Raw genomic sequence first — 63413 nt, forward strand, 5'->3', positions numbered from 1 at the left:
CTCCCTGAAGCCCCCCGTCTTCCCATAGATAGAAACCTGCCGACTATGTTCCCTCAAGTTCCAACGTTTGAAATGAAACCCCATGCCCTTTATTTGTACTAATAATAATTATGTACAGCTAATCTGCAGAATTATTTTCTCATTTGGTGAAGTTAATAAATAAATAAATTAATGGAGATATCCTATCTCCTGGAAGTGACCTTGAAAGGTCATTGTATCCAGCCCCCTGCCTTTACTAGCAGGACCAAGTACTGATTTTACCCCAGATCCCTAAATGGCCCCCTCAAGGATTGAATTCACAACCCTGGGTTTAGCAGGCCAATGCTCAAACCACTAAGCCCCCCCCCCCCCCCCCCCCAACTGGTCTAGTTGAGTTGCAGATGATACGCCCGCAGCGGCGCCCCCTGTAGTGTACTGGACAGTACACCAGTATTTCTGCAGTGTGTTTTAGTTCCTCAAATAAATAGCAGCACCCTGAGTACCCATCCAAAAACAGCGGTCTGTACTTCACTTTGGCAATACACCTTGCTTATCTCTAGGAAAAAAGCAAAGTAAGGCCCCCATCTTGCAATGGCTCCTCTAGGGCAGCCCCCTGCACCTATGAGTAGTCCCCATTAAAGATCAGGCCTGTGATTCTCAGTTAATCCTAAGCCTTCATAAAAATGTCTTGCTTAGAGTCTCTCCTTAGTGTGTTTGAAAGAGAGAGAATATCCATCTATCTGTGCTTTCCTTCTGGCTATGCCTATCCCCTCAACATATGACACCATTTCCCTCCCAGACACTCGTGCTCTTAACCTGAGTGTCCTCATTAATTCCACCCACTGTCTCTACCTCGCACATTATCCAAATCTTGCAGCTACATAACATTCCTAAGAGCTAGCCTTTTCTCTTTGACCTTGTCTGTTTAAATTGCAAGCTCTTCAGAGCAGAGACTGACTCTCACTATAGGTTTACACAGTACCTAGCACAATGGATCCTTGTTCCTAGCTGGGACTTCAGGGCACTACCCTAATACAAATACATAATAAGAGCAGTAATAATACATTGCATTACATTTGCAGCTTCAGTAGTTCTTTTACTTCCATTTCATTCTGCTGAAACCATCTGAGAAGTACCTGTAATTAGGCAAACAATTATAAATACATTCTTAACGATTCATCTAGGATTAACAGGAATTATCTTACTCAATCAATGATCATTTCCCATCCAGGTGGGTTTCTCTTCACTGTTGATGTGTTCTCCGTATGATATGCCATTTTCCTCTTCGGATAAAAGGCTCTGTTCTCAAATGAGATCATGTGTAGAAGCTGTGGCTAAGCGTCCTCAGAAGAATGAAGCAGAGGCCACAGGGAGACCACTCCAGTGATCTTTCCAGTAGAGCTCTCAAAAGAGAATTGCACAAGGACATTGTGGCATGAGGGTAGGACACCCAAGCCTTTACTTTAAGCATAACTTTACGACATTTTTGCCATGGCAAAAATCAGGCTCTCTCTCAATGAGAGCACTGTCCTGTGCCGCCTCCTGTGTTGAGGGAAATCTCGCTGAAGATTCCCCTCATGTAGTTCCCACAAGAGTGAGGTTTGCAGTGCTTCTTTCCCTTCTGGGGGACTAGTCTACAGGTCCATCCCCAACCTGGAGGATGCCAGGGAATCAATAGGAAGCTGCCAGGACCTCCGGAAGAGAGGCTGCATCCCAGAGCTGAGTGGCATATCCTTCATTCTCTGTTTCCTAGCAGCACGGGTCCACCGGAGGTGTGCTATTAGGGAGTCTGCCTGTCCCTGGAATCCCAGCGGGTAGTGGTTGAAGTGGGGAAATGCTCTGCTGAAAAGATTATGCAGACTGAGGCTAGGGGATTCACTGGCAGGTCACTGCATCCATCCCAGTCCTACCCCTGGCCCATCCATCCCTACTCTGAGTCCACCCAGTGTCCACCTCCTTCCCCTAGGACAGGTGCTAACCAAAGAGATCAGTGTGAGAGACGTGACTGACTCCCACTTCCATATGAGAAGGTAGAACCCTCTATGCAATTAGCTGGGTGGCCAATCCCACTCTATATCTCCAAGAATTACCTCCATAATTAAATTTCCAAAGTCACTTATGCCATTACAAACAGGCTGTACATTCCAGACCTGATCCTGTGAAGACTTTTCAGGGTCAGGCCCTCCATTGTTGAAACCTGCAGTCTGGATAGCTAGCTATGCATGGCTCGTGATGTATCTTTTGGAGCAGAATGTGCTTTTCTTAGCTCCCATCTGGTGTACGATTTATTTAGCAGGGCACCCATTGCAGGAGTTGTTTATAAATATTGCCCACTCGACAGCACTAACAAATTATTTTAACACTGGTGCGGGGGAGGGACATGATGTTGACTTTGGATATATTGACCAGAGAAAGCAAGGCAAGAATCCAAGATCACAATCATGAGAGAGTTATGTTCCTTCAGCATTGCCTTTTTTTTTAAATCCATTTACTAGGGGCCTCTAAAAATAAGAAGTTATGCATGTCTTGATCCTTCAGTGACTGCACCAGTAGCTTCTCTCTGAGCTGCCTGTTATGCAACATTGAGAGCCTCAGCCAGATCTGCAAAGATAGGAATACTGTGGTAATCAGTTTTCATCTCTCAAAATATAGTGAATGCTACTCACATCTCCATAGTTAACTCCCTTCCACACAATTTGTGTATGGAAACTAGATGGCCAAGACATCTTAAAGGAGTCAGCTTTTCGGGAAGTGCTGGGCACCCACACTCTGAAAATCAGACTCTTTTAAGGTTTCCAGTTGGGCACCCAAGAACTGAGGCATTCAAATGCAGTCATTTATGGCCCCCTTGGCTCATATCTGCAATATGGCTGAGTTAATATTGTGCACGGATACTTACTGGACCATCCTGACTTTTGAGTGCTTCAACTTATAACCTGAACATTACGGTAGGAGAGCTTTTGGCATTTAATTTTCCTAGTTTTATAGAAGCCAAATGAAATTAAAAACAAAGGAAAACAATCCAGAGCTAGTCAGCTTGAGGAGTTTACGAATTCCTCTGGCTTCACCGGAGTGAATCTTATAATGTGCATTATCCAAAGGTATTCCATTTGAGGGAGTCTTATGTCAGCAATCCATATCCAAGGCATCCTTAAAATGTGTCCAAAACCACCTGATGTATAAACTGTGCGGGACTGACAGCGACAAACATTCACAAATTTAAATCTACTGAACTGATTTTCTTCAAACTTGACTTGATGAGGGGGGGGGCTAGAAAACAAGCCAAGTTTGAGATAACCACCATTGATTAGTTTTGCGTTATCCCAGCCCAACATTTCTAATCAGAACAGTCCACTTCTTGCATGTTGTTGAGCTTGACAGTTGAGGGCTCAGGCCTTGATTCAGCAAAACATTTAAGCTTGGGCTTAATTGCTTTGGTGATTCTGGGCCTAAAGTGAACCTCAGGTTATCCTTATCTCTTGCCTTCTTTGAACTAAAATGCATCTACTCTTCTGCTTGTGTGATGGCTGGCCTCTTAGCCAAAACACTGGGTATTGAACCAGAGACATTCAGAACTAAAACCATAAGCAGCTACAATTTGAGCATTAGCTGGGAGTTGTTCCAACTCTGTGCATCAGCAGAGAGTGGGCCCCATGACACACATTCCCCAGGGGGTTGTACTTGTATATGCAAATATGCTTTTTCCCCCAGAATGATATCCATGTTTTTAATTAACATGCTTATTGAGAAAGTTCATTCATTGATGTTTATTAGCCCATTCATTTCACACACCACTTCTCGGGGCCTATGTATTTACTTCAATGAGGGAAATTGTAAATGTCTCATTGAAATATACAGAAAAATCCCCCATGAATCAAGAAGGGAAAGACTTTCAAAACTGCCTTCAAATTAATTTCAAGTTTCTCAAATGAGACTTGGCTGCTCTGGAATGACTGGGGAGAACAAACATAGATCCACAATTCACCATTTTTATGCTGATTTTTGAGTATTTCACTCCTCCCCATGTTGCTTTTTTTGTGCTTTGGTGGCACCGCATTCAAAATGCTGATATCCAGGAATACGTGCCAAACTCTGATGTACAGATAGGTTTATGCAGCAGACGCCTGACCAAAACCCACTGAAGTCAATGCGAAAATTCCTGTGGACTTCAATAGTTTTTGGATCAATCATATAATGTTTGCCTGCAGACTTTAAGCACAGATCCAGGAAGACCATTTCTTTGGGTTGTAAAAGGTAGTGAATACAACTCGGCTTCTTATGGGCTGCTTATTCATTGATATATAATTAGTCTCTATCTCCATGTAGCAGCTGGGAACGTATTGACATCCTGTTGTTGTTAAAGAGAACTGCCCCAAAAGAGTTTTCTCCTGCTGCTGCTTCATCTCCATCTGATGCTGCACGTCTTTCATTGACACCTCAAGAGAAACCTTCCGGGTAGTCACACTTACAAAAAGAGCCTTTTTTCAGGCTACAGGGGGTATAATGCTTGGGTATCATTCTATTCTGGCTAATGGCAAAATGACATGTGCCCATCTTTAATTGCATAGGAAGAGCTTTTAAAGTAATAATGATCATTGGTTGAAAGGATACATGCATGTTACAGGACAGATTGTCCCCGCTCTTGTGTGGGAGGGATAAGGGAAAGCTCCTTGCATTGTTCTTACTTCCCCCTCATTTGCCCCAGCCAAGAAGCACACGCACTCACTTAAACATAGTCACAAGCTGCTGTTACTAATAGAAACAGATGCTCAGTTTCCATGGCAGATGCTAGTTTCCTGGGTAACATGGTAACACTGGGGGCCCATCCTGCAAAATGCTGAATGCATCCTGTAATGGGAGCGGACGGAGCACAGCAGCTCATGGAAGGTGCTAACGTCTCTCAGGATCAGGCCCATTGGACAATAGATATTGTCTAGCATTGTTTCAAAGTGAATTTGGAGTACTCTGTGTTCACAACAAATGAAGGGAGGCGGGGAGAGAATACACAGCACAGTCAAACAAATACCTGAGATGAGGGTCACTCTGTATCCACCAATGTGCAAGTCCTGGGTTTATTCTGATATTTTTCTAAGACTTTGGGAATCCATCTGCTCATTACTGTTCTCCCTTAGAAATCCCGCTGGAGTGAAATAGCGATAGAGGAATCGCCTTATTAAAAGATGTATTTCACATACTGGCTGTAAGCTGCACTGAGCCTCGTAGCTGTAGACACTTTATTATTTCACTTGCCTAAGATCATGTAAGTTCGGTGAAAGAGCTATGTAAACAATGTTCTTTTGCTGAACTTATACATCCATGTTCAAATGGTGTTGCAATAAGGGATCCCGTGGGTTACAGAGGAAACAAAGAATAGCCCTGAATTGTCAAAGAAAGTCAATTCCTCTCATCGTGCCAATTCTCTCTTAGCTCTGGGAAACCTGGCCACTATGGCAGGTCTGAGGTATAACATGCTTACGAAAAGGGAAGGCCAGAGCCAGGCTAGTGAAGCATAGCTAGCTGTTGACGATGCCAGAGGAAAGAGCAAGGCTACTCTCCATGCTGAGGGTGTGAGGAGAACATCAGTCCACCACACATCCCTACCGAGAGCACAGCACCAGCTAGGAAGCAATGGATGGAGTCATGGGGAGGATCTTGATAAAGGAAGTGGGGTTATGTGTGGATCAGAAACAGTGGAGCCTGGAAGGTATTTAGTTAGGTTTACATGACAGCCAGACATCCGAAGTTTGCTCCAGGCCTTTTGAGGCTCCTGTATCATTAGTTTAACAGATAAGCTTGCAGTGATTAGATCACTCTGCGGTGTGCTCCTACATGCTGGGGTCTTCATGGATTTTATTTGTCTCATTCCTTTGGCAGCAAGCCTAGAAGCAGGACCAACACAATTTCAAGAGGAACAAAATTATTTTAGTTAGAAACTCATAAATGAGCAGGCGAATTTAGGAAGGTGTAAGATATCCCACAGATCTAGTTCCAGCCAATCCAAATCCCACATTCAGGAAAGATGATGCCTTCCATTTGCAAAAGGCAAGACATGCCACTGAGAGTTTGCCCAGGCCAAAGCCACCCCAAATCATCCCATCTCTAATCCTGCTGCCTATTGTACTGACTCAACCAGGCAAAGCAAAATCTGCACCCAGTGACTCATGCAAAGACACAATACAGCCGTAACCTAATTAATTGGAATATCCTGCTTTGGGTTAGCTCAGCCGTTTAGAGGCAGCCAAGTCTCACAGGAAATCAAAGTTCACATCCTGCTCTCGGTCGCTCCCATGCCCCAGCCAACAGCTGCTGAGAGCATTGCAGAGGCATGAATAAAATCCTAACATTAATACAAACCATCTAAAATACCCCAAAACAAATTAAGCGCATTAGCCTTCCTGACCCCCAAATAAGAACTTCTTTTGTGTAAGCGCCAGATCCTTCTCCCATTGAAGTCACTGGCAAAATCCCCACTGATTTTTACATGGGCGGCTCTTTGACTCCACTGGTTTCTTCTCATCTACGGAGATAGATGGAAGAGCTGCGTAAGCTTCATTTCCCCCACTCCCATTGCCGACGTACAGATCAACCCGACCTAGAGAGGGAAAATAAAAGAGGCGTGTTTTTCTGCTGTGAGCTGAACTAAAAGTGATGAATATGGTTAAAACCCAGGCTTGTATCTTATGGGTGATAGGAAAACAGACAAGTTACCAAGCAGAACAAAGAGGCTGAACAAAAGAAGCAGAATCCCTGTCAGGTGACAGAATCACTCTTTTGAAGAGGGCCAGCTATGGAATGACATTGCGACAAAGAAGACGTTTCAGCAAAGGGAAAATGGTGCTATTGACAATAGTTAGAATCGTGAGTGGCTGGAACAGGCAAAGTGAAAACAAGGCAAAAACCTCACCACTGGTCAGTCATTGTCAACATGAAACATCCCCTACCCACCTCCTTGTCCTTGCTCTCCCCATTAAAAAACAAAAGGGAGAGGACTAGAACCCTCAATACCAACAAAAGAACCCTTTACAGAATGGCATTAATTCCAGAAGCTGAATAAATAAGACCGTAAAAGATACATAGAGACACTTATTTGTCCATTTTGAAAGGAGTGAAACACAAACACACATGTATAAAGCAACTTAATTTTCTCTACACTGATGTTGGTTTTGGCCCAAAGAGACCAGAAACCTGGAATCAGATCCTCATTCATGCTCCAACCCCTTTCCATTGCCTAAAAAGTGCTGGTACAACGTATGGGGCCCTAAAAATCCTGGTTCCTGCTGGGGGAGAATTTTCCTGCTGCAGAAACTGGCAAGACATTTGTAAGCACAACCCTGTGGGTTAAGGTTGAAGATTTAGGGTTAGATTGTGCCGCTTCTTATTCATGTTGGTTGGCGTCAAAGGGGCTATTCCTGTGAGTAAGCGCTCACCAATATTTATTATTAATCGTGTTTATTGTGGTCGTGCCAAGGGAGCAACCAAAATAGATGCACAATTTTCACCTTAGGCGGGGGAAAGGGGTGTCTTTTCCTGATTTCAGCCCTGACCCATTACCACAGACACACTCCTGCCACACTTACCTCCACAAGAAATAATGAGCTGTCTGTGGTAGCATGGGAGCACCTCTGCCCAGCTGTGCTACCAATGCTCCTGTGGCACCGTAGCACCACTGTTTCTGTTAACACCAATCAAGGAACCAGAAGGAGTGCCTCCATTTCCCCCCCACAGACAGGTGTTTTCAGCTCTCACCACCCAGCCTATTCTATATAGGTTCTTCTACCACTCTTATTGCCGTAGTATCCGAGTGCACTAAGTGACATGACTACATCTGCCATGTTTTTGTTCTCTCGTCCTCTCCCCCCCGGGGAGAAGTGTGTGCAGTGGAGTGGTTTTGGTTTGGAATTGTGTATATATCTATATAATTACATGTTGATCTATGTTTGTTAGAGGAGGCAGGTTGCAGAAGTGCACCTCACCTTGCACCTGGAGCAGGAGGTGGGGAGGTTTGAGATGGTTCTTAGTTCCTGGGGAAGTGTGTTCTACAATGCTGGACCAGACCCCGGAGAAGGCTCTCTGTCCCACAGAGACATGAGGACCGCCCATTAGAGCTGGTCAAAACAACTCATTTTTTCAAACTTTTTTTAAAAAAATTTCCATGGGGGAAAAGAACCCCACAGTTGTTTGAACCTTCAAAAATTCAAAAACTTCTGATGAGCTCCACCAGTTTTGGAGCCCTTCTTAAAAATGGGAGACAGAGAAAACTGGTTAGATAGAAAAAGCTAGATGAGGGTTTCTGGAAATGCTTCTGTACCAATTCAATGCTAAGGGTGAAATCCTTGCTCCATTGAAGTCATTTGCAAACCTCTCATTGACTTCAGTGACCCAGGTTTCACCCTAAGGCCATGAGCCTGCAATAATCCTCATGAGGATACAGGCTTGCAGAGAACTCATTGTAGGATTGAGGCCCAGGGTGGTTTGCAGAACAGAAATTACATTAAGCGACCAGCCCAAGCTAGGGGTTGGGTGAAAGAGGATTTATAGCCAAAATACACGAGACTGTACTTGAGAAGCGGTGTGTGTGAGGAAGGTGAATTGACATTTTGCTTAATGTGATAGAAAGCTTCTAATCCCCCTTGCTTCTCCTTTGACACGTTGCTTATTCTTTCTTTGGTATGTTCCCTACTAGTCCATTCTATTCATTTTTGTTCCTTCTTCCACTCACCACCTCTCTTGCCCCTCATGCACTCTATCTTCGGCTGGTCTGAGGTACAGCACTCGATGGGGGAAAGCGATTTGTTTTGAAAGCCATTTGGAACTGTATTTTCCATTCTTGGAACGAATCCCAGAAGCAAGTAATAAATGTTTCTTTTAATTAGTGAGAGACCCCTGGCCTACCATTAAAATTACCTTCAGCTAACAGGATGCACTTAATTTACTGTTGATTTGCGTAGTCAACAGGGCTGTTGGGTTCTTTCATTAACCCACGAAGAGAAAAAAATCACAAAACAGACTTAGCTCTGCACATTATAGCAGGAGCCATGATTATGACAGCACAGCTGTAGTTAAGGTTATGTCTGTGTTTCTTTTCCACCCATTATTTTCAGGGTTTCTAACTTGACAATAATGAGAGTCACAACATTTAAATTCCTGTGCTTTACCTTAAAAAATTATCCCTCCAGCTCTGTAAACCTGTCTCATCTGTATTAGCTTTCCAAAAATGAATGCATTTGTTAAGCCAAACTACTTGGCTGCTAAGGTAATTTCTAGTAGAGGAAAGCTTACTACAATACTTGCGGCTAGTTTCCGATTGATAAAAATGGTAGACTCCTACCTCTCAGACTTGAACGTAGCCATCTGGTCATACTTCAGAGCCTGGCCCATCCATCATTGAAGTCAATGTCAGTACTGCTTTCCATTTACTTTAAAGGGAGGTGGATTGTGCCCACAGTGGTGACCAGTCTATTTATCTAGGGTCTCACACTGCCTCAGCAATGCCACTTGTAAAAAATAATTAAAGGTAAGCCCCTGTTAGAGCCCCCCGGGTGTGATAGAGTTCACTTGCTCCCTCTCCTAAGTGGCTTTGTAGAGACACCTTAAGACCAGATTTCTTGTGCTCTTTAAGCTAATGGTAGGTGTCTGATCTTAGCGTGCTGGTTACTGGAGCTACCTGGATTGTCAGTGTGCAATACCTATGCCAAATGGCTGAGTGAATATACCAACATTCAACCCCCACGATCTCTAGGACATTAATATTATATTTAAAAAAAAAAGAACCAATGGAGAAACTCATGCTTTATTCCAGGAAAAGAGAAGGTTAAATGAAAAGAAAGGGTAAAGGTAGGAAGCAGGGATGAAAGGGAGAAGGCAGGGTGAATCGAGGGTAACAAATGAGTAAAAAAACCCATCACATAACAATAATCAAACACTCTGTGCCTCAAATAGTCAACAGCCCACAAAGTGAATACACAGATCTACAGGAGACCCAGGGTCTCCCAATAAGCCTTCACTGGGTGGTGGGGTTGGTATTTGGTGGAAAGTTGTGGTATATCTCCCTGAGCAAACAGCAGCCTTCCGGGTATAGTGACTTTCTAGTGTTTGCAAGCTCTGGCTTCCAGTGCAGGGGCGACTTCTCAGGTGCAGCCGGCGGTTAGTCCTCTGCAGTGTAATGCGCCGGCTCTCCTTCCCTCATACAGCAATTGATGGCTGCATCTCCCCATGCTGCTGAAATGCAAATCCTTGTAGCCAGTCTTGCAGGGCTCAGTACACAGGTGTGAGCAGTTCCAGACATATGCAGGCTATCTGGGTCCAGTTGTTGGTTGTCCTGGCATGTCAATTAGGCTCTTGGCTTGGCCCCCTGTGGCTACTCAGGTACCTTAAAGTGTCCTCCTCTTCTCTTCTTTGAGGCATCTAGAATAGCAGGGGGCTACACAAATACTTCAACAGTGGAGGCCTGATTCTCCTCTGACCTTAGGGTGAGTCTGGCATAACTCCAGTGACGTTATCTAGGTCTGATTCTCCAATGCCTTGCCTCTTGTGCAAACATTTAAACTTGTGCAGAAAGGATGCACAACACTCCCACTCTGCTTTTCTCAGGTGTCAATCATTTCTCAAACTTTGTTGTAGGAAACCATGATACAGAGGCCCATTTGTGGTTCACTGCGCTGTGTCAGTAGGCCTGACATACTCACTACCCCTACCACACTAGTCAAGATATATACCCAAAAGGTATAACTCACTGATCATTAATATTTTTGCATGATGTATATAAGTGAAACTCATGGATTCAGGATTAATATTTCTTCCAAGCCTAAAAGATAAGATCTGGATTCCAAACTTCAATCACTCTTCGGCTGCTTGCCATATCCCTAAGAGCTGAGACACGGTATCCTGTCAAATTTCTATCACCACTCAACATCATATGTTACTTTGTTGACTGTTCAGAAAATACACCCCAGTTACACAGATCTGAAGGAATATCAAGGCCTGTGGTTGAATTATTGTAGAATTATATATGGTTTGTCACAGTAATATATTATACTGAGGATTAACTTGCTGCCATCAGGAGCCAAATTGTGTTTAAAAATACACTTTTTAAATCTTTTTTTAACAAATTCCATTAACATCCAATCTCACTGGTTTGATTTACTGTGAAGGCAATGGAGTCTTCTGAACCAGTTTCATATCAGACATAGAATTTGTGCTGCAGAATTTCAGTGGCATTTTAGTCCACTCTGTCAAGGTGGGCAGCCACAAACCATGACACACATTGCTGAGGACTGCAAAATGACTCAACTTCCTGGAGGTCTTCGTGCCTTGAACATTGTGGATGAGAATGCTGTGACTTGGCTTGACCGGATTGTACATGCCAAATAAATAAATAAAACTGCTTCCGAGGCAGGTGTAATAGCCAATCAGTGCCTTAAAAGTTGTGCATAAAAAACAGCTTTCCAGTTTTTAAAATCCTTAGAATAATATTTGTATCCACTGTGGTCCAAGCGGTCAGAAGAAGAATTATTTGAGAACCCCTACAGGGCGGCGGGAGCAGCAAACCAAAAAGAAAAAACCTGCAGGGGCGGCCAAAGCGGTGAAGCGCAAAAAGAAAAAAAAAATTAGATGGAATGCCGCCCTTTGGAATCTGCCGACCCAAGCACGACCTTGCTTGGCTGGTGCCTGGAGCCGGCCCTGCCTCAGGGGACAATAGAGGAATATCTCCGGGAAAGCAGCTTCATGGAATTGCCTTGGAGATGATCTGCCTTTATATATATTTCATGGGATACAAACTGAGAGATTTCCTCTCTATACCTTACCTGAATATTAATACACACATACTCGTCCAGTTATTGAACAGAACTAACCCCAGAAAACACAGAACTTCCCATTTCTGACTCATTCAATTATTTCTAATTTTCTCAACTTGGGGCATGAAGGTAAATTAACAATAGAGGTTGTAGCTGTCAGATACTGTGGTATGTGCAGTGCTGTACCATTTACTTCCCAGCACTAGCTGTCATTCATGTTCTCTTTGTGCAGTAGTGTGTGTGGCTTCATTACTATGCTGATGACCTTTACCAGGCAGATTGTCAGAAGTGATGGTTCCAACTTGAAGATGCCCAAGTCTAGAAATGTTCCATTAACAATGTATGAAGGGCTGGAAGCAGTGAGAAAGGTATCATTTGCTCCAATGTTCTGAAATATTCACAGACTGACAGCTGTTGGGTAGTTTTCTCTCAGAGGTCTATTAAATTTGGGTAGCAGCGAATCAGCTATGAAGAGGAAAGAAAATTATGGACTGTTGTGGACTAAGGTGCTCCCTGAGGCAGATGCTTATACTAATACAACGGTTATAGGGCTGTCTCACTCATCAAGATGCCATGTAAAAATGTAAGCAGTGGGAAGAGGGGGAAATTTAGTCAACTTCCACAAGTCATCACATAGTCATTGGGTCAAATTTGTTCTGGTGCTGGAGCTGAGCCTGCTGTAGAATTGAAGGGGATGGATGGAGCATCTCGCCCCTCCCCACCCAATACTGGGACTGCTGGGAGCCAGGACAGCCCCTAATTCTGGTGAGGCAGCCCTAGAGGCTTCTCTTGTTTATCTCTCCGTATTTGTATGGACCCGGGCAACTGAGGAATAGGGCACAGGACTGTCCTGACCACCTCAGATCTCCTGAATCCCAGTTCTGGTCTCTATCTGTGAGATGACATGGCCTCTAATCATAACAATTCATCTAAATGATGCCTGTTTGACTCTCCTTAACCCACAATTGCCCTATTGTTGTTTTCTTGCTCAGACTTTTTCTACATAATTCCCAACTCAAAAGAGAGAGATGGGAAGGTTCTCCATGCTAGCAACCAAAAACTTGATCACATAAAGAAGAAACACCATCCAGCACAGATCAGTAGTGACCAAACGTCTCCATCATCATCTAACAGCTGTATAGTGACCTGCACAAAATGAGTCAGTAGTCTCATTCCAGATCTAGCATACAGGCCACAAAAACTACAACTGGCATATTTATTGGCAGTCTCAGAAGACGTCAATGGTTGAAGGGATAGGAAGAATGAACTTATTTTGTAGTTTTTCATCCTTGGAAGCTGTCCGTCTGGAATGAAGCACACTAGTAGGGTTAGTAGGAGAGGACCAGCTGGGCCTATCCGGAGAGTAAACATTCCAACACTGTCATTCAGCCACCTTTCACAAGCAGGAATTTCACTTCAAAATACAAAAGGTAGGATAATACAGTGTGAAAATACAGACCGATGAAGAGGGAAAAGGGGGTAGCTAGGCTAGAAAAATAATTGCCAGTTTGACCAGATTTAAAATAGAAAATTGTTTTGCAAGAAATTCAGATTTCATGGCAATCCCAAGTGACTTTCCTCACAACTGATAACTAATCAACATAGCTACTTTAAAAGTTTAGAGAAAATAATGAACTGGCATATATTTATAGTAGAAGCTATTGCAAATTATTTATCCCAAAGTACTTATGTCAGCACCACTTTCTTTCATATAGTTTTAGAGGAAAAGCTGTAAGAAGCTTTATCAGCATAAAACATATTTTGAAATTCATACATTAATAATTGGCATAGCAAAGTCAAATTCCATCTAAGTGGAATGCCGTACCCCTGGTGGATGGTATTTTTCAACAAACTAATGGTTACTCTGTCCTTCTAGGGAGGAAAATCTACTTCTCTTCTGAAGTCAAATCTAATGAAGACAAAGAAGGAAAGCTTTCAGGATAGTGAGGACTTTACAAGAACACAACGAAAACTCTGTAGTATGGGACCCATCTTCAAATGATCTAAGTAAAGCCAATTAACTTAAAATAAGTTAAGGAATTTGGGTGCGTATGATTTCCTGTGATTGAGTTATGCATTGTATTTTCATCTGATCCGGCCCGGCCCAACCCATGCCCACTGAAGTCAATGGAAGGAATCCTATTGACTTCATAGACTTGGATCAGACCCCGTGGAGCTGGGCAAGTATTGTAAGACACTTTCTACAAATATACAAATTAATTTGCATTGACTGTTTTCTCATCCCCCCTGCATTTGCTTTGCACAAATATTCTCGCAAAGATGAAAAGTTTTCTCAAAAAGCAGAGTTTACGGCCTGAGTTTTCAAAGCAAGTGCTGAACTCTTAAACTCCTTTGAAAATCCTACAGCAAGCAAATTTCAAATTCATAATCATAACTATTTTGCCCTGGGGAATCCTAATTTTGACAGTAATGGGATTAGAAATATGCCCCACACCCTCTCTACACAACGGAACCCTTTGGGCAGCCAGGGGCTGTAACAAGTAAAGAAGTCTTAGCATTTTTCCATTGGGAATGTTCTGTTATCATGGAGCTGGGGAAAGCTCTACAGGGCCATGGAACTAATGCAGAGAGAGCGCTGATTTGGGGGGCTGACCCTCTCCTTCTTCCAAAGAGTGAGCAAATCCATTCTCCCCTCCCAACCAGAAGAATATAGAGGAAACTTCCCTGCCCTTGTTTTGTAAAGTCTCACTATAACACTGTTTTTCAGAATGACAGCAGCCTTTTGAATAGCTTATGTTGTCCGAGGCCTGGAATGAATGCCCATTATGCTGACACTGTACACTCCTGCGAGTACGAACCCTGTATCTGACAGTAATCGCTTCTTCGTGTCAGGAAGAAGATGGGAGTTAGATTTCCTGACACTAAATGCATTAGTATTAACATCCAGCAGCTGATGCTTCATACCACCTGAGCCAAACAATCTTCTTTTGACACCGAGAATAAGTCTGCAAGCTTTCTGGTACCCAGGGCAAAGAAACTGATGTCCATTATTTATCTTAAATTCAGTTTATCATCTCCATTGCTGATCATTCCTTTCACATTCTCTGTTTGCTGAAATATAATACTAAGAGCACTGGCTATTTAACCTGCTACGTGTGTGCATCACGTAGACCTTCCAGAGGTTTCACTATTTAAAGGAATCCAAAAGTGCCACCTTCTGGTAAGTTAAAGGTAGATCAGTCTCATCATGAATTCATCCCCACCTGCAGATTTCTATTACATTCTAGCCTCCTCCTCCTTATTTTCAGACTCTCATTCTGTCACGCACTTCCTGTGACATAAGTTTTGAGAAACCAGATTATTTTGGATCAGAGCAGTCCATGTGAATCTTTTTTTTTTTTCTTTTCAGGTTTAGTGATCACCTCCTGAATTTTGTTTTAAGTTCTGCATTGAACCCAAAAATTCAAAGCAAAGGCAGCTTCCAAGTTTTGCCTGTTTTCAAATGAAAGTCATATGGAGCCACCAAATCGTGCAGTGCATGGCAATTCGAGCTGAGATCAAAACTCATATGGAAATTAAAGTGCTTGCAACAGTTCATTAAGTAACCCCTCCACCCATTAACATGAACCTGCCCCTCCCCCCGCCCCCAACCCCACTACTTTTTACAGGGCTGTTTGTAACCTACTCAACTGATGGTCAACTCAATTGATCAAAAGAGAGGTTTTAATCTTTATTATATGTAAGTTGCCTTGTTATTAGAAACCTATGAACTCTCTGACAAATATATTGCCCACCTCCCTTTCTCCTCCACATCCTGTTATTCAGACAGCCTAATCCTGCCTGCCTTCCATTGTGATCTCTTTGGGGAAAGGAAGGTCTTTTTGTTCTGTGATTTAATGCTACTTTTGACTGCATACTAGCCTTTATATTGTAAACTCTTTATAGCATAGACTCAGTGGTTCTCAAACTGTGGGTTGGGACCCCAAAGTGAAGCCCGAGCCTCACCATCCTTGGCCAAAGCAAAAGCCCTAGGGCTTCAGACCTGGGTGATGGGGCTCAGATTACAGGCCCCTGCCTGGGGTTGACGCCTTTGGGTTTGGCTTTGGTCCCCCCGCCCAGGTTAGCAGGGCGTGGGCAGGCTCAAGCCTCCATCCCCCCCTCCTGGGGTCATGTAAAAAATTTTTTGTTGCAATGAAGTTTGAGAACCCCTGGGTAGACCTTATCTTCATGATTTCATCATACATTTTAAAGGTATCTGTCTATTTATCTGTCTTATGGTTTTCTGTGGTGCCTCTTGGTATTTCAGTACTTACCAAGTAGTTTAGACTGCACAGGAGTGTGAATTCCTTGGAACTTTCTGCTCTTCTCTCTTCCTTAGTGATAGGCATTTTCCATGTGTTCCATTCCTATGTTTTTCTCTGCCATCTTAGTTCATCACTGTGCAAATGAGCTGTGCCATAAAACATGCCTCTTACTTAAGGTCTGTAGCCATTGTTGCTGCTAGCAGGTAGTGTCTGGTAGGAAGAGGCAGAGAAATGATGGTTGACCCTCTTTTGCGGTGAATACAGACATGTTCCAAGCAGCCCTTGTGGTCTGCTCTTCAACTGCCACGCCCACTACGTGTTTCCACCGCTGAAAAATTCTCATTCAGTCTAGCACAAATCTCTGCCAAATCTTTTAATCTCTCATTAACACCTACCGAGCCTACATCTGAAATTCTTAATATTTACAAAACCACCCAAAGCCATCTTCACTCTCTTGTGACCTCATCTGCATCAGCCAGGCAATGCCAGCACACACTTATGCCCATCCCAACTACCTGATCCCACCTAGACTGCATGTTTAAGTATTTGTATTTCTACATATTTTCAGCTTGTCCTTTGTCTTAGCCTTTAGTACCCATCCCCATGCAGTCGTCATCCCATCTGTGCAACCTCACGCTATTTCCATTTTCAGAATTCACGTTTCAGAATAAATACCCTGAGTAACTACAAGGCTGCTTGCTAACATTTCTATTAATTATCTTCCTCTCATCCCATCTGCCACCTTTCTGTCGGACCAACCCACCACTCCCAAAATTACAGCATTCACAATTCAAAATAGTCAAATCGGATGTTCTCACCAAAATCTCTAGCATCTGTTCCATCTTCTGTCTCCAACAGGAGCTGCTCATTCCCAGTCTCGTCTCTGCTTTTGCATTATTATTTCAGTTGGAAACTGCAATAATCAATTTTAATCATAAAATGTAGGGCTGAAAGAGAACAGAGGTCATTTAGTCCATCCCCCCTGCGCTGAGGTAGGATTAAGTATCTCTAGACCATCCCTGACAGGTGTTTGTGTAACCTGTTACTCAAAACCTCCAATGACAGGGATTCTACAACCTCCCTAGGTAACCTGTTTCCATGCTTAACTATCCTTATGGATAGAAAGTTTTTCTTAATATCTGACCTTGCTGCAAACCAAGCCAATTACTTCTTGTCCTACCCTCAGTGGACATGGAGAACAATTGATCACCATCCTCTTTATAACAATATTTTACCTATTTGAAGACTGTTATCATGTCCCCCCCCTCAGCCTTCTGTTCTCTAGACTAAGCATTCACAATTCTTTCAACTTTTCCTCAGAGGTCAGGTCTCTAAACCTTTTATCATTTTTGTTACTCTCCTCTGGACTCTCTTCAATTTGTTCACATCTTTCTTAAAGTGTGATGCCCAAAACTGGACACAGTACTCCAGCTGAGGCCTCATCACAGCCGAGTAGGCCTCACCACAGCCATGTCTTACATATGGCACTTCTGTTAATACACCCCCAGCTGTTTTATCCCAGCGATGCTCCTGTTAATACACCCCCAAATGTATAGGTACCCAAGCTTACAGGCCAGAAGTAAAAAAAATTAAATTACAATATTCCTATATTAAAAAATTTCTATGATTTTTATTATTATCTATTTCCTTTATTATTTACATTACAATAGCATCTAGAGGTCCCAGTTGGGACGGGGACCGTGTCGTGCCAGGCAACGTACAGAAACACCATAAGAGAGAGTCCCTGCTCTGAGGAACCTTCAGTCTAAATAGACAAGACAGACAAAGGATGAGAGAAATTACTATCCCCATTATGAACTCCTGAGCTCCAGTCCAGGACCGTAACCACAAATCAACCTTCCTCCCTTGCCATGCCTCTGTCTCAGAGTCTGAAAGCTGTTTGATGCATTTTTAATAATGCTATTAAAAATAATAAAAAAAAAAACCCACAACATTTTCACACCTACCTGGTTTCTCTCATTTATTCCCCTTTATATTGGGTTTCAATCAATGTTTTATTTATTAGACTTCGAAGAATAAATACAAATTTCTAAAATGGTAACTATTAGTGACTTGGCACATTGTGTTGTTGTAACTGTTTAACTTCACCCTCCAGTAATCTCTTCAAATCCCAGTGCACGTTTTTCTCTCTCACATGAGTTCTCCCAGAGTTACCTCTGAGCCCGAGCCTGCCTAAAGCTGATTAGTCATCCCCAGACAGGTATATGGGTGATTCTGACAGTCTGAGCAGACTAAAGAGACTGCTTCCCTTATGAGAGCCTATCTACCTGTCTTGGGATCACCTGGGTGGGTCCTCACCTGTGGATGGGCTGAACCCTGCTTGAATGGCATGAGGCCTATCATAATATCTGCAGGTAACTGCCCTCTGATGATTCATCATGTTCTCTGGCTAAGGGATGACTCATCAGGCTTAAGCAGGCTCAGAGGTAACTTGGGGATGTTTCATCACATGCTCTACCTATGCTCCCCTGAAGTCACTAGTCAAAATCACGTATCTTCTTCAATACCTTGGTTCCCTTGCAGTCCTTGCTTTTAAGTAGCTGGTTGGCATGGTTTGTCCTCTTCTCAGTTGGCTCATCCTCTGATTCATGAAGGATGGAATATTTGCTGTTGTCTAGGGTGAGAGGCTCCATACAGATTACCCTTCTTGCTTTGTTTGTTACCACACACTTAACCTTTTTTCTTCTCCCTCCCATCTGGGGTCTCAACTTACAGAGGACACTGAGTGCTCTGATCTACCCAGTTCAGCTTCTTTCCACGTTCCCCTTCACAGTGTGCATGTATATATAGCCCTCCTGCATTTCATGCATAAATAGATAGCTTGTACATCAGATGCCTTGGACCCATTAGTAGCCATTCTATTGACCAGAGCCAACACTCATTGGAAATAATAGGAAGTTTTTCCATTAACATCCATGGGCACTTGATCAGGGCCTTTACACCCCCTCCTTACTGCTCAATCCTACTCCTACTTTCTTTTTGAACTACTATACTCCCTTGTTTGGGCTGATTAGGTTCTCAGGACTCCAGCTGTCTCAGCTCTCCCTTCTCATTTGTTTTCTTTGTGGCTCTAATAAATTAGGTGTAAACTTAGCTTTGGAACAAAGCAGTCATTTATTCATGCACTACTAAGCCTGGTGTGTTTTACTGAAGATAATTAATGAGCCTAAAATCCACTGCCTGGGGAAAGTGAAGGGGGGCTGGCTGGGATCTGTTTAATACAAATATATCTAATAATGTTTATTGACCTAGTAGCTGCTAGACAGATGCTTCATCTTCGGCTATGTTTAAATTCTTCCCCAAGCAAAAACCCATTTTAAAATGAAGTTAGTATGACAAACAATATGAACCAAACACTTTACTTATCCTGATATAAAATAAACCGTGCATACAAAATATATTGTCCTGGTATAAGAGAGACCACACACAATGGATTCAGATATCTACCTTACTTAAATATTTTCTTCACACTGACTTCCCGGTGATTTATTTTCCTGTTGGCCACAACAAATTAAATGCCAAATGTGTTTATCTTATGCATTTTCAATAAGAGTAACTAGCCTCCTATTGCAGTTTAAATAACGTTGCTGGCAAAATACCTTTTGATGGATTGTATGGATAAAATACCAGCTGCAAAGATAAAAAAAGAAACAGCAATTTCCATTTCCCCCCTTAATTTACCGAAAGACACATGAATTAAAGGAATCTTTTTGAGATGTGTAGGTTCCACACAAGGGGGAAAAAAAACTATTTATGAAGTATCCTCACTTCCTTCAAATCCCTCCTAAGAACTCCCTTCTGCCAGCTTGTCTATGAGAAGTACGAAGCAGTGGAAAGGTAACCCTGCCCTATTGATTAACCATGTGATCTTATAATAGTCGCCCGGGTCCTTCCTTTACTTCTGTATGGAAAGCTGGAGTCACCCCAGGCTGAGACCAAATTCGACAACAGGAGCTGAGGGGAACATTGGAACTCCTAATGCCTCTGAGGGGAACATTGGAACTCCTAGTCCAGGGGTTCTCACACTTCATTGCACCATGACCCTCTTCTGACAACAAAAATTACTACATGACCCCAAACTGAAACCTGAGCCTGCCAAGCCTTTCTGCCCTGGGCGGAGGGCCAAAGTTGAAGCCCAATGGCTTCAGCCCCAGGTGCAGGCACCTGTAACCTGAGTCCCACCACCCGGTCTGGATCCCTTGGGCTTCGGCCCCAGGCAGTGGTTTGGCTTCAGCCCCGGGCCTGAGCAAGTCTAATGCCAGCCCCAGCGACCCCATTAAAATGGGGTTGCAACCCACTTTGGGGTCCCAACCCACAGTTGGAGAACCGCTGTGCCTAGTCCATTATCCAGCCCCTCCGCTGGCACTACAAGGCATGTGGAACACAAATCCAGCTGGTAGTATTAGAATACACTTTGTATATTAATGTTTCCCAGTAATGAAATTATTTGCCCACCAGTCATAATGGGATAAGCTGCCGAAGACCTTTTCTATCTTCTTGTATGTTAATTTCACAAAAAAATTACAACAATTAACTACATTCCTCCTGAGGCTTAAACGGAATAGGAAAAAAAAGAAAGAAAGACTCAGTCCATGGGCCAGCAACTCTGCCCCCAGAACTTGTCATTTGTATGGCAGATGCACAAGTTTGGTGGGTCTATGGATTTCTCTAACTACAGAGACATCATAAGATTATATACAGCTCTACAACCCCCAGGGAGACCCTGCACACCTGCTGCCAGCAATTTCAGATGAGTATGTTCTGTTAGGAGTCAGCCGAGGTTAGAAAGATGCTTTATTGTAATGAGATGTTTATAGCTGAGCCGGAGACGAGCTACTGTATCTCCTGTAACGTCTCTCGCTCTTGGCAGACTTAAAATTCGCAGAAGCAAAGAAGCAAGGGAGCCTGCCAGAGAGAAGCACTGTGCTTTTTCTATTGTGCATATAGTTCTGCTGCCGCTTCAGGCAGGGCTTATTTCTATGAAGTTTAGATTTTAGTTACTTTAGGTGACACAACTCTTGTGTCTCCATGAAATACATTGAAAGAGAAGCCAAACAAAAGAGTAAAACACCAGCAACATCCTGGGCCTGAGCCACTGATGGGTTACTCTAGCTTTGGGGTGGTGTAACACCTTTGAAATCACCCCCGTAAAAATGGAGTAACCTGAGCATAGGAATCAGGCCTATAATATGCAGGTGTGTGATGATGCAGACCAGGCATCTTAATGCGGCTAACTAAGGACCAGATCCTCAGGTGCCTGAACATCTTTGAAGATCAGGGCCTAAGTGATTTGACTATAGAGGACTGTAGCAGGGCGGTCACCCCCCACTCCGGCCCTGAAAGGGTTAACGGCCAGCCTTTGGAGAGGGCTGGGGGTGAGAGCCAGTAGGAAAAGGCTGGGAGGCAGCCAATCAGGGCCAGCTGGTCCCTATAAAAGAGCTGCAGGGCCAGAAGGCAGGGAGTCTCTCTTCAGCCTTGGAGAGAGAAGGGCCTAGGAGCCTGGGAGCTCAGGGTACCGGAAGCAGAACAGTGCTGGGGAAAGGCAAGAGGAGCTGGGAAGTTCCAGCCTGGCAACTCCCCAGGCTGAGGCCTTGTGCAAGGCCTAAAGAGGTACCGGGGCTGCGGAGGTGTAGCCCAGGGATAGGCAGAGGCAGCTGGTCCAACCCCCTTGCCAATGATGAGTGGCCATTATGGACTGCAGTCTGCCCCAGAGAGAAGGGGCTACATGACGGCTGGCAGTAGCCACTGAGGCAAGGTGGGTGTAGAGGGCTGGGGTTCCCCTGGGAGGGGAGACCCAGAGTGTGGGGGTACTGCAGGGTCTGGGGGTACTGCGGGGTCTGGAAGGGACATGGGGCCTGAGGCAGGTGAGACACCAGCTAGCAGAGGGCGCTCCGGGCTGGACAAGAGCTAATTCCCAAGATGACCAGCAGGAGGCACCATGCCAGTGAGTCCTCAACTCTGCTACAAGGACCAACACAAATGGCAGCAGTTAATGGAGGCTTTAAGCATTTTAACAAGATTTCTACTTATAGAATATGTAGAATTGATACATCTTACTGGAAATGTAACTGCTCACAAGACAGAAATGTGTTTTAAAGGCTATATATAGGGACTCAGGTTAAGGAGAAGGAACTTGAAGAAAGGAGGTAGAAAGGGAAGAGGAGGGAGGGAGAGTGACTCAATTTATAATGCACTAGTGTCATGGACGGGGATAAAAGTTTTACCCAACTAGTGTTATTGCTAGCAGCCACTGTTTAATTCTTCCTTGTAGAGAACAAAAGTGACAGAGACTTAATCAACACAGGCAGGGCTGAAGGACCCAGAGATAATATTCCTGTACCTTGCTGCTGGGCCCTAGTGGGGGAGAAGGAGGAATGGTCTAAAGTAACTAAACAAGGACTCAGTTGGGTAAATTTCATTCAGAGCTGTTCCATTTAACTGTTTAAATAAAAGGAACATTTAGACTCTGCTGCCTAGCTGGAATAACCAGGGGTGAAAGTAACTTAAAGGACTTACCAGTACTCCAGAGTCCTTAGGATGGGGTGGGGCCTCAACTGGAAGAGGCGTGGCCAGCTGCTGCTGGTAGCCCCAGGCCCTTTAAATTGCCACCAGGGGAAGCCGATCCGCCCTGGTACGGCGCACCGGACTCTTACGGGCTTACTTTCACCTATGGGAATAACCCTAGAGACAAATCACCTCTGTGACAAACCCAGAGAGGGGCTGGACTCTGGTGGCAGCAACAAAAATATACTGGTGCTCACCTGTTCCCAGGATCTGGCCCTACATTTACACATTAAAACAAATATGTATTACAGTTTCCCGCAAAAGGTTTTGAAACTTTTTTCATTTCAGAAAGCTTTTGTTTGGGAAACTTTTGAAATTTCATTTTAAAACAAAATTTGATTCAATTTTTTTTTATTTTACATTATTTCATGGCAGCAGCAGTTGTAATGCATAATATGACATGTCATTTCCTATCATGATGTCATATTATGACATAATCATCAAAATAGTCTATTTTATTTTTAAAGTTGAGCAGTTGCTACTTATTATCGCTTGAAACATCATATCTTATTTTCTTATTGAAATGGCTTGTTTGTGTTGTACTGAAAAAGTTTGACACTTGATACTTTCCACAAGAAAATAGTATAAGCACTCAGTGTACTAAGTAGAGGAGCAGCTATTTTCGATAGCTTGGAATAATTTTTCTAAGGTAACATCAGGATTTTGAAAACAGCTGCTCCTCTAATTAGTATATTAAGTGTTTCTTTACTTGTTTAAAGTGTCGGACTGTTTTACAACAGAACCAGGAGGCACTTTATCTAGAAAATAAGTTCAATGTAATGTAAAAATAAAAGATCTAGTCTTACACGACCAACAAAGTGAATAGCAAACATGGGCATCCTTTTATTTTTTACAGATTTAAAAATTTTATTAAAGCTAATGTTAAAATTATATAATACATAGGTTGAGAAAAGAGTGTCTGTACATCTGGGTATAGTGGTTAGATTATCCACAAATACAGTGTTTGTTTTAAAAGTCAAATGATACATATAGTACATAATCAGCATATATCAATGAGTGAAGATTGTCCCTCAGTAATTGAGAATTAGGGTAGGTTGTCCGTTTAGAAAATACAATCTATCAAGAAAGTATTTCAGTTACTTTCCTTACTGCACTTCTCATTTGAACTCCAGCTCATCCCTCCTGGTATTGCCGATGTCTGGTGATGTGTTCTATGTAGATGTCCCTTGACCACCTGATGGTGTCCGACACCATGAGCTACTGCATCAGCCGAGCGTAGCACTGACCGATTCCAGGGCTGCCCGGAGGGGGGCAGGGGGGGCAAGTGGGGCAATTTGCCCAGGGCCCCGCAGGGGCCCCCCCAAGAGTTTTTTCAGGGGCCCTGGAGCGGGGTCCTTCACTCACTCCGGGGGTCCCGGAAAACTCTCACGGGGCCTGGGACCCCGGAGCTTCTTCCGCTCCGGGTCTTCGGCAGCAGTTCAGTGGCGGGGGGGGGGGTCCTTCCGCTCCGGGACCCACCGCCGAAGTGCCCTGAAGACCCGCGGCAGGGGGTCCTTCCGCCCCGGGACCCGCCGCCGAAGTGCCAGGTCTTCGGCGGCAGGGGCCCCCTGCCGCCGAAGACCCCAGGCCCCCTGAATCCTCTGGGTGGCCCTGACCGATTCTGCATTCTCTCAACATTCACTCATTATGAGGTATGTCCAACAGACCCAAACTGGAAAATTCTCACATTTTCATATGGTCAATTTAAGGCAGGAGTTTGCCAACTGGAGATGGTACTTAGTGCAGATTTTGCTCTATTCCATGTTCTCTGCTATATCCTAATGGACTCCTTTTGAGACTAGCAGCACTTAATTGTTCTATCTGCATGTCTCTCCTGGAGGTGGCATTTGAGTGGTGATTAACCGAGTTCCTCCCCGCTAATCAGTCAAAACTCTTGGTGGGTGAACAAATTAAAGTGACTGGCTCCATGGCCACCCATGAGGTTGAATCTGCATTATGCTGCTGTGAGTGATGCAGAGTAGGCAGTGGTAAAAATCCACCTCCCCGAGAGGTGGTAGCTAGGTTGACAGAGGAGTTCTTCCGTCAACCTAGCACTGCCTACATGGGGACTTAGGTCGGCTTAGCTATGTTGCTCAAGGGCATGGCTTTTTCACATTTCTGATTCAACACAGCTGCATTGATTCCTCTGTAGACTAGCCCTAAATTAAACTGAAGTAAGTGTGTCCACACAGCCTATGGTACTGGTTTAACTGAATTACTTTACAATCACACCTTAATTTAAGCTAGTGCAGCCGAGCACGTAGACAACCTTTCTGTCACAATTCTTTTCTGGAGCTTCTCCTGAGGAGAGCAGTTATGGACCATCCTTTCTGCAAGGCTGATAAACTCTCAATCTGTCTCAAAGAACATAACTTTTTTAATGGGCTTTTGGATTCCTGATCATCATAAGAAGTTCTAAGGAGGGTTTGGGTTTTTACATTTCAATAGCCATTTAAGCTTCTTTTCTTTATACAGAAATGGCTTTGACAAGAAGATTCCAATATAAAAACCATACCTTATCAAATAAAAGTTCCACGCAAAGAGCTCCTTATGAATACATAGTAAATAGAAAACCTAGTAATCTGCTTTGACTAAGGTACATAAACACAAGCGAATAACAAAGCTGGAATGAAGATATGTCATACACAACTCCCATATGCGTCTCTAAGAGCTGCAAGCATAAAATGGTTCCCTCATTTAAATAAACAATTTCCCTAAGACTTGCTTCTCACTTGATAACATTAAAGGTACTGAGATTTAAACTTTCCTAGAGCTTCTTCCCATTGACATATGCATGAAAAACTCCTCTAATTAAAAGAGAAAAAATAATCTTCACTTTGCTTTTCATCTATGCATATTTCCAAGCTTCATTCTAATGAATTATTGTATTCATCTCAGCCTAGAATCTCTGCTTTATGACATCTCTGGGACTAAAGCCATTAATGGTTAACCACTGAAATCTCCCTGTCAAGCTAAGGATTAGGGGAAAACCCATACTCCCCAGCTCACTGAAACAATGTTAAAGCCTTTATGAGCTTCTACTTCCTGCTTTCTGACACCACCAAAGACCATTCGATGCTGGGGTTGGCAGTGGTTCATAACTGGCAGCCCCAACAAGGCCTGAGGTTGCAGCTGTTTAAAGTACTGTGGAGACTCCAAAGAGGCATAGAGGGGCTATCTAAGGTAAGGTACTCTGGCCTAGGGCAAGCAGCTGATAGGACATCTGTCAAGGTTCCTTCCCCACTCTGAACTTTAGAGTACAGATAGGGGGACCTGCATGTGAACCTCTAAACTGAATTACCAGCTTAGATCTGGTTTTGCTGCCACCACTCCCAAGTACTGACTCCCTTCCCTGGATAGCTTTGAGAGACTTCTCCACCAATTTCCTGATGAACACCGATCCAAACTCTTGGATCTTAAAACAGGGAGAAACTAACCATTCCCCCTCCTTTCCACCACCAATTCCTAGTGAGTCCAGATCCAATCCCCTTGGATCTTAAAACAAGGAAAAATCAATCAGGTTCTTAAAAAGAAGGCTTTTAATTAAAGAAAGAAAGGTATAAAATCATCTCTATAAAATCAGGATGGAAAATAACTTTACAGGGTAATCAGATTCAAAGAGCCCAGAGGAACCCCCTCTAGCCTTAAGTTCAAAGTTACAGCAAACAGAGGTAAACCCTCTAGCAAAAGGTACATTTACAAGTTGAGAAAACAAAGATAACCCTAACACACCTTGCCTGGCTGTTACTTACAAGTTTGAAATATGAGAGACTTTTTCAGAAGATTTGGAGAGCATGGATTGATGTCTGGTCCCTCTTAGTCCCAAGAGCAAACAACCCCCAAAACAAAAAGCACAAACAAAAGCCTTCCCCCCACCAAGATTTGAAAGTATCTTGTCCCCTAATTGGTCCTTTGGGTCAGATGTCAGCCTGGTTACCTGAGCTTCTTAACCCTTTACAGGTAAAAGGATTTTGGTGTCTCTGGCCAGGAGGGATTTTGTAGTATTGTACACAGGAGGGCTGTTACCCTTCCCTTTATAGTTATGACAACATCTGTAGGTAGAAGGATGAGGAGTTGGGCAGTCCTAGAACTTCATGAATAGCATGTCTGAGATCACAAAGACACAAATACTCTTGGACCAAGGTCAACATTTGCAAATGCTGCTAAATCCAAACCCACTCTGATTTTAGGTCAAGTTTCTAAGCAGACCTTTTTCACAGCCACCCAGACAGGTCTTTTAAATCTCACATTTATATAAACTGCTGAAATGGAAGCGTCATATGTAAACACTGGCCTCTCAACACCAATTTTTCTGTTCCTTTCTAAATTTGTTCTGCCACGATGAATTACCCTTGTAAGCCTTTCCCTCCAAAGCTCCAGAACAGTCATACAGTTTAAAATGTCAAGTCTGGCTTGGAGGCTAAGAGATTTCATTGTGAAGTAAACACATAAATGCAAAGAAGCTTGTTCATTAGGACTCACATATCTGGAAAACTCCTTCCAAATGTTCTCAGTAAGGAAATAAATTAGGACAAGAAATATATTGTAGAATGATGTCCCCTTAAATGTTGTTGTAAAAGAATCGTGTAGCACAACTATTAATGACACTTTTTTGTGACAGATACTTTGAAAACTCAGTTCACACTCTTTGCTCTATAAGAAAGCCTTCCACAGCAATACAAGTGTAGGGCCATAGATTGGGGCAATCCATATTGTCTAGAATACCAGAATACACAATTTGCAAACTGTACAAAGAAAATAAGGTAGAATAGTTGCAGGTTTTATCTGTTGCATAACCATACCCTCATTAGCATCGTGAGTCACTTAGCATTATTTTTATAGCATAACTCCTTCTAGCATCAGATGCACACTGGGTTATCTCCAAGTACAAAATTTAGATGCAAATTCTTGTGGGCTGAAATTGGAGCTGAGCAATTGTGCAAAAGATTTTTCCGCACACATTTGCTGTCATTTTCAAATGATTTCATTCTGGTCACCTGCCTGCCCATTCTCTTATTGTGAGTGTTTGAAGCAATCCAGTCGTGTCTGAAGAAACCACACTGTAATTTTGGGTGCTTCTCATTGGGGAACACAAAAATATTAATAATTAAAAAAAATGAAACTTAACTGCCCAGCTAGAAATAATTTGAGAAAATTGTAATCTGCTCCTGGATGTTCTGCGAACAAAAAGATGCTGAATTCATCAGATATCTGCAAATTATTCATTCAGCTCTGGGTGAAACATTTAACTGGAGATCTGCAGAATTCTACCTAAAAACTTAGTTCTCTCCTCTGTACTGCTGATGCTGGCACTTCAAATGAGGCAGTTGGACCCAAAGGGGGCATTTTTAAACACAATATGCTATTTATTCCTTTTTTTTTTTAAAGTTTTACTCAGTGTTGGATCAGAAGTTACTTTTGCCTATTTGGAATAACATACTCTCTGCATGACTGGATCCTTGCATTTTTACACATATAAATGTATAGGTCCCATCGCAAATATGAGCCCTCAGAAATATTATGTGGATCCCTGGGGACCTGTGAAAAAAATCTCATATTTTGGCATCTTCGGATAGATTTAATCCTGCTCCCACATGTCACATGGCATTTAAAGTGGAACTATACTCATGTTTTTATTCAAATCACTGCTGTAAAATTACAAAAGATAAGTACTACCTTTCAGCATGAATAAACTCAAATACACACTAAAAATAATTCTGCATTAACTTCTGAAGTTTCTGGCTTCTGAAATGAGTAAATGGGCACAGTTTTCTATTACATGCTTTACAAAATCAAACGTCAAAAAATTCAATAGAATGAAAATTGCTTATCCTAAGTGTGAATTTGCAGCATTTTGAGACACATGAGGTATTTAATTTAAACTATTGTTAGATGTACATTTTTCATTTCTTAAACTCTTAGCTGGACCCAAGGTAGCACAACTTTTGAAGATGATACATTCACTCTGTGGCTGGATTACATTAATATTTTAGGAGATGGACAAATGTTTAGACTACAGTTTGGGAATTGAGGGTGTGAGTCTCTTGCTGTGTTAAATGGTACTTTATTCTATGTGCTCCCATTGACGCCAGAGTAAGGAGCAACCCAAAGTGAATAAGCGAGGTCGAATTATAAACCCATTGTAGGGTTAGATTGTAATTTTGACTCCATTCCCACGCAAGAGAGTGACTGGCTCCAGTAAGATCCCCCTTTGCCCCTTTCTGCCTCCCAGACCAGCTACCCAGATTTTGGATTCAGGCACAGAAGGTCTGTCCACGCAACATTTTGGAGTGAGCCTCCCAACCTGGGCCAACAGATTCAGGTTAGCGAACTTAGCGGAGCTCATGCTTGTGCTCTAAAAACAGTTGTGGAAACAGCATTTTGAAGTTGCAGCTCCACATCCCCTAGGCTTCAGAGCCTGAGCCACAACTTCAAAGCTCCAAAAGGCTGTGTAGACATATCCTCAGAGAGGCTACTCCCCAGAACAAGTGGGTGTGGAATAGGGTGACCAGACAGCAAGTGTGAAAAATCAGGATGGGGCGGGGCGGTTAATAGAAGCCTATATAAGAAAAAGCCCCAAATATCCGGACTGTCCCTATAAAATCAGGACGTCTGGTCACCCTAGTGTGGAATAGGCAGAGCATGGGCCTGCACTAAATTACTGCACATGCACACACACACCCATGCTGGTTCAGCTACTCTGCCAAGGGGCCATGCTCGCTTCCCACACCCCATTCACTGGTCAGAACAGCTGAGCTAGTGGAAGGAAAGGTAGGTAGTAATTTACTGCTGGCTTATTCCAGTGGTAAATTGCTACCCCCTGTGGAACAACGAAGCAAGGGAAGAATTGTGCCTCAGAGGGGTATCTCTGACTCACAGTGTCTCCTGGTGATGCTCCTGGGTTGGTGCAGTTTTCGCATCACCTCTTGCTCAGGGCTGAGCTTAACATCACCATCTGGCCTAGAGAGGTTTAATTTTATTATAATGGCAGAAGCTGTGGCCCCCACTAATGCCAAGGAGTTTATTATACTTATAATATATTATACACCGATTTTTTAAAAAAATAAAATAGTCACATTATGATCAGGATTAGGCAGTGCCGAGTGATCTCCCAGGGCCAATATTCAGAGATGGGAGGGGGGAACCCATCATTTCTCACAGACAGGTAATCATTTGGAAGGGGGTTACCTTTTTCTCCCTAAATTTTGAAGCAGATTTTCACCACTGAATCACCTTATTATTTTCAAAGAGTCTGTTTGCTAAAGTTTTCCAGAAGGATATTGGCAACTGCAGATAGTAAAACATATTCAAATTGAATACAGTGGATTAGGATATTTAATTCCTAAAAGAAATACAGGACAGGCAGTTTCTGTATGCAATACCGAGTTCTGCTAATCCCAAGCAAAGCACTATGGTACGGAGCAGGCAAAGCTTAAAACAAAACAAAAAAAGACATTATATGCCAAGCAAAGAAAGCTAGAAAATTTATTGCAAACTTTGGCTTCACTTCATTCAAAACACTGAAGACCAAGAAGCTTCATTGCAAAATACTATGAAATAGAACATTTGGGTTGTACTGTTAAGCAATCAAAATGCCACAACCTTAACTCACCCCTCTTCTTCATATGCATTCTTTAATTAACTGATCACAAGCTATTTTCAAATAATACAATATAATATCATGTGATCTTTCCACTCACCTTAGATACATATCTTAGAGTATGTGAATGTGCAATGAAATTCTTTATTGTAATACATATGCACAAGGGCACATGCAACCTTAAGCATGGTGTTTTGTGACTTTTAAGTCACAGCCTTTTGTGACTTTTAAGACTCAACTTCATTGAGGGAATTAAATGTTTACTAGGGGAAGTGGTAAATTCATTATTGCTTGTAGCCTTTAAATCAGTAGTGGATGGCATTCTAAAGGATATGCTGTCCAAACAAAAAAAATTTTAGTTCAACAGCATCATTTTCATATCGAGGAAGAACAACAACTGTAAGTGCGTAATTTTAATCAAAACTCTTAGGGCCAAATTCAGCCATATTCCTGGGTGCTACAACTCCCATTGAAGACAAGGATTTGCCCTGGCATTTGTAGGGCAGTCCTGAGGAATTAGAAGCAGATTTTCAGGAGAGCTCAGCAACCGCAACTGAGCTCAGGGATGTGGTCATGGGGACTTCTGGGTGCTAAACACTTTTGCGTATCTGTCCCCCATAGTTGAATCGGCTAGTGGCCTGAACCAACTTCTACTTAAGTCAGTAGGAGCTGGGATGGGCCCTAGGTAAGCTGAAGGCAAACACACATTTTGCAAAGCCAGTGGGAACTAGAAGGTATACTTTGTATGTAATAGTAATGGGCCAGATCTCCAGCTGGCGTGACTCTACTTGACTCGATTGGCTTCAGACCTAGGGAAGTAGGTTGCTTAACACATGATGACATCCAGTACTGTTCAGTATTGGTGGGCTTTTCAAGCATTCAAGCATTGGCCTAACTCTCTGTGCCAGTTAAAGTTAATGGGAAAACTTTCATCAACTTCAAAGGGAGCAGAGCTGGGTCAATGCGGAGTGCTTTAGACAATCCCACCCTATATGGTCACATACTTCCCCTGTTTGGATATTGCTCTTAGCTAAGAATGCTTCAATATTTCCATTACAAACTTCCTTTATTCTGCCAAATAACTCCTTCTGATATAATAAGATCTTCACTGTTCCATTGGCCTCGCTTCAATCACTATAAAGCTAGCCATGGGAGAATTTGATTTTTAGTGTGTATAATTTTGACAGATAGCGATATTTATTTTTAACACTTTTTCACAGTTGTGAGAATTATAGGCAGGGTCAGATAGGTTTTCAATGACTGTAAATGTTGAGATTCAAAAGTTCCACTTTGTAACTGTTAAAACACAAATTGTCAACATTACATTCAAAAGATACAAAGTAAACATTCTGAAACCAAACTTCAGTGAGATCTCAGGCAAAATAAGAAAATGCTGCTTATCTGTATATTTCGATTATTATCGATGGAAATATTTTTCCATCAGTTTGGGTGCATATGGCGAAGTTGAAGTTTAATGACCTTTACCGATAAAAAATCGAATCCTTCCAAGCCTATGTATAGTTCTTCTTATAGGAAGAACATTAATTCCCCAAACAGGTTTTCTGGCTCCTCTTCTACACTATAAGCACATCCAGGAAATCTTAAAATACAAGGGTTTTCTGGCAACAGAGAATCACCTTCCATCACAGTTTATTTTACACTGTTTACATATTTTAGTAGAACAGGATAATTTTATGTCTCATGTAATACAAACAGAGTCATTACTAACTGTGTCATGTACCGTATATTCCTTAGGATGTTTAATCTCTAATGCCCTGCTTATCTACACAAAATCAAGACCCAGCCCACCCAACCTGGATGCAATAATAATTAAGGTACAATTATGAATTCCGATCTGTTGTGTGTGTTACTTCCTACTGTGTCTCCGGCATGGAAGAATATTTAGGATCAGAACAGAAACTTCAGTTTTGAAGCAAGATTCCCAGGCGGAAAAGAAAATCTGCTTTGCAGTCATCCAGTAGCGTTATTTAGAAACACTGGACCACATACATAAAGGGTCTGAATTTTGACGACTGGAGATGAGAGCACAGTGTCAGGACTAAGTTCTTCAATAGAGGGCTCTGCCACTGGCCCTGTAAATCACTACCGCTGATGATTGCCTGTGAGCTTATATAGTGGGAGCTAGATTCCTGGAGTCCAAGTGTCTACATTAGAAAACACACAATCTCAACTGGTGGCTTTACTGGAGGGTGGAATAGACAGGGAGACTGAACTGACCCCCAATCCACCCCCATAGGACTAGGAGCCATGCTTCGGGATGGAAGTTGGCTCTCATTTATTTTCTTTTGAAGATGAGAAGTATATGTGTGACATTTACTTACATACACTGTCTGTGTTGCAAGAGGGAACTGAGATATTAGAACTTTCAGTGCCAGAAAGCAAACATTAAAAGGAACTACTTTAAAGGCACAGTGTCTAATTTCCACCATAAAAAGAAAATGTAAATTAACCATAAAGTGGTTTGTCACTCATTGTAAACTAATTAATCACTCAAGCAATCAGCATCTCAAAGTATGAAAAGAGGGCGATTCTCCATAATCACATCCCGGGCCCACCACTTCTCCCATGTCTTTTCTATGCATTAGAGGCTTTGCAGCTGGTTTATATATACAACAAAGTTCCCTGAAGCAGGAGAGTGGATAGGAGACCACAGATCTGCTCTACACAGAGATCTTATATCAGTATAACTATTTTGGTTAGGGTGTGAATGTTTTTTTGTTGTTTGTTTTTTACTGACAGTTATATCGGTACAAACCTAGCGTATATCTACACTGGCAAGTTTCTGCGCCACAAGTTATATCACTTTTCTTAAAATACTGAATTTAAACCGCTGTTGTGTGTCCACACTGTGCTCCCGATGCTGGAGTGCATCCACATTAGCAGCTCTTGCAACGGCAAAGAGAGCAGTGCATTGTGGTAGCTATCCCACTGTGCAACTGCCCGCAGGGTGCTTTGGGAAGGGTTTGCAATGCCTCATGGGGCAGGCATAGCGTCACATGATGCATAGCTTCAGACTCTCAAAACCCATAGTGAGGTACGGAGAATGTGTCATTGGGTATCTGATTGCATCTCCATAATCATCTTTAACTCTTGAGAGGTATATTAATGAAGATGAGGCAAAGGAGTTACATGTACAAATTCTATGTGCACCAGTCTTCAACTGAGCCAGAAACAAGAAATATTCTCTCTTGTCATTCCTATTTTGCTACATTTCTCTTCCCTGGCTCACTTTTCAGTCTAATACAGAGTCTGACAGAATGACTCACAAGGGAAACTGATACTAAATAGTTCCTTTCGGATTCAGACCCTTCTCTTTGGAATCCTGAGCTGAAGAATTCTCCAGGCACCAGCAGTCCTGAGTTTGGGGGAAGGTAATGACAGAATTATTTGTGAGCAAACAAAGAAATGGGTCAGAGCTCCGCAGGAGAGGCAGATTGTCAAATTAAACTATGAAGATGCATAGCTTCTGGAGATTGTTGCATTCATTTTGTTTAGCCAAATGGAGTCCATATTTTAAGTAAAATGAGGTAGGAATAATTCCTGGGTCAGCCTGGTGTTTTTATAACGGCTCGTGTGAGGAGAGTTATTGCACTAGATGTAGAAGGAGTTCATTGTTTTGTGATTTTATTCATTGGCTGCACGAGTTTGCTCACTCGGGAGATACTTAGTAAATTACAATATCTTGCAGAAGCAAGCACTTTATTTGTGACATTGTCCCTGGCTACCCAAGAAACCACACCATGATCCCGAAGTCTAATATGGTGTCTACCTCAGACTCACAGGAGAGATTATTTTCTCTCTCACAAAGATCAAACATTAAAGGTTGATCAGTTAAAAATAAACCAAAACAAAGCTCTCCCGAGAGCCCCATGCAGTGCCGACCATCATTCCGTACATCTGAATGCCCTTTCAAGTTGTTTTGATTCATCTCATTTTTTATCTCCTATTGTACTTCAAAAAAAATCTATATAAATAATGTAACCTATGGAGGGGTGGCTCAAAAGTGACCCTGTGGACAAGTTATTTTGCAAGATTTAGATAACAAATCTGCCAGGGGCTTCTCTTGTTTCTTGCAGCTCAAAGAAGCCCTGAAAAATGAGAAGTGAGCCCGCCTCAAATCTCCCCACAAAAGGCCTAGATTAAAAGCAGATCACTGAAGCAGTGGCATGTGACAGTGTTAAGACAGATAGAGTAATGTATTTTGGAGCAAATGATTATATAGTTAAGAGCAGGGCCTTAGGAAAATGGTGCCCTGGGCAAACGTATTTTGGTGCCCCTGGCCCCCGCTGCCTCCCCATCCATCCCCCCATAGCCTCCAGACACTGCTGACTCCTCCACATTGCCCCAAGCTCCCTTCCACAGCCTCACCCCCCAGGACAGCCCCACTCCTTTCCCCTTGACATGGTGGCTGGAGAGCGGTGGTTGCTGGCCAGGCACCCAGCTCTGAAGGCAGTAGCGTGCAGAAGTAATGGTGGCAATACCATGCTATGCCATCTTTACTTCTGGGCTTCTGTTGGTGGCGGTGCTGCCTTCACAGCTGGGCGGCCGGAGAGCAGCAGCTGCTGGCCAGGAGCCCAGAGGTGCTAGGTCTCAGCCCCAGCACAAATTAAGCACTGATCGCACCCCCTGACCCTGGCACCCTGGGTGGTTACCCGTGTCACCCATCCCTAGGGCCAGCCCTGGTTAAGAGAGTTGGGTTTTTTTTCCTAGTGTGACAAGAAGAGAAGGCCTTATTTTCTTTAACATGATTCGCACTGCAGTATGTGTTACATGCCTTTGATGGTGTCAGTGAGATAAAATATAGTTTGATATGTGGGTGAAGATGTAGATTTCTGTGTGGGTGTCAATGCACAAGGTAGGGGATTAACTCGGCAGCCATCAATTACCCAATTAATTATCCTCATACCTGTGCCTGGAGAGTGCTGCCCGCAAGATGAGCTCCTCACATGTGGAACTTGGTTTTGCAAAGGGCTCTAAAAGGTGGGAAATGACCCTCTGTCTTTAATTTCTTTCCAAACCACATTACGAAACACAGTTAAGATTTTTTTCTTTTAATTTTTTATTTCATTTTAAAACCATAATTGTCAAGATGATCACCCTGTACATTTATTCGACATTGGTGAGGCCTCATCTGGAATACTGTGTCCAGTTTTGGTCCCCACACTACAAGAAGGATGTGGAAAAATTGGAAAGAGTCCAGCGGAGGGCAACAAAAATGATTAGGGGTCTGGAGCACATGACTTATGAGGAGAGGCTGAGGGAACTGGGATTGTTTAGTCTCCAGAAGAGAAGAATGAGGGGGGATTTGATAGCAGCCTTCAACTACCTGAAGGGGGGTTCCAAAGAGGATGGAGCTCGGCTGTTCTCAGTGGTGGCAGATGACAGAACAAGGAGCAATGGTCTCAAGTTGCAGTGGGGGAGGTCCAGGTTGGATATCAGGAAAAACTATTTCACTAGGAGGGTGGTGAAACACTGGAATGCGTTACCTAGGGAGGTGGTGGAGTCTCCTTCCTTGGAGGTTTTTAAGGCCCGGCTTGACAAAGCCCTGGCTGGGATGATTTAGCTGGGAATTGGTCCTGCTTTGAGCAGGGGGTTGGACTAGATGACCTCTTGAGGTCCCTTCCAACTCTGATATTCTATGATTCTATGATTCTATGAAATGTGGCTTCCCCCCTCACTCCTCCTAAAAGCCCGAGTGACACTGTCGTTCTGAATTGCTCCAGCAAAGTTGGTCTGAATACTCAATATTTAGGAGGCAGTTCAGAACTGTTAATCTGCTTTGCACACTGTTGTTCCTAAGTGCAAAAAGCTTATTTATTTTAATATCTGTTGTGATCAGCCGGGAAACCTGTTGCTAATGTGCATGGCCAGTGTCCTCTCTAAATAGCGGACGACTGCGGCTGGTCTGGTTGCTTGACAAAACATGGGATTCACAAAGGGGACTCGAGGTGCTGCAATGCTGATTTGTGTGTTGATTTCAATGGGAGTTCGGCATCAAAGTACTTTTGAGGCTCTGAGGCTCTGTGCCTTGACTTGCCAGCTGTAAAATGCTTTTTTCTCTCACAGGGCTGTTGTAAGGCATAAAAAGCATTAAATAGACTGTGAGACGATCACATACCATTGTAATGGGGGGCCATAGATGCACCATAGATATTTCCTGTTAAAACCACTGAGGAACTATCTTTTCTGTACAAATATTCCCCTGTACTACTCTACCTTCCTTTTATAGCCTTCCCCTCACAGCTCCTCTTGCTTTATTACTGCAATAATTGCCTCGCTAGCACCCAAATAGTATTGCCAATTACTTCTGAGTCAATTAGATGCTGACGGAATTGCTAGCTAACTCAGCCCCTGCCGCTCTTCCATGAATGTCAGCATACCATTCTGTTCTGATAGAATTCAAGGTTGGCTCGTTACTTTTACATTTATGTACAACTCCTTCAGTTACTGTTAGGCCTTCATACCATGATGTGCATGATCTCAACACATTTTAAAATAAGAGATGCTGAGGGATATTAGGCCTCCTGCATTTATCATTATACTTGTTAAAAAGGACGACAAGCCAAATAGCACAAAGGTAAATGAGGGCAAAACATTAGCTAACCCATATATAGAATGCTTTACTATATAATACCGTTGGTGGAAAGAGACCTAAACCATCATGCTTCAGGGCTAAAGACAACTTTTAGCTATTAGGGGTTAGGAGGAAACTTTCCCTAAGGTCAGGTTAGCCCAGAACTGCTGACTGTAGGGATTTTTATACCTTCCTCTGGTGTTGGCCACTGGATTAGACTCTGATCTGATCCAGGCTGGCAGCTCCTGTGTTCATTATGTGAATATATATGTATTGTGCATTAAGTATAGCACTGCTTTGAAGGAGCATCAGGGATGGAGTTGGAAGAGGATGAAGGAGAGACAAGGATTAAAGCTAAAAGCAACAGTAACAAAACAAAACCTAGAGATGGGAGTGAGTGCGCAAGTTCAGATCCAGAGCTTGAACAATGGTTGGATACATAGGTGAGCAAGGAAGGATACCAAGTTTGTCTTGGCCAGGTCAGTACCATAAGGATAATTTTGGCCTGAACTTTCTGATTTTGCAATATCAGTGGTACTGAGACAAACACATAGAAAAGCCCCTTCTTCGAAGGTGTCCCAGACCTCCTCTTCAGCAGAAAATAGAGCACTTCCTGTTTCTGGAGGTGGTGAAGAGATTCGCCTCTGGCAGTCCCCCTCTTAGGAATATATTGTGGAGAACTTGGGTATCTAGCTCCCATTTGTAGTCCTTTGAGAAGTGCCTGCTGAGGACATTGGCAGTGGTGTTCTGAATACCTGGTAGGAAGACTGCAGAGATTTAGATCTGATGAGCTATACACCAGTTCCGTGGAGCCACAGTTTAACGGCTTTGGCGCATAGGGAGGGGGATCTTGCTTCTCCTGGCTTATTGATATAGAACATGCCGGATATGCTGTCCATCATGACCCTGACTGATTTGCCCCTGATGAGGGGTTTGATATGGCGCCTGATAACCCTGAGCTCCAACCAATTGATGTGGAAACTGGTTTCCTGAGTTGTCCATCTGCCCTGAATCGTAAGGGCATTGAGGTGGGCTCCCCACCCCAACATTGATGCGTCTGTTGTTAGTCACTGATGGAGCTGGGTGGTAGAAAGAAATGCCTGTGAGGGAGTCCCTTGCTGGTAGAGGAACTATCACCTGTCTGTCCAGGGTGTCTCTGACTAGAAAACAGGTCATTGGGAGCAAATCCTGGAAGCAGCTGAAGTGTTGCTGCCATGTGCCCCAGGAGCTGAAGGCAGTTCCTTATTGTGGTCTGAGGGCTCCTTTGAATTGTCCTCACCAGGCCTGACAAAGTTACCAAAGGAAGGCTCTGGCTGTCAATAAGTCCAAATACGCTCCTATAAACTGTATCATCTGCACAGGGGTTAACGTGGATTTTTTTACATTCAGTTGCAGACCAACTCCTGGAACAAAGCAAGGTGAAAGATAGCACTACTTTGTAGGAACAGCCCTTGAGTAGCCAGCCAGTCATGCAGATACAGGAATACGAGGGTTGCTTCTCATCAGAGGTAAGCAGCCACTATTGCCAGGACCTTTGAGAATACCCTTGGGGCCAAGGAAAGGATGAAGAGAAGTGCTTGGTATTGGAAATGATCTTGGCCTAGTGTAGGTATTGCCTGTGCGATGGATGTATCGTTATATGAAAATAGTCATCGTGTAGGTTGAGGGCTGAAAACCAATTCCCTTTCTCTAGTGAAGAAATTATATCTTCCAGATTCACCATCCTGAACTTTTGAGACTTTACGAACGTGTATAGAAGGCTTGGATCTAAGATCTCCACCCTCCATCCTTCTTTGGCATAAGAAAACACTGAGTAAAAACCCTTGCCCTTGTGATGAGGAGGGACCCTCTCTATAGCTCCTAACTGAAGGAGAGAGTTCACTTCTTGTCTCAGTAAAAGCTTTTGAGAGGGGTTCCTGCAGAGGGATAGTGAAGGGGGCTGGGAGGGAGGGAGCGATGTAAAATGAATGGTAGAGCCCAATGTTATTACCTTTATGACCCACTTGTCTATAGTAAGCCACCTCCACACATGTTAGAAATAGGCAAGTTGGTCCACAAAAGGGGGAACATGTGCCAATTGGCCAGCTGTGAAATCAGAGGTGCAGGAGGATTCGAACCCTCAACCAACCCATCAAAACTGTTGCTTTGAAGATGAATGGGTGGTTGTGGAGGGCAGGCAGGCAGCCCTCTTTCTCTGAAATCTATGCCTTTCCCTGGGGAGGGTTCAGAGGATCTATGAAGCCCAGAAACCTGATCAGGACACAATCTCTGGGTAGTCTGTGACCTACTAAACCTTTTTTTATGTATAAGTGTATATATGCCCCAGAATTGTAAAGTAGTCCTAGAGTCCTTCAGCGTGTGTGAGGACTCAACTGTGGTTACCAAGAAAAGCTTATGACTGTTGAAGGGGAGCCCCCCCCCCACAGTGTTTGTACTTCTCTCAGTAACCCAGAGACTTAGAGCCATGATGCCCTGCACATAACCATTGCTGTGGAGATAGACCTGGCAGCAGTGTCTGCAGCACCTAAGGATACCAGAAGAGCAGTTCTGGCCAATAACTGGCCCTCAGAGATGATGAACTGGAATTACTCCTTATGACCCGGTGGCAGATGTTCAATAAAAGCCATGAATCTGTTTGTGCTGTGAATCATTGACCTTTTGAAGTGGAATTTGAAGAGTTATCTTCTTTGTGAGATATTGAAATTGCCAAAACTCATTGGCCATGGGTGGTGGTGGAGGCATTATTGCCTCATCTGGAGATGAGGGTGAAATAGGTATTTGAGGGGTGGCCTCTTTATCTGCCCTAGTGTCCCGCTCCTCAAACATCTCCTTCTGTGGTGGGGCTAGTTGGGGAGAAGAGGACTGTACAACTCTGGCCTCCCTATAAGACACTACTTGTGGGCTGGCAAACAGTTGTCAATAGGCAGCCCAGAGGTTCCAGTGTGGCCACTGAGGGGAGAAGGTCAGCATGCAGGTTTGGTTCCATCACCCTTGATAACGAGCGTGGTCTTCCCTGTGACTCTCAGAGAATGGGTTCCTGAAGGGACATGTTGGAGAACCCTGAACAGAAACAGAGGAGACTGACTGGAAGTCTCCTTCATCTCAGCCAATGGAGGAGCACCCACAGAAAATGGTGAAGAGTCCTGCAGTACCAGAGGATGGTGGTCCAGAGATCGGGGTCTCAGTACCAGAGATGCTTGAGGAGCGAGGACTCCATTTCATCCATTTTCCAGAGGTCTTTTGTACATCTAAATGCTTGTGGTACTGAATAGGGGATCGGTGCCTGAAGTGGAGCTCTCAAGGGATGTTACTCAAAGAACTAGCCTCTCTCTATTATAAGTGTGTGACTCCCTGAAAAGAAAGAAAAAAATCAACACGCTGTATGTGGTAGATCCTACTATATTTGTCAAAATTCCCTTACTAATTAGTAAGAAATTCAATTTGCGAGGTTTCATGGCTGACATAATGCTTTAAAGTTAATGGGTATTCATAATTATTCAATCATTTTATGAAGCCTAATCTGATAATCATGACAATCTTCCACTTTACGCAATCTCCTTAAAAGTTTACCAATGGGTTAAGCAATAGTCACATTTCAGTCATTTCAAGTTAATAGTCCTGTGGTTTGCAGTTGTCAGAGATAGTGCCAGGTTTTTATGTTATGCAGTCTGAATTTTAATAAAGCACAGTACTGTACTCCCCAGAAGGATATACTCAAACCTTATTATTATAAAACTGGAAATTATTTGTCTAAAAATAGCAAAATGTTTCTCAGAGACATTACTTTGCTGAGCAACAGTAACTTTCTGCATAGCTCTGAAAAAACCGACAGTATATTTATTATGCCTTTTCTCCTTAAAGTTAAATCTCAGCTGAAATTTTACTAATCTGGGGCACTAGTGGCAAACATTTCAAGGGGTTTTGAGTGCTGAAGTAGTGTATTCTTCCTGGCCTCATATTTCATACAGTTTTCATTTTAGACCAATAATACAGAGGTGAACAGGCTAATAACGTTATTCTAACTAATATCACTCACTGCCCTTTTGAAATTCATTTCCATGATAAAGTGATGGCAATGACATTGCAGCCAAAATAATTCACTCCAGGAAAGCACAGACATTCACAAATTAATAAGATTTTAGATTATTTATATAATCCGGTCTTACGGGTTCCTAGATTTTCCTTCTTTATCAGTGCAGTCAATTAGCATACGTTTCATGTCAACGCTCCCGAGGGCATTTTTATAATTCCTTCTTCTAGCTGGTGGCCAATGAATGTCACCATTCTGCAAAACACTAAAACTGATGATCCACGATCTAAAAATCAGCCTTTTCAGGAGGATGCCTGCTAGAATGTTTTAAACCAGCTGACTAGTGACACTCAATTACGGATGTGTATGAAGCAGAGACATCAGAAGAGCAGAACTTTAAAAGCTTGTGCATTGCCACCCCTTCTCATGAGAAAATTGCATTAATCGTCACTGTTTCTCTGAAATTAAACTCTCCCAGTTTATGTTATTTTGCCCTCAAAGGGTGACCTCTGTCTTCTCATTTGCATCCTGGATGGCTCAAGTGGAATACACCTTCTCGCTATTTGTAAAGAGTTTTATCATCCTGTCCCCAAGCCGCATGCTATGTTTAGAAACACCAGCGCCGGCAGACATTGGACACACAGTTCGGAATGGAAGGGCTGGGGCTCAGATTCACAAAAGGGCATCGGAACCTAACTCTCCACTTTACTCACCTTACACCAAAATGTAGATGTCATTGAGATCCTTAAAATAGCTGCCACCTAAACTTGTACGCATAGGTGCCAACTTCGTGGGTGCACTGGGGATCAAGCACCCACAGAGGTGAAAGTAAGCCAGTACACCCCGCTACGGCATACCGGTGCACCGGACCGAGGCAGATCGGCTTCTCCTGGCGGCAATTTAAAGGGTCTGGGGATCCCAGCAGTGGCTGGAGCCCCGAGCCCTTTAAACTGCCGCCAGAGCCTTGCTGCCGGAGCCCTGGGGTAGCCGTGGCGGGGCTCAGGTGGCAATTTAAAGGGCCAGGGGCTCGGATGGCACTACCACCCTGGCCCTTAAAATAGCCACCACCGCCGCCTCCCCTGGGCTCTGGCAGCAGGGCTCCGGGGACGATTTAAAGGGCCCGGGGCTCCTACTGCCGCTACCCTCCAGGATCCTTTAAATCACCACCCGAGCCCCACTGCCGGAGCCCTGGGGTAGCAGCTGCGGGGCTCTGGTGGTGATTTAAAGGGCCAGGGGCTCCCAGCTGCCGCTACTGCAATGGAGCCGCGGACCCTTTCAAGCTCCGCCAGAGGCCGGGGCCCCCTCTGATGGTGATTTAAAGGGCCTGGGGCTCCACTCGGTAGCGGCAGCTGGAGCCCCTGGCCCTTTAAATCACCCCCGGGGCTCCCAGCTGGTAGCTCCGGGGATGCTGGTACCTCTGCAGCTGGTAGCTCCGGGGATGCTGGTACCTCTGCAGCTGGTAGCTCCGGGGATGATTTAAAGGGCCCAGGGCTCCCAGCTGCTGCTACCACAGCCCGAGGCCCTTTAAAGTGATTTAAAGGGCCTGGGGATTTAAAGGCCCCACCTCTTCCGGTAGAGGCCACGCCTCTTCTGGTTGAGGCCCTGCCCCTCCTAAGGACTCCAGAGTACCGGTAAGTCCTTTAGTTACTTTCACCCCTGAGCACCCATGGAAAAAAAAACCAATGGGTGCTCAGCACCCACCAGCTACAGCTGTTCGGTTTGGCCACCGGTTAGCTGTTTGGTGGCTGGCGGGTGGCACTTGGAGGCGGGCGAGGGGGGTCTCGGGGGAGGGGGCAGATCTGGGGCAGGAAGAGGCAGAACAAGGGTGGGGCCTCAGGGGAAGAGTGTGGGCAGAGCCTCGGGGACAGAGTAGGGGTGTAGCATCTACCAGGAAATATAAAAGTCAGCGCCTGTGCCTATAGGCACTCAAAATCCCTCTGTACCTGAATTTTCTCTTTAAAAATCCCCTAGGCACCTAAGTTTCTGCCTCACTTCAGGCAGCCAGATGGATATCTCACACCTAAGCTCCAGCATGTTGCCCAAACCAGGTGAAGTTGGATGTTCCTCCACCAAATTTGCCTGTGGGGACCACTCTGGAAGACATGCTCAGAGCACATCTTTGTGCCATTGTGGATCCATGCCTGGGTTTCTTTCCAGCCACTGGCCTGGTAGCTGCACTCCAGCCATGCATGAGTCCCTGATTTTATTCCCAGACTCTTGCTCTCCAAGCAGGCACAGAATGAGAGTCCTGCATGGGGCACAAAGAGAGAGACATATAGACAATAGTCAATTAAGAATTGGCATTGGAAACATCCAAAGAGAATCCATCCTATTCTTTTTGACCAAAAGGTTAATAAGCCTAATGGTCTGAGCTCTGGAATGGACATCAGGAGATCTATGCCTTGCCAGTGAACAGATGCATGCCTTTGGGGAAGTCATGCCCACTCTCTGCCTGTCTTGTCTATTTAGATTGTAACCTCCATGAGGAGCTCATGCCTACAGTGCTTAGCACAATGGGATCCTGATTTCATTTGAGACAAATAGGTGTTACCACAAACAATAACTACTGTGGTCCTGGTGGATGAGTAGTGGTGTGCCAAAGTCATTGAGCCACAAAGTCAGGGAGAGGGGTAAAGAGTCCAGCCTTAGAAGGAGGTGATGTCATTTTATCATTGGGACTCTAGAGGCTGAGGGAGGAGGTGGGGGTCTCCCTTCTCTCAACCCAAATCTGGTGGTCAGGCTCTCCTGGTAGGTGTCTTATCTTTCATCACGGCCTGGCAGTTGGGCTTTCCTGCTTCCTCCACCCTGATTCTTGCAGGCAGGAGGCACAGAAGTTTCTATAACTCCCTCCTGCAGCAGCCAGAGGAGGGAGATTTGGGCAAGGAAGACATTTAAAATGCTACAGAGGCACCTCTGTAGCACTTCACTATAGACGCTCATTACCACGACAGGAGCAGTTCTCCGTCACTGTAGTTAATCCAACTCCCTACAAGATGGCAGCTAGCGTGATGGAAGAATTCTTCTGTCGACCTTGCCCTGTCTACACTGGGGGTTATGTCGGCTTAACTACATTTCTTAGGGCTGTGGATTTTTCAAACCCCGGGGAGACATAGCAATGCCAATGTAAGTTTTCAGTGTAGATCAGCCCTTTGTCTATGTTGCTGGGAACATTTAGTAACCCTGGAACATTAGCGAGTTCAATCCATAAGACTCAAACATTAGAAGCCTTGGTCAATGGCTCAGAGATGCTCTTTTTGTTTTCTGTGGGGTGCCCATCTTCAACACTTGGAAGAGCTTTCACGAAGAAGAGATACACACATTTAGTTTTTTTAGAGCTGAACCCTTAGGCATTACAAATTAGAAATTATAAAACAATTCATCCTTAGCAAGTGGCAGACAAACAATTAAACTGGCGGTATCTTGCTTTGCCGGCAGAGGAATAGCATGCTCACGGTTCTTTTCATTTTGTTCAGTTATAGATAAAATATGCCTTAAAGTCGTTGCCAAGCACATGTAGTATTTTGTAATCTTTCTCAAGTAAGGGGTGCTCCTTGGATTGTGCAACCGAATGACACTAGCCAATATCTCTGATCCCAGATACAATCCTAGGAACCTCCGTCTTGCAGTGTCCAGTTAGGCCTGCTGGACGCTGCAAGTTTATATGAGTTCATCAATTTAACAAAGAAATTGATATATGCCAGGCTTATTATCCCAAGGGGATTCTTTGACACGCTTCAAACCAAACACACTGCTTCAGGTAGAATAGCCAAACAAATGTATTAACTACAAAGATAGATTTTTAAGTGATTATAAGATAAAGCATAACAAGTCAGATTTGGTCAAATGAAATAAAAGCAAACTGCATTCTAAGCTGATCTTAACACTTTCAATGCCCTTACAAACTTAGATGCTGCTCACCACAGGCTGGCTCGTTTCCCTTCAGTCAGACTCTCCCCTTTGATCAGCGCTTCAGTCGCTTGGTGTAGTGTCTGTAGATGTAGGTGGAAGAGAGAGGAAGAGCATGGCAAAGTTTCTCCCTTTTATCATGTCCTTTCTTCCCTCTTGGCTTTGCCCCCCCCCCGACTCCCTGCCCTCTTTAGAGTCAGGTGAGCATTACCTCATCGCAGTCCCAAGCTGATCAAAGGAAGGGGGTGACTCACTCGAGAGTCCAACAGATCCTTTTGTTGCTGCCTAGGCCAGTGTCCTTTGTTCCTGTGAGGCTGGGCTGGGTTTGTCTCATACATGCCCTGATGCGGTGTCAACTGACCCTCTGCTTCTGGAGAGTTTTTGTCTGGGCTTACTTTAATCCACGAGGATACAGTTTCAGCCTCATAACTATATACATGAAATTATAACCTGTAACATCACTATAACAACAATGCTCAGTGCATCATGAGCCTTCTGAAGACACCCAGCATGACAAACTTTGCATTGGATGCCACACAATCATTTGATAAGGATGAACATGGGGGTGTAGTGTGTTCTCATGAGGTACCAAACGTCACACACGCCCATGATTAGATTTAGTGCTCTTGTCACATAGGTGCAGATATGGCCATAAAGTCACACAATGACTGAGAAGCCTGCAGATCAGCATCTTTCATGCCCAACATTTGCTCTTCCATTGTGTGTGCTTACCCTGAAAATGGATTGTACTCACCTTCGTTCCAATACCATATAGTTGTGTGTGGAGGATAGATTTGCTTTACAAAAAAAAAAAAAAAAAAAAGAAAAAAGAACCTTTTTAAAATGGAAAAACTTTAATGCGATTGACAGGTGTCATCTTCTGGTAGCTAAGCACCTAACTACCTTGGAGGAGCAGGGCTTAGACCCCCCATGCGTCTCCTCTGCATTTCCTACTAGCTATCTTAGACAGCTTCCCCACTCAGCTTGCTAGTTTCTGTTACTGCCTTTCCTAGGCATCTAACACTCCCTGTATATTGTACAGGAAGCCTGGGGAACCTAACTCAGGACTGAGCATTCCACTAGGTGGCAGGTACCTAAAAGTTATGCTCTGCAATTCCTACAGAATTTAACCTAAAGGACTTGCCCAAGGACACACACCATGTTTGTGACAGAGCAGGGACTTGAACCGGGTCATCAAAGGCCTAGGCTATTCTCCTAACAACAGTAGGTAAGACTGTCATAACCAACCTGGCCTCTCCATACTGCTGAATCAGAATCTCTGTGGGGGGGGGGGGGTCCCAGCTAGAACTTGGCTAGCTCAGAGGTAGGTCCCACTAGGAGAACATTAGAACCACTGTCTGAGATTATACTGTAACATGAATGGTTGTGCCTTTAGTCTACACCTAAACTTTAGCTCACTCTCACAATGTCGCTTAAGGGGAGTGAAAAATTCACACCCCTGAGACAAGTTGTTAAGCCAGCCTAAGGCCCAGTACAGACACTGCTAGGTCAATGGAAGAATTGTTCAGATCTAGCTACCGCCTCTTGAGAGGGTGAATTTACTCCAATGATGGAAAAATCTCTTCCATCGCTGGTGTAAGTGTCTACACTACAGTGCCACAGCAGCAGCCATACAGCTGTAGTGCTTGAAGTACAGATGCTCCCTGGGTTACACAAGACCCGACTTATGCAAATTCACACTTACGGAAAAAGTTCCATAGGCCAAAAATAGGATTTTCGAGTTGCAGATATTTTTGCATAACGTAGGATATACGTTTCCGACTTATGCAAAATTCGAGTTACACAAGGCTTTCCGGAACGGAACGATTGCGTAAGTCGGGGGGCGTCTGTATAGACGTAGCCTTACAGCTCTTCAGCCACGCAGCCTTAAATGGCCCATCCCATTTCAAGAATGACATTGGTTTGTTTCTAACGTCCACAGGCGATTGTAATATTTGTAGTGTCAGACTGTGCTTCATTTTCACCTTCTGGTTCCTGCCGTCCCAAGGCAGAGATCAATGGATACAGCTTTGTGTATTAGAGGGCTGTTTATTCCTTCTCACAAATGGGGGTCATTGAATGCCCTAGTAGAAAGTGCATTTGTTGCTCTCACTTATTCTTAGCTAGCTGGGCTATCTTAGAGCTGAGCGAACAAGAGTTCATGCCCCAGTTTTCGGTCGAACACTGGGGTGCTGCTCTCAGAATGTCTGCCAGCAGGGGGCCTTCACTTTATTGGGCACTTTTTTGTCATTTTTATTTGATGGAGTGAGTGGACCAGCTCACTATGAGTATTGGATACTTGTTCATAGAAGTCACATGGTATTGTTTCCATGTCCTCACTAAATGAGCACAACTTATATAATTAAGAGGAAGACAAGAATAAGCCCCCTATTTGTTTGAATCTCTTTCCTAAGGAGCAGGAACCTTTGGAAATCTTAGAAAAGATGGCACTTTTTCCTTTCTGGGTTATACAATCTTTGCCTACGGCATCCTCCATAGAAAAAACACAGTCCTGTAAGATTTAGTGGTTGAATGGAGGGTTTACATTTAAGGGACCCCCTCCCTTACCTTCATAGTTAGCAGAGTCCATCCTTGGAGAGAGGAATTAGATCCTGTCAGGTTTGTTTAATTGTCACTGCACCGGGACTCCAGTAAGGGGCATACCTCTGCTATGGTAATCAAGCAGCGTCCCATGCCATACAAAATATACCATTGCACCTGCATGTGCAGATTTAAAATGCACTTTCCATGAGAGTTCATGTGACTTAACTATGCTCACTTAAATGTTCACAATAAATAAATGCAAAGGGAACATATGCATGGCCAGAGTCGGGTCATTTCTAAATTCAAACAAAGATTTGCAGGTTTTTTTTAATGCAGCATTCAACCATCTCAGCCATCTAGCTAGTGGGATATTTTTTATTTGGCACATCAAATGCTTGTATCAGGCCTACTGATTTCTGCTCTGCTCACTCATGTGAACTCTTGAGTTCAAAGTCATCATTTAACTCTGCAACAGGAATGGAACCCATCTTGATTCATAAGTGACAGTCCATTTGGATTGCTCAGGACTGTGCAGCATCTTGCCTACAAAGGAGGGTGTAACCAACGAAGCAATGACAGAAGAAAGACTTGTACTATTGAGATAAAAATCCTGTGCTGATCTTCAAAGTTTCCCGCTAGCAATACTTCTCATCATCCCCAACTCCTAATGCTAGCAAAGTAGGGTAAGGAAAACTAAGGCGGTGCCGTAATGCTCACACAAAGAATTGTGATCTGAGAGTTAGGTATTGTCTCGAATGATAAAGGACAGGTGACTGGTAGGGCTCATTCCCTAGTGATCAGACTTCCCTACAATGCAGCTCATACATTTAATCACAGTAAGTGTGATGATGTGTTACAGTGTAACAAGGGAACATTCTGGAAGATGGTTATATTTAGTCTGGATGCATTATGTGCAGTAATGGGGAAAGAGATTCGTTCAATTTTACTTGAAAAGATGCATGAAAGGGGAAAAGATTTTTTCTTCTTTATAGCCCAAAAGAATCACAGAGGAACTTATTCAGAACAGTGCAGAAATTACCTTTTACCTAGCCTGTAACTTGATTAAAAAGCGTTGGTGGCACCAGATGACAGTATTCAAATCTAAGCGGAGAATTACTAGAGCCCATGAAGAGAAGTATCTCTTCCATTGTTTTCTTTACAGATATTACATTGCAGCCATTTCATAAAACTGTAGCGTTTAATATTAGGACATGGAGATTGCCCATAGCAGAGTAGACCAGTGCCCCATCTAGTCCAAACCTCCTGTCTTTGACTAACACCAAATGCTTCCAGAAAAAAAAAAGGAATTTATGGAATAACTTGTCCTCGAGGAACCCACACACAGAGAATTACTGAGGTGGAAACACCAGTTTTGTTCAGATTATGGGGAATCATTGATCATTGCCTGGGAGAAATAGGGGAACGTTTGCCTTATTTTTTCACCTAGGAGATGATATTTCCACCTCAAAAAAACCCTCTCCTTGCTGAGGGTGAAACTTACCACAGTGCCACATAAGAGTTTGGAGCCCCCGCAAAGGGCCAAATCAGGCCTCTGCCAACCAACCTGAGTAATTTGGGGCATAAGGGAAGGGAATGTCCTCTCCTCAAGTAGAACTGGAGTGGAGCCACTACTCACCTGATTGGCTTGACTATTCTCCTCAGTCTTTGCTCTCCCACATTTGCTTGGATAGAGGAGAACCAGAGGATCTATATAATTGTGGGCCTCAGGATCCACTCCAAGAACCCCCATGCTCCACAGTCTTCAGCACATGCAGGGCTCTTGCACTAATTTATAGTCTCTCTTGTCTCTCCTTCCAGACACATTGAATTATCCCACTGAATCGGTGGCTCTGTGCAGAAAAAAGAGAAAAGGGAGGATTTGGCAGAGCACATGGCCACTGTGTTGGGATGAATTTCACCTTGATGGCATTGGCAAAAATCTCCTCCATAATGTGATGCACAAATTCTGATGGCAACTTGCAAGATACCTTTGTGAAGATACACACAGCAAAAACTGACGCTGGAGCAGAGTTCTAAATGTTATACAAAAGCTATTAGGCCCATATTCTTTAGGCATCACATTTAGGCACCTAAGTAAAAAAATGGCCTGATTAGGGGCCTAAAACTTGGGTTGGAGATTTCATTTTAGGCACATTAATTTTTATTTCAAGGACATTATGGGGCTGGAGCACATGATTTATGAGGAGAGGCTAAGGGAACTGGGCTTGTTTAGTCTGCAGAAGAGAAGAATGAGGGGGGATTTGATAGCAGCCTTCCACTACCTGAAGGGGGGTTCCAAAGAGGATGGATCTAGACTGTTCTCAGTGGTACCAGATGACAGAACAAGGAGTAATGGTCTCAAGTTGCAGGGGGGGAGGTCTAGGTTGGATATTAGAAAAAACTATTTCACTAGGAGGGTGGTGAAGCATTGGAATGGGTTCCCTAGGGAGGTGGTGGAATCACCATCTGTAGAGGTTTTTAAGGCCCATCTTGACAAAGCCCTGGCTGGGATGATTTGCTTGGGGTTGGTCCTGCTTTGAGTAGACGGTTGGACTAGATGACCTCCTGAGGTCTCTTCCAACTCTAATCTTCTATAATTCTATGATTCTTCTATGACATCCGATAAGAAGTGTTTTCCTTTAGAGTGACTTTTTAAAAAAATATAGACTCATTATTTTCTTTCCTTTATAATATTTTGAGTCATTATAGCAGTTTTTAGGTTATGCTAGGTTACAGCATATGATTTGTTACATTTTACTCTGCTAATAGAAACAATTCCCCTGGATTGCAGTTTACTCTTAAAAGCAGAAGGATTGTAACACACATTGTAAATGGTTATATTACTGAGAAAGCTAATGTTTTATTTCCTCCTTCATTTCACTCAGCTGATATTTATCTTGATATGTACACAAAGGTTGGATCGTGTGCTATTCACCAGTGCAGAGTTGGGGAAAGACTTCAGTTATTCACAAAGGGACTGTCCCCTACATGACCCATTACCCACCAAGATTATCTCCTGTTTATTTGTAGTGGGTGAGTGATTGTTACAGCAAATACTATTACTTTGTCAGTCTGTAAAGCGAGTCGGAAACTGTTGGTGCGGCACCCACGTAATAAATGGAATGATCCCTGCTTTCCATTATAAAAACGATGAATAATTCATTTCAGTGTTTGATTAATACTAGGGCATTGGACCACAAGTCAGGAGAGTTGGGTTCTCTTCCTAGGACTGCCATTGACATATCGTATTGTATCTTAGGCAAAATACTTAGGGCCAGATTTTGAACCCCTTACTCCTGCTAGTGAGTAGTTACTCACATGAGGAGCCCCACTGATTTCAGGAGCCTTCCTTGGCTCACCAGTGGGAGTAGGGAGCAGCAGTCAGACTATGCTCTGACTTGAGAGCAGAGGTGGGCAAACAACGGCCTGTGGACCACATCCGGCCCATGGGACTGTCCTGCCCGGCCCTTGAGCTCCCGGCTGGGGAGGCTAGCTCCTGGCCCCTCCCCCACTGTCCCCTCTCCCCCACAGCCACGCCGCACTGGCAGCGCTCTGGATGGCGGGGCTGCGTGCTCCTGCCAGGCAGCACCGTGGCCAGACATGCTGCTCTGAGCAGAATGGTAAGGGGGCCGGGGCTGGGGCCAGGGGGTTGGATAAGGGGCGGGGAGTCCTGGGGGGAAGTCAGGGGACAGGGAGCAGGGACGGTTGGATGGGGCAGAGGTTCTGGGGAGCGGTCAGGGGATGGGGAATGTCGGGGGGGGTTGGATAAGTGTGGGAGTCTCAGGGGGCAGGGGTGTGGATAGGGGTCAGGAGATGGGGAACGGGGGGTTGGATAGGCCTGGGGTCCTGGGGGGCCTGTCGGGGGCATGTGAGTAGGGGTCGGGGCAGTCAGGGGACTGGGAGCAGGGGGGTTGGATAGGGGCTGGGGTTCCAGAGGGCGGTTAGGGGCAGGGGATCAAGGGACAAGGAGCGAGGGGGGTTGGATGGGTTGGGGATTCTGAGGGGGGCAGTCGGGGGCGGGAAGTGGGAGGGGGCGGGGAGCAGGCTGTTTGGGGAGGCACAGCCTTCCCTACCCGGCCCTCCATACAGTTTTGCAACCCCAATGTGGTCCTCAGGCCAAAAAGTTTGCGCACCCCTGCTTTAGAGGCAATGCTGCAACCTGTACTAGTCACGGTGACACCACATCCCTGAGTCAGGATTCCCCACATCTGCGCCTTGCTCCAGGGGGTAGTAATTTGCTGCTGGCCTATGCTTCCCTCTATACCAGGCCAGAGGGTAATGGGTCGGTGGAGTTCTTGAGGGAGCGAAAAGAAATAGGCAGGCACCCAAGATCTGGGTAGCTCATGCAAGAGTGCAGAGTGGAGGCTTACTGCTTTGCATGGGGGCGTGATCCAGTTCATACCCTAGCCCTGAACCTCTCGGGGCTGCAGCACCCACAGGGAAAAATTAGTGAGGGCTCCACACCCACTGGCAGCCACGCTCCCCCCACCCTCCTAGCCTCCTCCTCCTCCCTCCGTGAGTGTGGCATCCCCGCTCCTTTCCCTCCCAGTGCTTCCCGCCCACCACCTAACAGCTGTTTGGTGGCACTTAGGACTTTCCAGGAGGGAGGGGAAGGAGTGGGGATGTGGCGCGCTTCAGGAAGGAGGCAGTAAAGAGGCGGGTCAGGGGCGGGGACTTGGGGAAAGGGGGTGGAATTGGGGCGGGGCAAGGATTGTGCAGGGGCAGGGTGGGGGGATCGAGCACCCACAGGGCAGAGGGGAAGTCGGCGCCTATGGCCCCAGCCATTAAAATGAGGATAATAATGCTTTGCCAGCTTTGTAAAGCTCTTTGAATTTTAAAGGTGAAAAGGGCTAAGCATAATAAGACAACCCTCCAATGGTGTTAGGGTCCACACACATGCCTTTGGCGCATCTTTCCCAGACATTTTAGAATCCTACTTATGGGAATTCAAAAACATTACCAAACAAAAGATGAGCGCATGAGGAAAAATTACAGACTTTGAACCAGACCCTCCTTAAGGATAATAAAGGGAAAGGATCAGCTCTTAATTTTGTAATTAAGGAATTATTTAGGGCAAATTAGCCTTCTTGAAATTAAGCCTAAATTTACTGGCTTTAGCTGAAAACATGACTGACTTACTCCCATGCTTCTTATTAACTCCTATATCATATTTCGGCCAAAAAGGCAGCAGCAAGCGCTTACTCAGTGTACGCAAGGTACTTGTAAAATATGCTAATGATGTCATTCCAACGCCAGCTGCTGGGTGGCTGGACCACAACAATTAACAACGGCTCTGAATGCAAATTCTTAACACTGTAGCTAAATTGTTATGTCTGTAAGGCAAAGAAAGCTTCCAAGAGCTTAAGATACAATTTTGTAGCAGCGAAAGGAACCATGTTGGCTGGCTACGTGCCTCTGTGCATGCCAGAACACCTGCAGGAAACGGCCGGGCCCCGGGAGAAGTTAGCTCCCCCACTCCATTCTCAGGCAGGGCCGGCTCTACCATTTTTGCCGCCCTAAGCAAAAAAAAAAAAAAAAAAAAAAAAAGCCGCCCGGACTGTGCCACCCCAAGAATGGACGGAATGCCGCCCCTTAGCATGTGCCACCCCAGGCACGTGCTTCCTCCGCTGGCGCCTGGAGCCGACCCTGTTCTCAGGACACAAAGCTTGTTTATATGAACCACCCCCTGGCATGGCTGTGCCATCCTTTGGGGCCCACACAGAAAGTGCTTATATTGGTTCACACCACTGCTTTGACTCACCAAGCACGCAGCACTGGGGTCCGCCAGACAGTGTAGCGAGCAAACACTGAGCTTGCTGAGGCAGGAGTGCAACTGGTCTTCTCGGTGCAGTCCCACAATGCACCGGTTGAGCTGCCCTCTGGCATGCTGCATGCAAGAGACAGACATCAGCTGAGGCAGTGCTGGACTAGTCCCACCTCTACCACCACCTTCTGCCTCTGAGTAATAAGCAGAACACCTCAAAACAGCCATGAAAACACATTTTTAAACTGGACTAAAATGCATCCATTACTTTTGTATCCCACTGTTATGACATTTACACTTGTGCATTGTGCTGGTTGTTTTTTTTGTTTTTTGTTTTTTGTTTTTTACAGGCTTGGTAACATTTTTTAAAGGAGCTATTTATAACTAATACTTTTTCAAACTGCTGCAGCATTAAAATTTTCTCCATTTCATTTGTCTAATTCAGCGCCTCAGAGGCGTCTCTCATTTCTCCAGCTCGTTTTTTGTTTTTTTTTTTTAAAGAGAGAAAGAGGCAGCTAGGCAGAGTTCAGTTCAACTCCTACCGCGCTAGATAGGAGGAAATTAGCAGATAGGACACAGTCCGTCAGGCCCATGCTTGAGAAGAGCTGATCAGGGAGAGCAAATGCATTCCCCTACAATGCTGTTTACTTGGGAGAGCGTAGGTGCTGGAACCAGGGGTGTTCAGCCCATGCCCTGGCTCCTCTGGATGACCTGTCTATGGCTCCTGGGCGGCAAACACAATAGAGAAAGAAATTTAGCACTTTTCAAAACAGGCAATGTAGAAAAAGAAATGATTCACCCCTGAATGGATGAATAAAGACTAATGTCCATACACCCTCCAGCAGCACGGGCCTCCTGTGGAAGTGCTGATCCCAGGGAAGTTAATGGGCCTTCAACACAGGCTGAAAGTTAAGCACACGCTTAAGTGCTTTACTGAAAAGAGACAGACTGCTGTCTCAAGGCCAGAGTGAGGGGTATGTGTACAAAGAGTCTTAAGCATGTGCCTAATTTTAAGTACAAAAGAGGTCCCATTGAAGTAGATGGGCTTATCCAGGTGCTTCAAGTTCAGCAGGTGCTTAAGTGCCTCAATGAATATCAGGGCCTAAACCAATCTCTTTTCCTGAACAGAAACTTTTTAAAAAAATCATTGTACATAAGATTCCTCCTTTTACATGTCCTCTCTTTTAAGGCAGAATTATTTTATTATGGTAATTAAAACGCTTAACCATCCAGAATTGGAACGTGATAAAAAAAATCTTCATAAGCTGCTCTAAGGATTGCTTGTATCCATGTCCTGAGGGTGAAGAGAGTGGTTCATAGTGTCCTCTCTCAAGATAACAAATGCTCCCTCTTCCCATTTTTGAGTTCTGATGGTTACAATAAAGTATTACCCATGTTTATCTGATGTATTGAAGTGAGGGATTGCTAAGAGGAGCTGGCAGCCAGCCAGCAGCTAATGGCAGTATATAAGTAATTTGATGAAAAAGAATTAACATGCTAATTGTCAGGGTGTAGAGGGTGCTGGGGACTATGTAGAAAAAAAAAGACATTTTCTTATTTACCCTAGAGAGATCCATTTTAATAACAAAAGTCCAAGGAAGAGAGAGAGAGAGAGACTCTGATGCAATTTACTTTTGCTTTGTTTCCCCCACCCCCCTCCCCATGTCTAGCTTTCCACCCAGAGCCTTGAAACTCATGAGGATCTATCATGAGATCTCTTCCCTTTTAGCATCAAGTCACTGCAAGAAGCATTCAGCACCACTGTGTAATTCTTCCCTTCACATAGTAGCAAGTGACGCTGTGGTGGAGTGTCTGTTTAAAGGGAAAAGTCACGTTTCACATATTTATGCCCAGATCTCAGTTCCAGCTAACAGCTTAGCTGGAGCAGGGGTGAGGAAGAGGCTTCAAAAGAGCTCAGAACTTATTTTTGTTTTAAACAAAGGAGGCTTTTTTTTTTCTTTAAAGCAACTGAAAAAGCTAATCCAGAAAGCGAAAGCTTCTCAGTGCTAGCTGCACAGTGCACAATTAACAGATCAAGAAAGTCAACTAATGCTACAAAGAACCAGCATTCCAGCAGTGAGGAGTTCCCAGAGGGAGGGAATTGCAACTGCGAATTCAACTAGATGTCAAAGAGGAAGCTGTTTCTTTTGGTGGACGTGGACCTTATTTAACACTGGATTTGTGTGCATCGCTCTTCAGATAATCACCTGGAAATCTGTTGTGCCTTCCCTTCAAAACAAGCAAGTGCTGCTATACAAAGCATTTCTTCTTCTCTGTTTGGCTTACAGTACAGGGTTTTGTTAAAGAGGAGAGTCTTGTTTCTATGCACGGGAGGCTGCCACATTCCACTCCCAGGAAAATTAAGAAGATCCTGTCAACTCATCCCAGATAACCAGTTCAGTTCACACAGAAGACCCAGTCCATTTGGCATAAGCCCTGGTTTTGTCTGAGAGAGCAAGTGCCTGAACAAGAGGTATATATATAGATATATATTTACACATTTTTTTCTGATTACTATTTGAGGATTAATGATGTAAATGTGATCTAGGGAGACTGAAAGAAGCAAACTCACTGAGCCATGTAAGTGAACTGAATTGCTGCATTTACGTTTATACAGTATGTGGCTGGATTTCAGCTCGTTACAAATGGGAACAGTCCTTTTCCACACCAACGACTGACACTTTTGCTCTCTTCTGATACACCTACAGGGGAAGAAAATTTAAGCAAGAACATGTATAGTGAATTGTTAAATTCAACCAGTGCCACTGAAGCTCACCTAATCATTCAGACCAACACCCCCTACCTGAACAGCACGCAGAGACCAGTAAGCTCCTCCGCGTTTTATATGTCAACAGCCAGGGTGTTAAAAGAAGGGGAAATAAATAAGCCAGATCTGGTGACTTACATTGTTCTGTTTTTCTTCCTGCTTTTGACTGTGATAATAATTGTGCTCTTTATTAACTGTCAGTTGAAAAATTCTTTTTTTGCTACTCTACCTTATGACAGATCACTCAGAGAAACAAGGAGTACATGGAGGACACAAGCTGTCTAAAACCACAAAGGGGAAGCCTTGTTTAATACAGTTTTGCTTTGATATATAGCACTAGCATGAGCCAGAAAACATGTGCAATAAAATGTTATTTCCTTAAGCTGTTAGGTGGATCCAATCCCCTTTTAAATAACGTTTGGAGTCTCAGTATTAAGAGAAAAAATTCCTTGCAGGGAAAAAAAATTGCTGTATGTATATTAGAGTAGATGTAAATAAAAAGTCCTTTTATGAATTAAAAAGATAAAGCATTATTATGTTTAATTTATGTACAGAGATACACACAAAAGAAATGCATTGCAGATAGTAGAAACCTCTGTTTAACTCTATATGTATGCAAATTTCATCACTGACCCATTCAATCAAGGTACAATGGCATTTGCCTTGACAATAATCTCTAATTTGTACATCTGGTGGAACTGTAGCCTGTATTTGGAAAATCATGGCATCAAAGGTAGAAATGTTAATATATTTACTTGAGGGCCACAATGAGGAAATCAATTTACTTTACAGACCCATTTTGCTTTATTGTTACTGGAAACATGTGGCAATGTAATGGAAGATATTTCTGGTAAAGACCGTAAGCCAAACATGCATCTCTTTTAGCATCTCTTCTGTGATCCTGTTAACCAGCATTCTTGATGTTCTAGTGCGGGGATACTCAGACCTCAGTGACTCAGGACCCAAATTAGTGATCAACATTACCCAAAAGATCCACCGTAGTGTGAATTTTTTGTTTCATTTACTATAGTACTATTCATATTTAAATAGAATGGCAGGGGAAATACTTAGTTTTTATATATTATTCTCACAGCAAATAAGTTATTAACTTAGTAGAAGTTCATAACTTAATTGGTTAATAATATAGTAAAACATCTTGATTGGTAAATAACTTAGATTGGTTAATAATTAAATCACAGTGTTTTAATATCATGTGCTGCTAAGAGCTGCAGGAGACACCTTAAAGAGCCACTTGTGGCTTGCGAGTCACAGTCTGAGTATCACTGTTCTAGTGTCTCCTGGTCAGATTTTCAGGCCCCAGTTCTGCTAAATGGACCACTTAAGAATGAGGTAACTTGGTTTAAACTTTCTTGAACAACAACAACAAAAGCTGCATTAACCAATGTATCAACCCAAAAGGATCATTGGGGTGGAAAAATGCCACTGTGACATGGAAACTAATTATGAGAGGATAGCATCAGTCCCATTTTGGTGCAAAAAAAAAAATGAGTAACAAATTGAAAAGCAGGAATCACAATTTTATAAGAATGGTTACTTTAATGCTCACAATCATTTTCATCCCATGCTTTTGGCATACTGCTGGAAAAATTAGAAGCATGGATGGAGGATGGTGCCATTTACTCAGCAGTGGTCACTGGTGACAAATTTAAATTGCAATTAATTAGCAATGAGGCGCTGTTATAAGAGCTACATGAAAATGTCTGTTTATACTTACTAATTGACTTGATACTTTATGTATACAAAAAATGTGATTTACTACAGAGCTGCATACTTCTATTCTGTAATCCCAGTTTTGCAGAGAAAGAACTGCACAGTGACTGGTATGCATCGTCATTCTAATTAATAGTCAAAGAATGTCATGTACCCAGTGGTTCATCAAGGTTGAGGCTGTAGGTATATAGGAGTATGTATATAGACACATACACATAAGGCCAGATTCTACTCTCAATGACACTGGCACAATCCAAGTGAAACAAATGGGATTCAGCTGGTGTCACTAAGAGCAAAAGTTGTACCTATGTTTCAGTTCATTAACGTACAGAGAATCATGGGAATGTTGTGTGTATGTAACTTCTTTTAAAGCCAACTGTAAAGAGTTTACAAACAGATCACATACACACATGTACAGTGAGCTGATATAGACACAACCACATGTGTATGTGTGTGTGTGTGTGTAACCTGTTTGCAAGCTCTCTTACCTTACAAGAAATGTTACCATTGACAAATCAACTATCCTTTTATGCTCTCAGAGTAGTGAACACTTCATGCTTTTATCACAGAGAAGAACAAAACTACCATATAACTAGGTCTGACTTGTTTCACAAGGAGCAATTCTTATCTCACTTAAACCAGTTTAACAACTGGTGTAACTCCAAGGACTCACTCGAGTATAAATGCAGTGTTTATATGCGAACTGCATTTAGCTCAACACATCTAAATGTAAGAGTTAGAGGATTAATTAATCAAATTAGGCAATAAATGGCTTTTATACAATGATAGTGTGTTTTAAATGATCATAAATAACAAGTTTGGTCTAAGAATTTCCATTGGCACAACAATTACGACCTTTTAAAGTGTGTTTTGCATTGTACTGTAATTCATTTGTATTAAAATATTCCATCACACAAGAAAAAACACAGCAGAATCCTATTTTTAAAGGGTTAATGACAAGAGGAGGGTCATCAAAAGAATATGGCACACTTACAATGATATTTACAATGGTACTTGGTAGCAACAACAGTTGACTGAACATCTGCATTTTTCTTACCAGCCCCCAAAGATGCTACACATCTCTGGTGTGTTAATACAATTTTAACAAATGTGGGGGAGAGATCAGATATATTCTCTTTTACTAAACCCAAAATGTTGACAGCAAGGCCACAGACAGGGGACAACCAAGAATTATTTAGAAGCATTCTTGACCATGAATTCAATTTTCTTATGCCAGCCCATGACTCCTGTTAAGCATGATAGTAAATATTCCTTGTGCAAGGTTTTCGCACTTACGTTACTAAAAAAAACATATGTCTAGTATTTGTGTATGTACTATGACCTCCTATAGGATTGCTTAACGGTGGCAATACAATTTCAACTTCTCTGCAAAGGAGATTATACTTTACCTCAAAGAGCAGTGTACTACTGTAAAAAGGACATCACCTTTTGTACTTAATAACCATCTGAAGTCTGACACAAATTCTATAACCATGAATATGGCCCTGATTCAGAGGGGCACTTAAGCAGATGCTTAACTTTAAGTACGTGAATATTAACTCCAATAGAGCTACTCATGCTTAAATTAAGTATATCTAATATGCCCTGCCAACTCAGAGCCTATGTGCTGAAAAGGGTTGGAGTACTTCTTGTTATAAACCTAGGGACATGAACCATTATTCCTACCTTGCCCCGGCAAGATGACTGTGACCTTTTCTCTTTGATGCCACTCTTGCTACAATTAGCCTGGCCTTTGTCACTGCAAGATTAGATGCTGTAATGAGCTCTTGAGGGGGCTACACAATGGGACCATTGGAAAGCTGCAGCTGGTGCAGAATGCTGCAGTCTGCTTTTTAAGTGGAGTTACAAATTGGCAGCACATTGGACCAGCACTCCTTGAGCTCTGCACTTGCTTCCAAAAAGCTTCTGGGTTAATTTCCAGCTCTTGGTTTTAACCTCTACAGCTTGGAACCTGCTTACCTGACCAACTGCCCTGTGACACAGCTCAGATCAGCGACGCCATCAGGCTGGATAGTCAAGATGGAGCTGCTGCCAGTATGATCTTTGCAGGAGGCCTTTAGTTTTGGAGCTCGGTCTATCAGAGCCCAAGTTCGTTAGCATTCTAAGCAATTCCCATTTTTCTTCTCTCTTTTCTAAGGCCGTTGAGGAGTGGCTGAACTGAGGTGGGCATCGTGGAGTCACTTCTTTTGCACTGGTGTATGATTTTGATTCATAGGATCTGTTCCTACAGCACAGGATGGGCACCTATACCTGTTAGGAATTTAAATAAATACCCGTTTGCCCTTCTAATTAGCCCTGAATTAGCAACCAGCCTAGGAGCAGTTTGGTGTTTACCTTCAAAGACCCTCCTCCACCCTTATTTATTTATTTTTAAGAAAATATGCAGCGTATTTGCCTAATGATGGGATAATTGTGTGAAAGAGCCACTGTGATTTACACCATATATAGCCAGGCAGCAGGCTAGGGATAAAAGACAGCGGTTCAGTATTTCAGTTACATGTGAGAAGGCTGTTAAATGTGGGTGCTTGTGTCTATAAATCCAAGGGCTAAACTGAGTTGTGTGATCAGACACTTGGAATGGACGTTCAACCTCCAGCAATTTGTAATTGCGCCACTTCTTCTAGGATTTCATCTTTTAGTGTCTTCTAAGGAAAGGAAAGGCCAGGTCCCGAACCACCACTTCAAAATGGGAACCGTAGGGACCTAGGCTCCTCCACGGTTTAATTTTCACGACGAAATAGGGTCTTTTGTAAATAATGTAGAGACTATTGAAAATAGCCAAGTTTAGTCACTTGTGAATTATGTCACTTAGGGGTTGTTTCTGGGCTTCCATATTTACAAAAGCAGATTTCAATGACTAGCAGCTGGAGCGGCTGAATAGGATGAAGAGCCCTGATTTCCTGCAGCGACATATTGTACAATGGGACTCGATATTTATATAGGAGTGGGTGGATTGATCTAAACACAATGGAAGTGTTGGGGGGGAGATGCTGTTCTGATGAAAGCCTTCTTTTTCATGATCCTTTAGAAAACCTATAGCTTTAAAGCTTTGGTATTTGGAAGCACATTCAACCTAGAAACATCGCCAAATAAATCAGTCTGAAAAGGTGCAAGGGAGACATGATTGGATTGTGAATGCTCTGGGGGCTTCATTCCCTCCCCCCGTCTCCCTTTCTGAAGTTAATTACTGCACATTACAAAGTAATTTACAAACTGCAGGTTTATGCAAAGAAACTTATGGGAAGTTGGTTTAACATGCATCAGTACACACACACAGCGCACCTTACAAAACATCTTAGGGAGAAGGTTATCATCACCTTTATCCTTTCCTTGCAACTGGTTCGTTTCCCATTTCTATCTTCATTGCAACAGCAGGAATTTCTCTATCTGTGTTTCCTGGCGCGGGAACAGGAAGTGGTGTTAGCAACCATTAGCAAACATTCTCGGAACACATGGTCTGTTCATTCCTAGGGTTACATTTCTCTCAGTGTTTGTTGGAACTGCATCTGTTAGTGGAAACTTAATGAGATGTTTTTTCCCCATTGTCTTCATAATAAGATCCTTTTTAGAGCAGCAATGAACTGTTCACCAGAGATTTAAAATCTACCAAAAAAGCCCCAAGACTTAATCTTCTTTTTGGCTTGTAGAGGCTATAGTATCTGCTTCATTTTACCTTGCAGTAACTTTAAAATCTCCACTCCAAAGCTATATCCAACTAATCTTCCCACTTCAGTGCTTTCTTGAGAGGTTCATGATTTTCCTGAGAATAGATCTTGGGTTTGGAGAGACTTTAGGAAGAAAGATTTCATGCGAATGATTGGATTATATAGAGCATTTCAATTTAGTCTCCAAAATAACAGTGTTGTTTACAACAAGAGGCTTGCACCTTCAAAAGGTGAATGGAAAACAGTTATTTTTAACCCCTTCAGAGAAAATATCTTTTGACATAAAATGACACATACATACTTTTTAAAGAAAAATAAGAGTCAGCATTCCTTTTCCTTACCTCCTGAAAAGTGAGTGTATGATATTCATTTTCCATGCCACACTAGAAACAGCCTTAATAATGCTGAAAGCATGACAAAGAATAGAACTGCCTACTCCAATTTAAGTATTAGTGATGCCAATGAGTGCTAGAGGGGAAAACCCTAAAATCAAGACCTGCCAGGTAAGAAACTTTTCACATTCCCAATATACCCAAAATAGTAGCTGCTCCAGATATCATGAAGGCAGTTTCACAGAGGCAACAGAAATACAAGATGACTATAATAATCCTCAGTTGCTCTGAATTAAATATTATTTGGGAGGACTAGAACCAAACATCATACACCCCTCTTTACCAAATTCCTTCAAATCTCTATCTCGTCACAGGAATAGCCTTGTCTTCACTAGGGGGGAAACGTGTGTTCTTAACTTGAGTTAACTAACTCAAGGTAATATCCTAGTGAAGACAAGGCAGTTTGTAGTTTTCACATGAGTTAACAGGTCACAATAAGGACAATGGGGCAGCTTAGGGATTTCCCTGGCTTGTGAAAACTACAAACTGCCTTGTCGTCACTAAGATTGTATCTCGAGCTAATTAGCCCAAGCTAAGAACACAACTTTTTCCTAGTGAAGATACAGCCTTGAAGGTGCAACCGTGCCTATGCTACAGCCCTTACAGCGGCACAACTGTGGCTCCCTACGGTCTTCTGGGTAGCCACTCTATATCAGGGGAAGCCCAGTGAGTTTCCAGGTGTCAGGGGCAACTCAAGGAGTCTCTGGGAGTCAGGGTAGCCAGATGCTCCATTTTGTTTCAGAGAAATCAAACCAATGTTTGGATTTTTCCAAAACAACATTTTTCAGAATCTCCTTGATACAGGACATTTTGAATTTTCTCATTTTTGTTCCGAATCGGAATGAAAAAACTTATTTTTGAAATATTGGCATTTCCTACAAAAAGACTTCTCAGGGCCTCTGGCTCTGCCTCTGTCCTGCGACAAGTCGTTTGCAGAGGGGTGGCCTATCTTGAACTATTCTTCTTCCATCCTGCTTGTTTCTCTTACAGCCTGCTATTAAATTAACCACAGTGAACTTCCCAATAACCAGCTCGACAGTATTCATATATTATTACAGAGCAGCTCCACACTTGTCAAATGTCAGCACATAGTTACATTTAATAAAAAACTACACAAGCAGTGGGCCTTGCACAGCAAAATTATGAATACAGGATAATTTACCATGTCCCCCTTCCCATCACACTAGGCACAGTTAAAAATCTCTCTCTTCGTTTTGCAGTAAATTGACCTTCATTAAAACAACAAGGAGTCTGGTGGCACCTTAAAGACTAACAGATTTATTTGGGCATAAGCTTTCATGGGTAAAAACCTCACTTCTTCGGACTGCTTGTGCATCCGAAGAAGTGAGGTTTTTACCCACGAAAGCTTATGCCCAAATAAATCTGTTAGTCTTTAAGGTGCCACCAGACTCGTTGTTTTAATGAAGGTCAATTTACTGCAAAACGAAGAGAGAGATTTTTAACTGTGCCTAGTGTGATGGGAAGGGGGACATGGTAAATTATCCTGTATTCATAATTTTGCTGTGCAAGGCCCACTGCTTGTGTAGTTTTTTATTAAATGTAACTATGTGCTGACATTTGACAAGTGTGGAGCTGCTCTGTAATAATATATGAATACTGTCGAGCTGGTTATTGGGAAGTTCACTGTGGTTAATTTAATAGCAGGCTGTAAGAGAAACAAGCAGGATGGAAGAAGAATAGTTCAAGATAGGCCACCCCTCTGCAAACGACTTGTCGCAGGACAGAGGCAGAGCCAGAGGCCCTGAGAAGTCTT

The 63413-nt window shown here is 43.4% G+C and overlaps 1 protein-coding gene across 1 annotated transcript; it reads left to right on the forward strand.

Annotated features, from left to right (window-relative positions):
* Positions 1-54798: 54798 nt before the first annotated feature.
* Positions 54799-58572, forward strand: SMIM32 (small integral membrane protein 32). Its single transcript, XM_034780414.1, has one exon. It carries the CDS (start codon positions 55795-55797, stop codon positions 56113-56115), a length of 321 nt encoding a protein of 106 aa, XP_034636305.1. The 5' UTR covers positions 54799-55794; the 3' UTR covers positions 56116-58572.
* Positions 58573-63413: the final 4841 nt, after the last annotated feature.

This window comes from Trachemys scripta, chromosome 8, assembly GCF_013100865.1.
Source record: "Trachemys scripta elegans isolate TJP31775 chromosome 8, CAS_Tse_1.0, whole genome shotgun sequence".
In the NCBI taxonomy this organism is placed as follows: domain Eukaryota; kingdom Metazoa; phylum Chordata; order Testudines; family Emydidae; genus Trachemys; species Trachemys scripta.

Excerpts from the sequence above, each read along its gene's own strand:
- SMIM32 (XM_034780414.1), top strand. The coding sequence starts at position 55,795 with ATGTATAGTGAATTGTTAAATTCAACCAGTGCCACTGAAGCTCACCTA.